A 72089-nucleotide genomic window follows, 5' to 3' on the forward strand; every position below is an offset into this window, starting at 1 on the left:
AGTGATTACGATGTTGTCAATGTAGGTTCATCAGTTCTAAAAACATAGCACTCTGGTGGGGCATGCTGGTAACTGGAAAGCTATACCTTTGTAAGGCAGAAGGTATATGGGAAAACTCTATATCTGCCCCTCAATTTTGCTGTGAAATTTAAATTTTTCTGAAAATAGTCTTTAAAAAATTTATAGGAGTCATAGTGTGAAAGACAGAATCCCAAGATTCTTATCTGTATATAACCAATTATAATTTTAAAAACAATTTTTATATAAACAGTGTTGTGGGGGAAAATGAATAGGGGTCAAAAGTAGAGGGATAGATTGCCAGTTTACTTTTGATGAGGTGTCAAATTTTGCTCCTTTATATTTGAATTTATTATTAAATGTTTTAGTAAGAAAGTTGTCATAAAATAATAGGCTAACACCCATCTAACTACCACCCAATTTAAGACATGAAACTTGTACATCTCCTTCATTAACCAATGTTCTCAATTTGATATTTATTTTTATTTATTAAATATATATTTTCACTGAGCAATGTAAAATTTTTTATATGTGTTAAACTATTTTTTACCTGATAAATTTATTGTTGTTGATATATGTAGTCTTAGATCATTCATTTTTATCATCATATATTTTACTATATGAACGTTCCAATATTATTTTAGTAATTATGAGTAATCATGTAATATGTGTTTTATATTATAAACCATGGTGGTATAAACATTCTTAATCTTGTGGCTTTGAAACAAGTGTTTATGTGATGTTTCTCTATAAGTAAATTTATTGAATGTAGGATAGGCATATCTTCAAATTACTTCAAATTGTTCTTCAAAGCCTTTATGCTAATTTAATTTCTATCATTAAGTGTAAGAGTTATGGTTTAACTTCCTTACCAATACAATTTAATGTCAGATTTTAAATTTATTTAAATAAAATGGATATTTAATTAATGATTTAATTTGTAGTTTAAAATATTAGGTAGGTAACCTTTTAAAATATGTAGTCAGCCCTCCATCACTGCAGATGTGAAACACATGGATAAAGAGGACCAACTGTATTCCTTGTACTTCATCATTTTATATAAAAGACTTGAGCCTCTGTGGATTTTGGGTTCCATGGAGGCTCCTGGAACCAATCCCCTCAGGATAACTAGGGAAGGATATATGTATTTATCATTATGTTCTTCTGTTCTGTAATGTTTCTGTTTATATCTTATGCCACTTTTCTTCTTTGTCATTTCTTTAAGGATTCATAGGATTTCCTGATATTTTTGGATTGTGTTCTTTCTTGCATGCATGTACTTCAAATATCTTTCTGTGTTTATGGCTTGCATTTCCTGGCTTAATTAAATCTACTGATGTAGAGAATTTTAAAAATGCAACTGAATTAATCTTCCCCCTTATTTCTTGTTTAAGAACTCCTTAATTATCTTGAAATTTAATATATTTTTTAAGCAGTAAAGAAAGCACGATGAGACACACAATCACACCTTTTCCTTATCCCTTGATAGACAATAATTAATGCATGTAGGGCTTGGATGTAATCACTAGGCTCAACACACTGCTTTCATTGATTTTCCAATAAGGCTTAAAGCTATGAAAAAGAAACTTCTTTCTTTTTCTTCCCAGTGGTTAATTTAATTTTCTCCCCTACTGAACCAAATTATTTATTTGCTAGCACAATCTTTATTTAACACCTTTTCATGTTTCCCACCTATTGCCAATGCAATCCCAGATCATAACAATTAACAGTTGTTTCTTTGTATTGCCAGTTATTTATTGCTTTTGCCTGGGGATGACTTTTTTAAATTTCAAAAATAAGGTTATTTTGCTTTTTAATACAGTTATCTTTAATAATGTCATTCCTAAGGGATAAGCATGAAAATTGTGACAAATTTATATTATCTTGCAATATCTTGCAAAATGTATTTGTATTTGCATTTGTAATTTGCTGTTATACCTATAATATTGACCCACATTTCTGAAACTCCACTGCACAAATAGTTTTTTTGTTGTTTGATAGTAATTCTCAACCATTGAATGCCTTAAATAACATTTATTCTTGTTTTTCATTGTTCTGCAATAGTTTTTTACTAATTGATCTTTACTAGCCTAGCTTTCTGACATGATGTTCAGGTCCTGACCTTAAGTGAAAAATATTTTGCCTGTACGAGAGGAGATTCTTGAAAATGTAGGCAAAAATACAGATCCACACCCTCTTAATTTCCTTTATATTTGTTAAGCTTATGTAGCTTCACATTGATCAAAATAGCAATTTATTTCCTTATATAAAGGTGGTTCAATAAAATAACTAATGGACAATCAGTATAATTCTATATGAAATTGAGGTTCATTCTTCAAGTAATGATATAATCATTCATTCAAATAACTGATTAATGCATATCAGATGTATTTATGGCCATTTGTGGTCCATACCTTTGTGATTAGTGCTATATATGATTGCATATACAGTATTCATTCATTGCATTGAAAAAGGCTATTGTGTTCTTTGAAAGTACTGCATAAGACTTAAAACATCTCACATATGGATTTAATGTTTAGTGTAGCATAGAATTACCTGAATCATGTAGGTAAATTATACAAAATAGTAAGTGTACACCCTACTATAGACTCAGAGTTATACAGAGAAAAGAAAAAGAGTAAACTCTTTTGTAGCCTTATAAGACACTGATGATGAATCTGGACATTTTTTTTCAAGAGAAAAGAACAAAGAAATAAATGGTTTTTCTGTCATCTACTCCTTTATTTATCATTCACTCAACATTTATTGAACACATAGATTAAAGGCTAAAATAAATATGCTAATATTCATGAGAAACATTAGCATCCATTTGGAATGAATCATATTGAATCAACCAAATAAATGCCATCACTACAGAGTATCAAGTGGTCATTCAAAGGGTAGAACACAATGTATTAACACAGTTTACCTTGTATCATTACTTTTGCCATTGTTGACTGCAAGGACTAAGACAAGATAAATTTGTTATGAATTCTTGGATTATTGGCTAGATCAGTTGATGGTGGATGATGACATTAATGAGACAGAGAACAATGTATCCATAAGAAAACTGGGTGGTTGCATCCAGTTTCTAAAAGTGTGTGTGTGTGTGTGTGTGTGTGTGTGTGTGTAATAAGAAATGTTAAGTAAGACACTGAAAATATGAGCGTCAAATCCAGAGGAAGAGATTCTGACCTGAATATACAATAGGGGGTTAATTTTCATATGCATAACAGTTAAAGATACATGATATTATCTAGGAAAGAGTAGAAGTAGAGAGAAGTGGATTTGGGAGCACTCCAGCATTTTAAAGTTGGATACAGGATGAAAGCTGAAAAGACTGAGACAGTGTTTCTACCACTAACATAGATGCTAATGTAGGAGAGTATTTCCAAAAGGAAAAATTATCCTGATGTTAATTGAATGAGAACAGAGAAGTGATAATGCATTTTGAAACTGTGAATTTTGGAAGACATTGACAGGTTCATTGTCATTGGAATACTGTGAATATAAGACAGACTTCTTTAGATTGAAGACTTAATCAGGCTGAAGATAACAAGTAAAGACAACATTTTTATCAAAAAGGGGAGGAGAGAGAGGAAAATAGTATTTCTAAGATGGAGGAAAAAAACAGCACATTTGTTGAGACATAGATACGAAAATATGAAGAGGAAGGATTGATTAAAATCCAATGGAAAAAATATAATGCAGAAGTAATTTAAATATAATACACATACAGAAAAGTAGACATAAAATGACCATGCAGACATATCAATGGATTTTTATCAATTTAACACAACTATGGAACCAACATTTAGATCAATAAAAAGAAAATTGTAATTGTTCCAAAGGCTACTTTCATATTCCCATTTCCTAATCTCTTTTACCCAAGTTAACCAAATATTCTGATGTACATTGGCATAGTTTAGCTTTTTGTTATTCTATATAGTATTTCATCATGTGAGTATACCATGATTTATATATTTCATTCAACTGTTGATATGATTTTGTTAGTATCTTTCTTGTTTGTAGTTATTATGAATACTATAGTCATATAATGAAATATGTAATTTCTGAAATTAAAAACAATTTAAAATCATTTACACTTATGAAGTAATTAGGGCCAAATATAGCAAAATATATGCAAAATTTCCCAGAAAACTCTTAAAACATTGTTCAGCAAATTTGTAGTATGAAAGTCAAAATATTATCAGACTAAAGATATCATTTCTTCCCCAAATTGACCTATATGGCCAATGCAATACTAATCAAAATCCCAGAATTCTTTTTTCTAAAGAAATTCACAAGATAATTTAAAATTTATTTTCACTGTAAATTTCATTTGGTTACTTCCTTTAAGGAGTTGAGAAAGAAGAACACTATTGATTAGTTTGTGAATGACAAACTATGATAAAGGAGAAAAAATACTCATGTTTTCCAGGAAGACCTAGTTACAAGAATATATCAGTTCCTCATTTTAGATAGGACCTCATCCTCCTTTAGGTTGGGTATTTCTATGTTTTAAATGATAGTTTACCCTTAAAATAAGTCTTAGATAATTGTTCTACTTCTGATGCAGTAATCTTGGAGCAAATACAACAATGCAAATCATTTAATTCAGAAGAAGTAAGAAGACAGAACTCTTGCCATATGTTGGGACTGTTGTGATTAGTGAAGTTCTTCCATTCTGTCAAAGATACTGATACTCAAAACGATGTCTGTGACCTTCCCTGGTTTAAGAATTTTGTTGGTTAACAACTACAAAAAATTTACAACCAATAGGTGTACTAACAGAGCTTTTGTTATCAGTCACATATATCCCAAAATAGAATGCCCTTATCAAGTCCCGTGAATATACATATCCTGCCAAGAATAGGATAATTAAGGGATGTTACCCTTGGTATTATCTTTCTTTGTCTGTCATTGTACAATACTTTTACTCAATTTTCCAACTGTGTAAGTTGTTGAATACAGAGTTTGGTTGGGGCGTGAAGTTATTTAGAGAAAATTGGGATATGCCATTCTTTTCATGCCAGTAATTACACTGATCTACCAAAGATCATATAAAGCATTCAGTAATTAATAAAGTTTAGATAATGTACATTACAAACTGAATTGGAGAGATCTGAGAATAATATAGGTATCTAAAGCTTAAATAATATAATGGTAACAAGTTTTAAAATTTAGATGAAATTGTTAGGTCTAAACTAAGCATACTATTGGCTTCATTTTACCAGATTGATTTGATCTTTGTTAGAAATATTTTAAGTTAGTGAATTTGTAATACATAATAGATCAGCAAAAGCATATTTACCATTCTTTTATAACTATATATAAGAAGTTTCTATTTCATTGAAATTAAGTTTCATTACAAATCATTAGTTTTCACAAATTGTTCCCACAATAATAATATTGACACAGTTCCTGATTTTTAAAAGGGCTTAATAAACTTTTAACATTAGACACTTAGAAGTTAGGAAAAATACTTATGTATAAATAAACACAGGGGAAAGTAAATTTCCCTTTTGGAATAGTAACAAAGATATTGGAGGCAACAGGGTGTATTTTATCATTGTCATCAGCAAGAAAAGGATTAATTGCTGTCATGTTCTCTCTATACTACCTTGTGGAGTACAAATTACATTTTTCTAACCTCAGGACCTTAATCAAAAACAACAAGATTTGAGCTGGTATTAATCTACGGCTGCCAGTGGCAGCCTTTCCATGACAAAAGACTGCAAGGTCAGCAATGTGAATTTCTGCAAAGACGGGAACATACTTATCAGGAGACTACACCTGGTAAAGAGAAAATGCAAGGACAGTGTACAAATCAACACAGTGCTTAAAGAAAAGGCACATTTAAGGCCATTGCTTTTTTGTGTTTGAAAGTGAATCATAAATGCCATATATTAACCACATATATACAGAGCCCTCTGCAACTATGTTTAAAAAAGTTCCTGGAAACTTCCTTGAAGTTCAATTAAACCTAAAAATATAATTAAAAATAGTACTTTGAACACTGGAATTTTCAAAGAATTTTTATTTACTCAGAAGTGAGTAACAGTATAATGATTTATTGGATGAAACCTGAAGTTTAATGTTTAGCTAGCAGGTATTACTTCCCTTTAATTCTCATAAATCTCTTCTCAGAAGCTTTCTTTATCGAACCCCGTTCTCTCTCTTGATCGTTCAGTTTTACAAAGCCTTCACCATTCTCCTAAATATGGAAGCTATAAAGTTCCATCTTTCTGCACTCATTAGCTAGGCCACCACATATATATTTTTCTCTGCTTATTGTGTGTCTGGGCCTTATAGTCGTGCTGAGACTGCTGGACACAATAAGTCTTAGGAGGATCACAGTAATCCTATGGAGCCATGCCCACTGGGGTAGCAACATATTTTAGGCTCAAGTACAATTTAGTTTCTTTCTTTGTTTTTTCTAAAATGCATATAAGTCTGAACCTGATCACAGTCTTTTTATTTCTGCACATATAAGAATACTTTTTTTTCTTTTTTTTGATACACTATAGGAATTTTCTTTCTTCTCATTAACTCATGTGGTTTTTCAACAACATGCTTTTTCATAACAAATAACCTATACATAAATTTTTCATAAATCACTTGAGACCAAAATTTTGCTCTATTGTTTCCCATTAAAATGAGTTTCAATGTCGTTATGACATTAGATAATCAGTTATTATTAAATTATTTCTATGCAAAGTAACCCTTAATAGTTCACTTACACTAGTCTTGATAATCCACGTAGATTTTAAAAGTATTCCCAGAAGATAATTTTCTCTAATGCATACTTCCTATAAAGCACTACTTAATTTTAACTCCTTTTTGTTCATTTTGATTGATATTCATGGTAGAAGAAATCTATATCTCTGTATAAACCTCATTTTAAGAAAGTATATAATTTAGGAGAATTCTAAAAAAGGCTTTCTAGTAAACCGTATTATATTTATCTCTGTTTTAATTTTTTTAAGGAAAGTACAGATTTGATGTATTAGATTGAAGAGGTCAAACAGGTAAATTTAATATTTTGCTAAATAATTTAATAATGAAATGTGGAAACTATGAATATAAGTGTACTGGTATGTATTTCCCAAATACTACCTTTTTCTTTTAAGCCCTGTTCCCAATCCCTAAATAATTAATAACATCTTTTCTTTTTTTTTTTCTTTTTTTTAGTAAAATTTTTTTCTGTAAGATTCTCCAGCCATGTATGGTAACTACTGGCATACAGTTTGTCATATTTTATTGTAGATAGTTATATGCAACTTTCAAAACCATGCATGATTTGCTAAAGGCTAGAAACATAATAATTTTCCTCTTTAACAGAATCAAGTCATCTTAGATGCTTTAAAAAATTAAAACAGTTTTGTTCCTTTTCATTTATGTTTGTATAAATATATCAAATACTCATAATATTAGGTTGATTATTTTTAAATGTCCATGGGTAATAACTTTGGAAATAAATCTGTAAATCCAATACAACAAAGAAAGTATTTGTAGGACTTCACAAAGCTGTGTACAATATATTTAGCATAATTTTTATTATTCTTTTCATCCTTCGAATCATCCATTTATATACATCCAATAATCATTATTTTTAGAAGTAGGTATTATAATTTTACTGATGAAAAATATAAGAAAAGATGAATAGATAACTTAAAACATAATTTCCTGAATAGTATCTAATTTGTCTGCATCTGTAAGCATAAATATCTGATTATATTTCATCTATAGATAGAAAAATCTCATATAATTTAATGCCTATACAAATTATACCAAATGCTACACTAAATCATGTAGCTGTATACCAACAATATACATATCTGTATAATATGATAATTAAGATATGAATAATATAATACACAGCACTAAGATCTCTTAAGTGCAAATCATCGGTTTGCAATTAAATATACCAGTTAAAAGATTTGATATTTATTAAAATAATAAATATTTAATACCAAAAAATACAAAGAACTCTTACAACTCAACAACAAGAAGACAAACAACCTAATTTAAAAGCAGGCAAAAAACTTGAATAGACTTTTCTCCAAGGAAGAAATCATCCATCAAGCACATGAAATGATCAGCATTATTGATCTTTAGGTAAATGCAAATCAAAACTACTAGATACCACTACACTTATTAGAATGGCAGTAATGAAAATAGTGGGAAATAAGGATTGGCAAGGATATGGAGAAACTAGAACCCTTGAACATTGTTGATTAGAATATAAAATGGTTCAGTTGCTGTGGAGAACACCTCAAAAAGCTGAACATAGAATTATCATGACCTTGCAATTCTGTTCCTAGGTATACAGCCAAAGGAATCTAAAACATGGTTTCAAACAGATGCTTGTACATCAATGATCATAGTGTATTATTCACAATAGCCAAAAGATGGAAACAACCCAAATGTCCATCAGCAGATAATTGGATAAGCAAATTATGGTATATACAAACAACCATAAAAAGATTGAAGCCCTGATACATGGTACCATACCAATGAACCTTGAAAACATAATGTTAATGTAATAAGCCAAATACAAAAGATCATATATCTTGTATGATTTCATTTATATGAAATATCACAAATAGGAAACTCTGTATAGACAGAAAGCAAATAGGTGGCTGTAGGGGCTGGGGGAGAAGGGAATGGATAATAACTGCTTAATGGGTACAGAGGTATTTTTTTTTTGGTGATGAAAGTTTCTTGGAATTAGGGTATATTCATAATATAGTGAATATACTAAATACGACTGAATTTCTCTATTTAAATGGTTAATATTATTTATATATATTGCATCTTAATAAAATATAATAGTAACCAAGTGATATGATATATACATAACAAAAATTTAAATAAGATAACTATATGACAAAAAAGTCATGCTAAGGCCCATCAGTATATGTGCTTGTTTTTAATCAGAAGTTTATATGTTTTTTAAATTTAAATTGTTATATTTTCTTTTCATAGTTATTCCATTTCATAGATATAAAACCAAAAAGTTAATGTGCCCATAAATTTAAAGATAAAGATGAATGTACACATAGTTTTAAAACAGGACAGCTAGCTACAATGCATATTTTCTCAAAGGCCTACAAATTCCTCCTGAGCCCTTTACATATAAATGCTGGAAGTCTCTTCAGTAAATAAGCCCCCAAATTAATTCTTGGTAGAATGTTTTTCTTTGACAAATGCTCCTGGAGCTAGAAGATAACTTTTCAGTGCAGCAGTATCAGACTTCCTGTTGATTGTTTCTTAACCTTCTGTGAGCCCAGTCTGCCAGCACAATTCCATATCACACTAAGAAAGCCTCTGTGAAGGCACCCTTTCACAGGCTGCTAGCTACGAAGCACTGAAGTCAGACTTGTACAGCAAAGCAGAGTCAGGTCTTTTTTTTTTTTCTTCCCCTATCCTTCAAGAAAACAATAGAGAATTCTATCACTCAATGTTGAAGCAAGATTATTCAAAGTTTCAAGAGGCTGATTCTGTGGCTGCAAACTCATTTCTAATCGTAACCCCAGCTCAACACTAATAAGTTTATTTTTGCATGGCAACTAAAACAGCATTACAAATTATATCTAAAGACATCTGTACTTTGTACAATAATATCATGAGAAAGTTGGGAGGATTTGTGATTCTAATAGTATCAGGTGTATGATTATTAAAGAGATCTATTCATCTGATGGTTCATTTGTGGAGTGCCAGTAAGGGTTCTTTGATCCATACTAAGAAATATTACCAATGGAAAGATACTAAATTTTCATTTTTAGAGTACCATCTTCTCCAGTTAATAATTACTCTTTCTTTTTATTTGTCAATTTACTTCAATAAAGCTGGAAAAATAAAATTCTAATATTGCTATTTGGGGGAAACTGTTAAGCCTAAACTCGTTCATATAAATGAGTTTAATATATCTCTGTCCTTTAAGACATATGAAAATTGGCAGAATGTGAATGTGCTAATACTTAGAAGAGGAGGAGAAACGAGTAACAATAAGCAAGCAGCACACAATGCAAAGCAAAAGGTATGGAGATGGAAATTTACCAAAGATAAAAGTCATATTTTCTTTGTTTTTAACTAATAATATACATGTTACCAGTTATTTAAAATAGAATGTATGATATGCTGGACTACCATAGAACTAGAAATAAATCATTTTCCACAATTTCAGACTTCTTCAAATACCCTACCCTGAGTGTGTATATGTCCATGAATGACTGAAAAATTGTGCTGAACACTGGAATTTGACACAACACTGTAAAATGATTATGAATCAATAAAAAATGTAAAAAAAAATGCCCTACCCTTTTAAAAACTTCTCTAACCTGAAACTTTAGCTAGTTTTTCTGAACTCTATATGGTATAGTGGGTGTTCCCATTATTGTCTTAATTTTCCTTGTACCCTTTAAGATAATTTCAGACAGACATCATAGTGTTTCCTTTCTTATCACTATAGTTAATCTTCCCTTCTAGGAACATTTTCTATATTTCTAATTTCTCAAAATCTAAAATTGTTATTGTAATCATTGTACATTTAATGGTAAATGCATTTCAAAGGATTTTATACTTTATTATTACAAATGGATGTTTTATTTCAAAATATCTAATTGGATATATGTGTGTATATCTCTAGTTTTCTAATTTATTTTTCCTAGTCCTCTTAATTTTTAAAAGTTTTTATTGTTGTTTCCCAGTCCCCTAATTTTTTATTGAGCAATTTTCTTCAAATGCTTCTTAACCTTTATTTCTTCCTTTATTGCCTTCCGGAGATATTTTCTTGAAAATTTGTGGTCTCTTAAGGCTATCTTCCAGACTCTCATTTTTCATTACATAAGATTTTTCCTAAAAAGATATATGCAGCCAAGCATTAGGACTAAAGTTAGCATCTAGATTGCTCTCAGCTTTACCATTTATAAGCTGTGGTATCTTAGTGAAATCACTAAAATTTTGTGACTGTATTACTTCTTTTAAAAAATAAAACATCAACACACCACAGAGGCTGTGAGAGTTAAAAGAGACATATAGAGAAGAGGGGTTTGAAGTTACCAATGAATTTGAAGTGTTATTTAACCAATACTGTAAACCTCTGAGCATCACCACTAAATAGCTTTAAGATTTACCTAGTATCAAAGGCCTAATAATGAAATCTATGAAGTATTACTTCAGTATAATTTATATGCTATATTGGGATTGAAATTCATGATAGCAATCAATGTGGAAAAAATTATTATACCCACTTTTATTCCATAGTTTTGATTTACCTTTTGCAACTTTTACTGTGGACAGTTTTATCTTTTTCTTCTAAATTATGAGAGGCCTGTACACATTAACTCTGTGAAGAATTGGTAGCTTGAACATTGCATAGTTGAATGATTTATTTCATTTTTAATAACAAAATATAATTCTTGAGCATATTTTTCAAATATATATATTCATATACATTTATATATACACACATACACACACACACACACGCACATATATATTGGTTCCTAAGGTTAAGGATGGAAGAAAGTGCTGGGGATATTTTCTGCTGAGGAGTGTTGAGAGGCAGGGGATTGGTTGGCATTTTTAAATGACAGAAACCACTGCTCTCTGGCCTGCTCAGGGGTATTAAATGCTATTGGCCCTGCATTCGGTCTCCCTCTCACCCCAGGAATCCCGCATTCTGTAAAGTTTATTTTTGAAGTCCAGCAGGAAATACAAAATATTTATAGAAAAATGGAGAATCATGTGCAAATAAAATAAATATCACCGATAGGAAGTCTTAAATAGTCTTGCCATGACTTACGTACATATTTCTTATACAACCTGATAAGTTGGGTAAATTGAAAGGCCAAAAATAGATCATAAATGGGTTAGATTTAAAATATGTCAGACATGATAAGAAGGAAAGTGACTGAATCTCATTGAGATATCCTGGCTAGAGGACAAATAAGGAAAAAATAGAATTCAGGTGGAATGTGGAACATACTGTTTGATGCTATAAAGATGAGATAAAGAATCAAGCTACAGCTCCACATTCCTGGTCAGGGAGCTTCATGTCTTGTTTTGCTTCTCACATTTTTGGCTCTCCCTAAACCTGTGTTTCTGATTGATTAGTGGATAAGGGTAGCTGTGTGACATCGTAGAGGAACTGAAGCATTTTGAAAATGATGTTAACAAAATGAACCTTACACTGGGTTCACAATTAAAGAAGCTGTAATCCTGTTCATTTGTAAATGAGCCATGAAACCTCACAGAAGCAGTGACTATTCTGAGGTATATCTTCTCTGTCTGCATTAGAACCTCACATGGTTTAATTTAGAATAAAATTTGGTAAGCAGTATGTCAGCTCCTGCTGGACTGGACTTCTGGCTGGCTATAATCACCCATTCTTTTCCATCAGCTAAAATTCAAGCACTTTCTAGAACCAGTTAAAGTTCTAACTGCTTAAGATCTCTTCTTAAATACTTTAACATATATTGGTCATTTTCTTCTGAACGCAGTTATTATTTTATTACCAGAACTAATTTATTTCTAACTGAGTTATATGACATATACTGATGACTTATTCTTAACATTCATGAATAGCATGACTTTACCATGAGTTTACCAGGCCACCTAACCAACAAGAATGCTATACCCAATTTTTCTCATTAGCACTGCCAAGCTGCAGAAACCAAACGCTGGCTTGCTACTGTAGCACTAGGTTAGAACTTTTATATATAAAATCTACACAAAATAGTCTTTGCTGAATGAATACATTTGTTAATTATAAAATAGAAGCATGTGCAAATGTAGATGCTTTACATTTATAACTTTGATTGTGAAATAGGATAATTTGGCTCTTTGAATTATCAAGTAGTATTTTAACTCTCAGTATTTCTGACAGTAATTTGTATATTTTGCTTCAATAGTTTTTCAGAATTTTTTGTTTTTCATTTAATATATTTTCAGATAGTGTTTAACCTATATAGTTCGTTAAATTTATCTAATTAATCTTGTTCATCCTGAAAAACATTTCTAAAGAAATATTATATATATAATAGAAACTAATCAGACTGCCAATAAAGTAAAAAGTTAAGCTGTGTTCTGTATTTTCATGAATAGAAAAGTTGTAATATTTGCAGGGAAAGTGAAATTATCCATAAAATAGTACAGACCAACATGATGGGTAGTGATTTACATTTTTCATAATGATTACTTTAGTAATGTTCTGTTATTATGTGAGAAATTTTGTTATAGAAACAGGAAATATTTATGTTATAAACTGTAAAATGAAATGTTTAAAATTAAAAATTAGTAATCCTTGCATTCAGAAATGCAAACTCAAATTTCATAAGTTTTCTGAAGTTCAATCATTAACTTACACTTCTGTGCTAACAAAATATGATTTGGAATGTAACCTTAAGTATAGTTAAGATGGGCATAATCTCACTGTGTAAAACAAATCATTGATCTTATATTAGGTTTAGGGAAGAGTTTGTCGGGGTGCTTATATTGATTGGAGAGGTTGAAGCAGGCTTATGAAAGTCTTAGAAGCATGTTCTGTATTGGTTACAGAGGCAAGAGTAGGTTGACAGCAGCCTTAATACTGTGTCCATCGGAGTGAAGCTAACCCTAATACCTGTCTTTCGAAGTGTAAGGCTGTCACTGATTGGCTACCCTTAGAAGTATGCTCACTGAGTTGTTGATTGATTAGAGAGGTTTAAAACTAGTTTCAAAGTTATTTGTAAGTCACACTTTGTCTAAATGTGTGGGGACTGTAAAAAATATTCTAAATCCCTGTTTTGGTCTTCTTTTAATCTTATCACCAAAAAAGCAGTAAGGTTTGTCCAGATTTTCACCACTCTTCTCCATTCTTCTTGAAGATGAAGTGTTGTTTCAACAAGTTTCAGTTCATGGGTTGACCAATGTGATTTCAACCTACTTTCATCTTTGATTCATTTATTGAATCATCTATAAGGACAGTGGCTGCATATTGACACTTAACATTCTAGAAAATGATAGATGTGTATCAAACAAGTTTACTAAAATATGACGACTGCCAGAAATTCTGAAACCATAACCCAATATTTCCTAAATTCAAACAATGAAACTTAAACTGGAAAACAAGTCCTTACTATTCCAAAAGTCTAAATATGATAAGCAGATTGCTTTTATTTTGAGCTTAGATAGATCATTGCACCTCACATCTAATGTTAACCCAGATTCAGCGTAAAGTGCTAGCAGTGATGAAGGTAGCAACTTCCATCTGGTTGACCAAAACAAAATCCAAAACTATTTAATTATCAAAAAATAAGGAATTTAAGCTAGTTCTTTATGTCCCCTGGATGAGGTCCCACTTATTATATCAGCCAAAATGAAGCATATATTTTTGAAGACACTCTATAGCTGTTCAGCTCCTGCAGATGGGACCACTGTCTTCAGGTTTCTCTTTCTACGTGTTAGTAATCTTGCTCCAAAGAAGGCTTGTATCCCTTTGGACTTCATGTAAGAGAACAATCCACTGAAAATATTGGGGAAGTATATACCCAACAGTGCTGAAATTAGTATTTCTGCATAACAATGAGCCTTAGCTATGATTTAAATTTTTAAAAAAATTTTCACTGAAGCATAGTTGATTTACAATGTTAGTTTCAGATGGACAGCAAAGTGATTCAGTTATACATATACATACATACATATTTTTTTCTTTTCAAATTCTTTCCCATTATATGTTATTATAAGAAATTGAATGTAGTTCCCTGTGCTATGCAGTAAGTCCTTGTTTATCTATTTCTTTATATAGAGGAACCTATTTCTCCTACATGAAAAACAAGCATACACGCAGACTAAAAAAATTCAGGGAGTGCATAAAAATATAATTAATTTCATTGGATCTGTGGGATATTTTATCTAGATACTATCACAGTAAAATATCAATATATGCTACATCCTTCAAAGTTTCTGTGTCCTTTTTTTCAAACAAGGATATGTTTTTTCATGTTTGTATTGTCTCAAGGAGTATCATTATTTGGAACAGTAATATAATACCAGTTCTACTATTTAATTTGTGTGTAGTAGCAATAGCTGTGAGAGCTGAATTATAGAGGTAGTATTTTTATGGTCCCTCATAAAACCTACATTTAAGCAAATTATTAGTGGTAATAAGGGGAACATGATAGAATAAGTCATGAATATATAACTTGAAACAAGAGGAAAATATGACAAAAAGCATTAAGAATAATATTTAAAGAAGACTGTGGTAATCAGTAATTCCACACCTGGAATAATTTTGTTCTGACAATTTTGATAAGAAACAGCCTTATGCATGTTCATGCAGCCATATGCCTATTTTGAGAAAATGATAGTCCAGGACAAAAAATATCTAACAAAACTCTCACCTCTGCAGCATATTTATGTCACTCTTACTGGGATTTTAAAAAAGTTCTTAATCATAAGCCTAAACTTGATTCTACCCTTAGGTTTAAATTTAATATACATAGAGATCAGCATTCTGGTCAAACACTAAAAACAAAAGTGCTTAAAATTAATAAAATACATTAAAATTAAATAATTAAAGGTGAAGAAAATAAAGAAGAAATAATGACAGGATAATTTTTATAAACGAAAAACAATGAGACTTAAATGCACTTATGAAAAGCATGATTTGAGAATTTATAAATTCATCTGAAATACAAGGTCAAGGTTTTTTTTTTTCGCAATTGTATATAATTCATACGTGGAATAATTTAGATTACAGTTAGAATTTCTTAACACAAATGGGGCCCTGAAAATGTGTCCTATGAGGAAAAGAAGTGCTATTTCCTTAGCAACAAAAAATATGTTCAGAAAACAGTTTAATATATAATAGCTTTCTTTCATTGCTGCCATACTCTTTGGAACTACAAGCTTTAAAACTAAATTAAGAACCTTAATTAGAAATCAGTTAAAATAAACTAAATTTTGTTATTCATAAAAAATAACTGTAGAAAAATGTGTCTTATTTGTCAGATGGAACTACTGACCACTCTATGATATGGGGTGGATTGCTCTTTTTGAAAAATATAGTGGACTCATATGGTAGATTATGGCTAATGCATATAATATAAAGTTAAAATTTAATTGTAGGTAGTATCTTAAAATTGAAAAGAACTAGAAGAAGCCCTTTCTTCCAGAAGTCTAAAAATTTGGTTTGTTTAGTTATTTCCTCCAATTCGCGGGTTAATTATGTCAAAAATTTCCAAATACGTAGTCTTTGAATGAACTTTCGCACTGATATTTAATTGAAGTATATAAAATATTCAAATCTAAAGAATTTCAAATAATATTTGGATTTATTATGAACATAAAATTTAGCTAATTATAGTTAAACATGTATTGGTAGTTTTTTATACTGAACATATTTATAAATGATACAAAAGTAAAATTCTGTCAATACTTTTAGTACTAATTCTCATCTCTGAGGTATATATTTTATACATAATAAATACATTCATTTCTTACCATTTGAAGGCAGTGTCTTAAGAGTTCTGGAATATTGGATACATACTTCTTAGAAAGGGTAATAAATAATATTACTTTTTATCTTCCAAAACTCAGAATTTAGTGAGAAATAAGATACAAGCCAGACAAGTGGAGATCAAATGTCACTGTATTAGTGATAAATCTAATTAAAGGATGTGACTTTATGTGAGTGGCCAAGTGGGCTGACCATTGTGTAATTAGGCAGATTTATTCACCTATCACTTGCACAGATGGACTAATATAAGGTTCTCTTCAAGAGATGGAGCCCACCCCTCTCAGCATACTATATGCTTAAGAGCAGAGATTGCATTCTGTATAGAGACAGCAGGCACATCTGAAAATGAAAAAGTAAAGGGACTTAATATGATATAGTTAGTTTCTTCTCCCAAATTCATCCATCAGATATATTACTCCTGAGAGAAAGTGAAATTGTTCTTACATCAAAAATTCTTACTTCTGGAGAATGGAGTGGAAATTTTTTTCTTTATGTAATGAAGTGTAGGATATCTCTCTTCTAACATTTAAAAGTAAACAATTTACTCATCATTCTGTGGAATCTATAAATCTGTGTGAAAAATAATTTCTCTTGACCAAATGAATACATTTCGATATTTAGGCATTGTTTTTCCAATGCATTCATGTGTTATTATGATTAATGAAGATAAAAACTTTAAATATATTACTAAAGGTGTAGTAAATTTCAAATTCGTACATTTTCTCAGTCAATAGAACTATTCTTCAAGGGTTCATACCACTTTAGGGCATTTAGAAGTGATCATCATAGTAAAAAAAAATTGGAACATAAAATAACTTTTTCCCGTGCAACTGTTTTTAAGGCATTGACCTGAATTTTGCTATTCTAGTTCATGTGCTTGTTTGATTATTAATTTGCAATCTGAAAACCATTTAGTATAAACTAAAAATTGAATAACACATAATGAACCCATAAATGTGGTATTCATAACTCATGTTTAGTGTTTTATAAGTATACTGGTCACCAAGTTACTCTTCCGCTGGTGGTCCTTTTGACACTGGCTTCTATCTGAATTGAGTAAGTGTATCCTACATTCATTAACTCTTGAAGGTGGAAGGAAATCTAGAAATAACTTAGTTCAAATTACTTATAAATAGAGAGGTAATACAGAGTTATGGTTAAGAGCCTAGGATTTTGGAAAACTAGACAATCATTATTTCCACTGCAGTTCATCTGTTGTTTAACTGTCTGGATTCAATTTCCCCATCTTCAGTGGAGATAATGTTATGAGGATTAATATATATAAAGAGCTAAAGACAGAGTATGTTTTTAAAATAAATACTACTGTAATAAAACTGAACTCCAAGGAGGTTAAATGGCATCCCCAATTTCACAAAACTGAGATCAAATCCAAGTTTTATGATGGTAGTATAGTATGTTTGGAACTACTTTCTCAAACATATACTTAAATAGCATACTTAAATGTTCTTTCTATCTTGGAAGTATAATGTAACTCCTGAATGTTATTTAATTCAGGGCCTTAAAAATAAATTTAATGCAATAGTTATTAACTGAGGATACATTTCTTTAGAAAGTGTCTTTTCTCCTGAAAAAGGATTCTAGTTAATTCACAATACCTCCTAACTTCTGACACTGCAATTATATTTGGTGTATATTCATTTAATTGTTAAATAATATTATTTGTCATTGAAACCTGTTTCCCCTTTCTTTCTATAGTAGTATACATTGTAATACCTTTGACTGTCTTTTTTCCTACTCAGGCTTTAGTTCTAGATAGCTGAGAAGCCAGAGAGTGATTAACAAATAAAATTTTTGAAACGTTACTCTATTCCTCACTTAGACTGTTTAAGCTTTCAGAGTGAATATAACTGCCTTAATAGTATACACTGCCCAGCAAATTTAGCAGTGCTGACTCATTGCTGGTCTTCAAAAATGTTGTTGATAAATGAATGCATTAAAAATGACTATGGTATCAATTGTGGGATTTGATTTTCAGGATCATAATTTAAAATTACAAAAACTTCATTTCTAAAAAAGGAAGAGAGGGTTTTTTTTTTTTACAAAAAGAAGTATGTTTAGTGGGAGAATTCTATTTAAGAAAGATTTTAACTTATAGCTCTGAGAGGAAAAAAATAAAACTGTATACTTAATTCAGTTGAATGGCATTAAATGTAAGTATCTAAGAAAATAAGTTAAAGATGTATATTGAAAAATACACATGCCATCTTACATAAGAATGAATTCAGTGAGTAATAAAACATGTAAAATTTGAACACAACATGAAATACTGTCTCAAGATCATGCTTCTGGCATTATGAGATATATACATACATACATATATTTTTTTCTTGTTGAAAAATCAACAAGAATAAAAACTATGTGCTTGCAGTAAATACACAAAGATATTTTACTAAATTTTAGTGGATCTAATGCTAAAATTATGAAGAACTACTCTATATGAAAATTTTTTTTAATGGAGGGAGAATTATTTTCACATGCACAAAGAAAAGCTGAATTGATGTAAATCTACAGATAAACTTACAGGCTACTCAGTCAGGACAAGAACAAGAATGATAATTTTCATACATAAACCCTAATAGTGATAAGACTTAATAATATTGAAATGTTAAACTGTTAAGCTAGGTCATTTTTGTAAGCCTTATTCTCTTGAAGAGAAAGTATCTGCTAAAAATATAACTTATTTTGTTAATAGTTTTATGTCTCTGAAAATAATAAAGCAGTTATCACTTCTTTAGATAGAATTATGGCTCCATTTGTTTCCCTCTTCAGCTATCACTGGACTCCCTTCCCAGCCTCAGGAGTGAATTATGACAGGTTCGAGGCAGTCTTAACTGTTTCTTTTCCCTTGTTAGTGACTTTAAGTATGGACATATAGCACATTTCTGGGTAACGAGATATGAGGTGAAGTCAGTACTTATGCTTCTCGAAAGATCTTTCTTTGACTTTAGAAGAGACAATATTTTTTAAAGAAAACTTAGTCATGGCCACAGTGAATTCTTCTGATCTTTGATCAAATGAAAACCACACATCTGGAAAGAGTTAAAACGTGAGAATGTGATACCTAGAGTTCCTACAGCCATCATGTGAAAGTAACAGTAGCTTAAATGAGAATGAGTCCAATGACCTGAAAGTGATACAACAGAACTATATAAAATATTTGTGTCTTTGATGATATCATACTTTTGAGTAACCAGTTGGTAATCATCCTCCCTTTGATTTGCTTGTCATATGAGGTAAAATAGACACACACACACACATACATGTACACATTCTTCTTTCAAGCTAATTGGATCAATGATAGTTTTCTCTTATTTGGAAAACATAGTATTTGAAAAAATTACCCCCCCAAATGCAAAACATCTTTGAAGATGTAAAGGATATATAAGTGTAGTTGGACAAAAAATTCATTTCAACACAAATTTCATGATATTTGACTATTGCAAGTACTGTGTCAAATGACAGACATGAAAATTTATATATATTTCATATATATATATACACACATATATATCATATGTACAAAAATCTGTGTGTGTCTAGATAGATAAGTGCTATTAAAGCAACTAAAACCTAATAGAAAACACATATGTATGCAGAATACAAACAAATAAAAGGCATCTATGCCTTCTTAGTAACAAGGACAGTCAAAGCAATATGTAACTCAGGCTTTAGATTTAAATATAAACATTGGCAGGAAATGTGTTATTTTATTTCTGTTAATTTCAACTGTAAGAAATTTTCTTCGATCTTTTAGAGTCACTCTTAGAAGTATACACTCTGCACAAAAGTAACAAAATACATTGTTCCTTAATTTTTTATAGTATTTTGTCAGAAAAGAAAATTTCTCATATGGGTCTCTGATACAAGGACCAAATAATAACTCAAATTGTATTGCAAGAAACACATCCCAGGAGTAATCACTTTGGATTCCTTGGGATATATCACCAGAATATATACTTTTAGTTTTTCATTTGTTTAATAGCATGGTTGTATAAAATGAGTATGAGAAAAAACAGGGTACACACATACACAGTGACATTCTACTTAAAGAGTAATCTCTTTTTAACATATTAATGTGATATGTTGTTTAATTAATAGCTAGAGAACATAGTAAAAATGGAATTTTGCAAAATCATTTTAACACTTGAGTTACAAAACGCTTACAAATATGATTTTAAAGTACTGTATGTTGTACATGTGTATTTTCATCTCAGAAATGAAGAAATTTGAAAATAGATTTCAAGTTTGTATATAATAAGTCCTGGTGTCTTAACCTTGACTATTGATCCATGTACTAGATCATATTCCCATAATTACAGAAATGAGTTTCACATATTACCATACAATTTTATTTTGGAAACAATTATAGTGAGTTGATTTTTTTAAGAGAAATTATGGAGGAAAAACAGTGTTAGTCAAATATTTGAAAATCTATTGAAAAACTCTACACTGACTTTTTTCATAGCCATATAAACTAAATCAAAGGGAGAGCACCATATTTAAAATCAGTAAGGATCAGAATTAGGTCAAGCGGTCTCTTAGATTTAAAAACTGTCATGGAGAAACTAGTTAAGATATCAAAGTCCTTTTAACTCAGAAATACTTACAACATAATTTGAACTAAATATTTTTCTTGTAGACTGGAAAGATATTGGAAATTTGAAAATAGTGTGTTTAAAGGATGATTATGTATGTCTGCTGTTAGGCACAATGTATGTGAGAATTACTCTAAACTTCACATACACTATTAGTTCTAAGCCTTGATTGATAGCATAAACAGTGGTTATTATTGTTATAGAGATAAATTTTGATATCTGTCATCATGCATATGTATGCATGTGTATGTGTGTATGTATATGTAATATTTTATCTCTTTGTATATGTATATATTATATATATGTAATTTTATAGTTTATATATATATAAACATATACACAGTTATATAGTGAAAGCAATGTTGTATATACACAGAAAAACCTGCAGCTGGATATAGCATTGTACAGAAAAATAGTGTTTGTGCATTGTTTTTCCCCACATTCACTCAATAGAAGGGTGGTTGGTTAACAATTATTGTGAATTTTGAACAAATGAAAATAGTCACATACATCAAACTATCCCTAATTCATTCCCAATATTTCTAATTGATTTTTATTTAATTTGAAAAAAATATTGAGAGGTTATAACATGTGACAGCTACTTTGGGTATCGCTTTGTTTTACATTGCATTGTCCAATATGGTAGGTATTAGCTATCAAACACTTGAAATGTGAGTAGTGCAAATTAAGATGTGCTGTAAGTGAAAACACACACTAGATTTCAAAGATTTAGTGTGAATAAAACTAACATAAAGTATATGATTAGTATTTTTACATTTATATTTATATATTCATTTGTTACACAAATATGATATATAAATATGTTTATCTTATATGTATATTTTACATGCATGTTGAAATAACAGTATTTGAACATTGTGTTATATAGACATTAAATTTAATATTAATGGTTCTATTTTTTAATGTGGTTTCACATGCAAATATTTTTAATATGTAAAATTATATCTGTGATTCAGATTGGTGTATCGTGTTATATATCTGTTGATAGCACTGTCTAGATAGTCTACTAAAATGATGTTAGAAAACAGGTATGATAGGCAGAATTATGACTCTCCCAGAGCTTTCTACATCCCGAACACCAGAACCTGTGAATACGGCAAAGGGACTTTGCATATGTGATTACGGTTAAGGATCGTGATAATTCATGCTTATTTGTGAGATCCCAGTGTGATAACATGAGTCCATAGAAGGAAAAACACAGAAGTATAGTGTGTTAGAGACTTGATGTGAGGTGGATTTGACCTGCCATGCTGGCTTTGAAAATAGAGGAAGATGTCCATGAGCCAAGAAATATGGCAGCCTCTAGTAGCTGGGAATGGCTTTACAGTTACAGCTAGCAAGGTACCGAAAAATTCAGTTTTCCTAGTACAGGAAAATGAACCTTGCCAACAACCAAATAAGCAGGAAACAGTTTTTTGGGGTTTTTTTTTTAATATATGCTCCAGAAAGGAACACAGGCTACCAACACCTTGATTTTAAGACTTGTGAGAACTGTACCAGATCTTTGACCTCCTGAACTATAAGATAATACTTTTGTGTCATTTTAAGTAGCTGGGTGTGTGGTAATTTGTACAGTACAAATCTAAGAGAAAAGGTGAACACTTTTTTGTTTTATACATATTCAGATATTCAGTGGCAGCCTCTTACAATACTGGACTTTTAAGTTACTTTTTAATCAACATCTTTCATATAAAACCATCAAATTTACAGTGCTGGTTTTTTATCAGAAAGAAAGAGGATGAATAGGAGAAGAAAGAAAAATAAAGGGGTAGGAGAAGAAAAGGTAGGAAAAGGAGAACTAGAAGAAGTACAAGGAAAATGTGAAGTAATGAAAGAAGGAAGATAAGAAGAAAAAAGAAAGAAGGAAAGAAGGATGAATGAGAGGAGGGAGGAGGGGAGAGAAGAAGGGGAGAAACAATTTAAGCTTTCTTACATTAGAACAAGAACACAGTGCTATCCAGAAATAAATCTCAGTATTATGTGAGGTTTAACCTAGACTTGGTTTCTTTTTTCAATCTTACACTTCAGTCAAGTAAATTACTTTTGTCTATACAATTGCATTATCATCATGCTATATAATACCTCCCTGTCTGAGCTTTCAGCTTGTTATATACTATATCTGATTAGAGACTTTAAAACTTTCTATTCTTAACATATGATTTTTATTTATTTTTGAAAGTTGTTGTCTTATCTACAATCAGTTTGTATACATCTGATAGGCAAGATCAATATTCAGTTGCTCTTTGGATCCTCCACAGCACTCATACACTGGAAAAAATAAAGAAAATTTATAACCAACTCTAAACAATTATATTTAATTAGGCTGTGATGATACGTCTAAAATACATTATATTTGAAATTATGTGCAAATGCCTCCTTAAAAGACAATATACACCATTCATTAATCAATAGTAAATTCTTCTTTAAGTATATGAATGCAGAGTAACTAAACGTCAATTGGCAGGCAAATTAAAAAGTCATTTAAAATAATTGTTCAATTTACACTTTTAATTATCTTTGATAATATAACCATAAAATCACAGAGCTAGAAAACATGTACACAATATTCAAGCTGGTAAGCTTTAAATTAAAACAGAAAATAAGTATAATGGAAGTGAATCTGATTCATGTCAGTGATAAAATTCTCCAAGACTTATATTGCTAAACTTAAAAAAAGTTGGTGGGGTCGGGTACGAAGAAGGTAGTAGAGGCAAGGAGGAGAAAGATTACTACTAAGGAGAGAAAAAATTTAATAGAAGATTAGTACATAATGCAAGATGTAATTTTTTTTGAAATTTTGAAAATTTAATTACTTATGAAGTTTCACAGATAGAGATATCTGTGATTAACTTGTATTGTTTTGCTCAGGATTTTCCTGGTTTTAGCACTATAATTTATTCATCCCAGGAATCCTCTCACTCTCAGGCAAACTGATATGATGCTTTCCACATACAAACATACACACACATGCATGCAAGCACATATACACATATTCCTATTCAGATAATTCATGACTAGTATGACAGTTCACATTGTTAATTTTGATATTGTTTTGTAGTTTAAATGTGACACTCCCACCAATCTGTTAATAGGATCTAATAGGCAGTCTCCCTTCATTGTCTGCCTCAGACCTCTCTGTTTACCCTGTATCTTCTTGATACACTAATATAATGTGCTATTGATGACTGGAAAGACTGAGTTCTTAGATCCCAGGATGAGTGTCCTTCATACACCTATTGAGTAAAGAATTCTTAAAGGAATAAAAAGAGCATGCATTGCAGCAGACATGAATTTATCAGCAGCTGAGGTTATTTTTCTAATAGTTTTTGAAGTCCTTCATTTTAATAAAGAATCAGAAAAAAAAAACACAAGATATTTATTTTAGCTCAGGGTTTAATCAAGCACTGAAAACTAAAAACTGAATGAGGCAGTGTTTGTACACAAACATCGTGAGCCCTCTCAGATTTCTTTGACTTTATTTTACTGTCAATTTCTTATTGGACACCATACTGAGTCTGGGTTGCCCCTTTCCTTCTGAGCTTGAGAAAAATTCCATACTTTATCCTTCTCTCAGGTTCTGTTTTCTAGAGGGTCTAGGCTATGGAGAATGTTTTTAAAATTTGTTATAGAATTATCACAAAGTTTGAAAGAATAACTAAAGACATTGGATTTGCTGAATAAATGTGCTGGCCATTTTATCCATTGATATGCACAAATACTGTTTTATGGAATTTGGAAGAAAACTACTCTAGTACATTCAGTGTGAATTTTAAATGCAAATGTTACATGCAGTGAGGGTAAAAAGTAAAGAACAGCTGTACTGATATTTGCAGAAGTGGTTTTAGTATGTTTATAAATAATAAGGGATATATTATTGATTTATTTCACAAGATAACAGAGGTGGGCACTTAAAATATAATTTAAACTATTTTAATAACAAAAGAAGAATGCTTTGCTATTTTCAGTTAGTTCTTAGCACTCATGGAAAAAATGGAGGTTTTAATAGACAGAAAAATAATCCCCTAGAGGTGTTCATGTTAATTTCCAGACCTGTGAGTATGTTATATTACATGGCAACGGAAAATTAAAGTTGCAGATGGAATTAAAGTTGCTCCGTAAAATAAGGAGATTATACTGGTTTATCTGAGTGGGCCTAATGTAATTAAGAGTCTTTTAAAGTGAAAGAAGGAAGCAGTCAATGTCAAAGTCAGAAAGGGATTTGAAGATACTGCCATTGAAGATGGAGGCAGGGACCCTCAGTGAAGGAATATAGGAGGTCTTTCACACTTCTAAGATGAGAAGTTCAGCTAAAATTGTATGGCTTTAAATCAAACTAGGCTGTTAAATCTAATTTAACATTATTCTAGTTAGCTTCTAGCTAATTAACCACATGACGTTTTCATATATCCAAGATTCCAAATATATCCAGAAAATTATGTGTTGAATATGCTTATGTATTTTTAACCATTTTTATTGAGCTGTAAATTGCCTAGATTATCCTTATATTTACAGATAACTCTAGAACTATGAAATGTTTTGTTGTATATACTCTGACATCTTTTACTCCAACGCCAAAGACCTATCTTGCTCTTTTAAGCTCTTTTAAGACACCTGATAAATAAGTACTTCCAAATAAGTGCTAAATCTAAAATATGTAGAAGCACTATGCTACTTTTAGAGTGGGGAAAGTATAGGATGTTATGACTTGCCCTTTTTCTTGCATAGAATATTCCTGTATGCCCCCAGACGCTGAACGTTTAAAACCTTCACTAATGTGGCAGGCTTCTGTTAGGGGTTTAATCTCCCACCTCTGACATGCATGTATCTTAACAGGGGACCCAGAACAGTCGCCACTTTTTGCTCACTAGTTCTGACTAACATCATATCATAAATAGAATCGACTTAACAGGAAAAATAGTAATCCTGATCTTAAAATTGTATCCCATTAAAAAGTAATGAGTTTATGTAAATAAAAAAGTTTTTCCAGCTTATTTTAAATTTTGCTTTCTTTAGTAGAAACATTCTCTCCTTCTCAGAGACATGATTCTTATTTGGTAATATGTATATATATATTTTTCGTTTTCCCCTTGGAATATCTTATATGAATACGTTCATGGATATGTCTTTGATAACCTCTGTACCTAGAGACATTTTGCTGTGCAAATAAATAAGTGTGAGATACATGTTGAGAAACTCTTCCGTGTACCAAATACAAATCTAATCTCAGTACAAATGGCAGCTGAGGCCATTATATTCGCAAGCTTCTCATTATTTAGTGCACAGTTTCTTTGTCCCATGAATTTTTTGACATACAGTATTTGGTTGGAGATACTATTCTTATCCATCTTTATATATGCAATTCACTGAAGCAGTACGCATACGGCATTGGCTTTTCTTATTATAGTGGTAAAATATGATCACTTTACCCAGGATGAATAACTCATCCCCCAATTATATTTTTATTATAGCTTTATTTTTATGACTATAGATACATACTATCATGCCAATTAAATGCAAATTTAGATCTTTAAAAATACTAATTTGTGCTATGCCAATTAAAGATTAAATTATAGGGAATAAAATAAGGAGGGCAGATGATTTTGTACTGGTATAGAGAAGATCTGAAAGTTAGAGTTAGGTTTGGGTGCATGTAACAGAGGCTCCAGATATCAGTGGGTTAACCAAGATCAAGGATTGCTTCTTTTTCTAGTAAATTCTGTATGTGATATTATTGTGTTTAGAGTGACAGAGCTGTTACACATAATTCTGAGGGTTTCAGATTCTAGGATCCTGCTCTTACGTAGCAAGGGTATGGTTCTCATTCTCAAATGACATTCAAGATATATATTCATCTGTATCATCTAAATTTCTAAGAGAATGGAGGAGGGTTAGGGATAGGCAAAGGATTTATATGGGTTATAAGAAATTTTCCCACAATATTCCATATAGACACTTTAAAATTCTGTCTCAATAACCAGAACTTCATCATATACACATATCTAGCACTGGAGAGTAAGGAAAATGTAGTTTTTAACTATGTGGCCAGTTATTCAGTAACAAATTATTTTGCCACAGGAAAAATAAAAAAAAGTCTGTAAGTTGGAAATGCAAGCTGAAGTTTGTAACTACTATTTAACTTCAGATATTCTAATCTCCATCTTGTTTGAAGCACATGGACATTCCAAATAAGCAAATTATTTATTTCACTCTGAATAGTTAATTGTGTTCTTGTCTGGCTAGCTATTTTATAGAGGTACAGACTGAAAAGCAACATAATGAAGAAATTAAGTATTTTATAACAAAAGTACACTCCTTTCATTCTCTGTGTGATCAAAGCAGATAAAACCTGTAGGGACTGAAGTAAACAAGAGATGTTATAATCTCTAATATGGTGTACCTTGTGAAATAAAAGTTTATAAAGCTAAAATCTAATAAAAGATTGTATTTGAGTGCTTTCTAAATATATCACTTCCTTTCTTTATATATATATTACTAACATTTTAAAGATACACATTTAAAGATATTTATCAATTTTAAAAAGCTATAATTTTTTGATTATTTTTATTTTTGCCTTGACAGATTTTCATTCATATCACTTTTGAACTTCTAATGACCATCATAAATTCTTATTTATTCTTCCTTTATTTCCTTATTATTATTATATAACCATAATTTCCTATATCTCATCAAAACACTGGTCTTTATTCAGCTAATTCATTTTCCTTTAATTTTACTATTAACTGACAAACAACTAATGAAAAATGCCTTCACAATAAATTAGAATATTTTTATCTAGATTATAAAATAAACATATTTTTATCATTGATTACAAAGGAATGATATATTTCATTTTTAATCTAATTTATTTGATTTCTAATGAATACTCAAATATTTTTGTCTACTTTTAAAGTATTATCCTGAATATTTTGTATCAAGTAACTTCTCTGATCTTTTTTAAACTTACACATAAAATAACCAATGATCATCCACAGTGAATTACTTCAAATAACTAGTATTATATATAATGTTCTTCTCCTAACTAAAATTATATATACACAATGTTATTTTACATAAAATGTAATTATTTCAAATAACTAGCATTTTATATATGTATATAATGTTATTTATAGTAAAGCTTTAAAATTCTAATTGACTACTTTTGATGGCAACAATAATTTGATAATTGCCTCAGTCATACAAATATTTGAGCATCACCTAAATTTACCATTGAAATACACCTGGTGTCAATCTAAGAATAAGATAAAGAACACCCAAAAGAGTAAATGGTTTAAAATGATGTATACATTATTATGTGTTTGTTTCTATTAAATTTGTGAAAACCTGAAAAACTGTGTATTATGTGTTTTTAAACAGTTTTTTTCTGAATGTAAAGTAAATTTTATTTGTTTATTAACTAATAGATAGTTAGTTTTATATAAATTTGTCCAAAACGCATTTTTCTATAGAGTCACGGAGGTTCAGTTACTTTCCCAGTATTAGGGGATTTTCTTTGATACAGAAATTAGACATGAAGTTTTTGATCCCTAGTTTTCTTATGACTTTGTGACACTATATAATACTGAAAGACTAAAATAGATTGAGTTGATAAATATAACAAAATACTAATAAGATAATATATATTTTATGTCCATATATACATTTATAAATTTGTAATATATAACAAACATAAAGTATAAGGAGAAAAACCAGTAATTTTTAAGTAAAATTTTTCTTTGTAATATACTAGTAAGTTAAAAAGATAAGCACTAAGGTTAAACAAAACTTGTCAGAATAATACTCACACATTTTTCCTTATCTGTAAAGGAACAGTATCTAAGAATATAACTAGAGTTTTGTATGTGCACACAGATTTTGCCTTCTCCACCAAAATGAACAAGAATTTCATTACTTCTTATTGGACAAATATCTATTAAAATATAAATATTTATTCTCAGGAAATAACCCAAAACAATTCATTTTGAATTAATCACTGAACATGAGTCAAATATTTAGCCTGTCTGAGAGGAAAAAGAAAGAAAAAAGAGAAAGCAGCTGTGTCCTTGACTTAAAATTGAGAGCCCATTGTTCACTACCACTATTCCCAAAGTACAGGCTCTATCACATTTTACATAGAAAGACTCATACCAATTTTCCCCTCAAGACTGTTTGTTCATGTCATCTATAAAAACTGTCAAGATAAATTGAAAATTTCAGAACATATGACATCTAAATACAATGGGAACGTATTATGCTAGCTATTTCAACCTGTCATGTTATAAAAATTTCTACTCAAAAGCAGTGTTTTACTGGTAAGAGACAGATGAATGACAGCCACCTGTGAAAACATTCTGTTTTTTTTTAGTTTTGGCCTCTTCTTAATCATTTGTTCATCAAATTACATCATACAATTAAAGTTAAATGCATGTGTCCCATAAGCAAAATCTGTGGATGTGACATAGCTTTGAAATAATAACAACATAATTTTAACTAAAATACTTTTCTACTTACTTAGGTATTTGAAATTTACATATATATTTTAAGGTATCTGTATTTCTATGTACAACATTTGTTAGAGTGGTCAGTGGTGACCCTTATAAAATGTAACATTCTATTTTTGGAAATCTGACTTAATTGATATGGTTAAAATGCCTCTGTTATCAATAACTTTTACAAAATTTGTTTATGATCAATTCTATGTCCCCTCTAATTCTTAAAGAGCAGAAAAAATTATCTGTCATATTTGGTCACATAATAATTATTATTATATAATTAGTCTATAATAGAAAATTTTAATAGTTGAGATTATACAGTAGGAGAATTTCAGGGTTTTGGCTTAATATCTGTATTAAAAATTAGGTTAAATGAGTAGAATATAGTATGTTCTTTTAATTTTTTTCAAAATTAATGTGGATCAGATATTATATATTAAACTTGTATACTTATTATTTTTAGCAGTTTCTCCCTATATCAACTCATTTTCCAGATTGTTCCCTAAATTTTTTTTTCTTAAATATCGCTTTTCCTCTACTCTAAACTGTGACTTCACTGATGGCAGAGATGAGATCTTTGCAGTTAGCACACCAGCCAGTACATCATGGTACATGCTCATAGGATTTTTACTCTATGCATAAGAGATGTAGTGTGCCGTATTAGAAGGATAGGCAAGTAATAAGCAATTGTTTTAATAGGACAAATAGATTTGAAGTGAAAAATAAAAAGAAAATTTTCTATGAAAGTAGTAAATGTTATGAAAGAAAGGTGACCTAAGTTGATAAAATGGGTCAGTTCATCCATTGTAAACATATATGCATCAAATAACAGTGCCTTCAAAATATATGAAGCAAAATTTGGTAGATCTAAAAGGAGAAAGAATAAAATGTTATATAAAAATAGTCAGAAACTTCTATAATTTACCTTCAACAATAGATAGAAAATCTAGACAGAATATCAACGAGGAAATAGAGAACTTGGAAAACACCAGAAATCAAGTAGACCTACTAAAACACTATATAATACCCAAAATAATGTAGTACACCAAATAGACAGGTGCACATGAAACGCTTTCCAGATAGACATTTATTAGACTACAAAGTAAGTGTCAATAAGTTTTTAAAAGATTCACATCATAAAAATACCTTCTCTGACTACAAGATGAAGCTATAAATTAAAAAAGAAGAAATATAGAAAATTCACAAATATTGAGAAAGCAAACATCACACTCTATAAAACCAATAGGTCACAGAAGAAATTTCTGATATCAAAAGGGAAATTTAAAAATGCATTGTTTTGAATGAAAACAGAAGCTTAGCATATCAAACTTGTTTGATGCAGCAAATGAAATGCTAAGAAGTAAAATTATAGATTAAATGCCTAAATTTAAAAATGAAGAAAAATTTTAAACAAATAACTTAATATTACACCTTGAAGAACTAGAATAAGAACAAATTAAACGAAAAGCTTGCAGGAGGAAATAAATAATAAAAATCAGAGCAGAAAAAAATGAAATAGAAAATAAAATAATAAAATAGAGATAATTAACAAAACCAAATTAGCCATAGTGACTGAGGGAAAAAATAAAGAAGATACAAATGATTAAAATCAAAAGAAAGCTGAGGTAATTATGACTGACCCTACAAAAATAAAAATGATTATAAGAAAGCACTATGACCAATTGTATGCCAATATACTGAATAACCTAGAGGAAATGGACAAATTCCCAGAAATACACAGAATTCTTAAACTGATTCAAAAAGAAATAGGATATCTGTGAATAGCTATAACAGATAGAGAATGAATCAGAAATCAAAAACTTTCTAACAGAAAAAAAGTACAGGTATATTCTACCAACATGTAAAAGGGAATTAACACTAATTCTTCTCAAACTCTTCCTAAAAAATAGAAGTGGAGAAAACATTTTCTAACTCATTATATGAGGTCAGCATTACCCTTATACCAAAGCCAGAAAAATACATCATAAACAAAGAAAACTACATCTATACTTTTAATAGTATAGATACAAAACTTCTAAATAAAATGCTAGCATTCAATAGCATATTAAAAGGGTTATGTGCTATGGCTGGGATTTATTCCCAGAATGCAAAGTTGTTTCAACATAAGACAACCAGTCAGTGTAATATACTACATTAGCAGAGCAAGGAGAAAAAAAAAACAAAACACATGATCAACTAAATTGAGGCAAAAATAACATTTGTCAAAATCCAACATGCTGCAAAGGGGAAAAAAAAATACTAAGGAAACTAGCACTAGAAGGGAACTTCCTCAACATGATAAAGGAAATCTATGAAAAACCCACTGCTAACTTCATTTTCAATAATGAAATAATGAAAGATTGAAATGTTCTGCTATGAATAAGAACAGGAATAAGGGATAAAACACGAATGCACATTTCACCACTGCTTTCAACATTGTACTGGAAATTCTAGCTAGAATAATTAGATGTACAGACGAAAAAATGGAAGGAAAAAGAAAAAACATCCATTGTAAGAAAGAAGCAAAACCATCTCTATTCATAGATAGCATGATGCATGATCCTACATAGAGAAAAATCTCAAAGAATAAAATACATATATATATTTTTTTTTTCTTAAATGACTCAAGCAAAGTTGCAGGGTACAAAATCAACACACTTGTGTTTTTATACATCAGCAATGAACAATCTGAAAAGGAAAGTAAGGAAATATTTATTATATAATAACATTCAAAAAATACCTAGGAATAAATCTAAACAAGACAGTGAAAGCCATGTACATTGAAAATCACAAAATTTTGCTAAAAGAAATGAAAGTATATCGAAATAAGTGGAAATACATCTCATATTTATGGGTTGAAAGACAATATTATTAAGATGGCAGTACTACCCAAGGCAATCTACAAATTGAATGGAATCTCTATGGTAAGTCTTTCTCCTTTTTTTTTTTTCTTTTTTTATCTTTTTGTTGGGGGAACTAATTAGGTTTACTTACTTATTTTTGATGGAGGTACTGGGGATTGAACCCAGGACCTTGTGCATGCTAAGCACGCACTCTACCACTGAGCAGTACCCTCCTCCCTCTCTATGATAACTCTAATGGCCTTTTTCCCAGCGATGGAAAAGCTGATTCCTAAATTAGAATAGAATTGCAAGGGGCCCCATATAACCAAAACAATATTGAAAATGAAGATCAAAGTTTGAGAACTCAACTTACCAATTTCAGAGCTTTCTACAAAGCTGCAATAATCAAAATAATATTATACTGGCATAAGATTGGACATACAGACCGTTAGAATAGACTTGAGACTCCAGAAATAAACACATTTATGAATGGAAATTTTATTTAGGCAAAGATACCAAGGCCTTCAATGAGGAAAGAATAGTCTCTTCAAAAAGTGGATGAGAAAGCTCTATATCAACATACAAATAATGAATTTTGATTCTTACCTACACCGAATGTTAAAATTAACTCAAAATGAATCAAAGACCTAAACGTTATGTTCTAAAATTATAAAACATGTTCTAAAATTATAAAAATTCTAAAAAGAAAGCATAGGGGAAGATTTCATGACATTGGATTTCACAATAATTTCTCAGATATGATACCAAAACTACAAGGAATGAAGGGAAATAAATTGGAGTTCATCAGATTTTAGGAGTTTGTATATCAGAGGACATTATCAGGAGAGTGAAAAGACATTCTGCAGGAATAGAGATAATATGCAAATCATATATCTGCTAAGGATCTATTATCCAGAATCTCCGAAAAATTTTTACAACTCAGTAACAAAAAGACAGTTCAGTTTTTAAAACCGGGCAAAGTACACGAATAGATCTTTCTCCAAAGAAGCCAACAAGCACATAAAAAGAATGTTCATCATTAATAGTCATTAGAGAATGAAAATTTAAAAACCATGAGGCTATACCACTTCACACCCACTAGGATCAAGATAATTTAAAAACACAGAAAATATGAAATGAAGTTTTGATGAAGATGTGGATAAAACAGCCCTCCTAATTTGCTGGTAAACATTGAGTCACCACATGACGCAACCATTCTACTTCCAGGTATATACCTAAAGAAATGGAAAGTGAGTAGTGAAATATTTCTACATGATTGTTTATAGCAGCAATAGTCACAATGGCCAAATAGACAAACATCCAAACGTCTATCAGGGGATGAATTGATAAGCAAATTATGGCATATGCTTATAATGGAATATTAGCCATAAAAGGGATCACATGCTAATAAGTGTTATAGTATGGCTAATCCTTGAAAAAATATTAAGTGAAAGAAGTGAGACACAAAGTGTTACGTATTATTTGATTCCAATTATATGAGTTTTCTGGAATAAGTAAATCCATAGAGATAGAAAGCAGATTGGTGGTTAACAAAGCCTCAGAATAGAGAGTAGGATGTGACTGGTTAATCAGTATTTCATTTTCTTTTGGAATGATGAGAATGTTTTGAGACTAGACAGAGATAGTGATTATTCAACACTGTGAATGTATTAAATGGCATGGAATAACACACTCTAAAATATTTTTAAATGGTAGTAAGTTCTAGACAGCTGGTGTACCAATATTGTGCCTATAGTTAACAATACTCTATTGTTCATACTTAAAATTTTGTTAAGAAAGGTAGACCTCATGTTAAGTGTGCTTATCACAATAAAAATGATTAATTTTATGTTCTGGTGAATTTCACTTAAATTTTTAAAAAACCATCCATTTTGTACCCCCTTTCTCTTAATATTTCTTTCTCATATTATAATGAATGTAAGCATCTTGGTGTTTTCCTGGGCTGTTCAAATCCACTGCCAACTTAGATGACTCCTCCATTGTCTTTGTGACTCTGAAAAATAGTACTCTTCCTGCTACCATGCATGTTAAAGTGGGGAAGACTTCCCTCCCCAAACTCCAATAGTATGGGCTTGTGTACATAACTAATGTTCACACAGTTAGGTGGCTCTGCCTTGAAGTCTGAATATAGAGCTAGTGCAGCAAAGATTAAAAAGACTGTTAGCATTCAATTATGGTCATTGGTGACAGAGTCGATTAATGTTGGTATTCTATAGTAGCGAAGACAACATCTAGATAGGAATGTTTATGATAAACTATGGTGGGTTTTCTACTCCCTTTCTCCATTTTTAAAATTGCTCTCATTCATGAATTTCTTACAAATTTGGTCCTTCTTCATCCATGCAAATCTGTGAGTCTCCTAAATTCTTCAGTAAAATCGTAGTGTTAAGTCTCTGGGTATTGGGAGGTACGTGTGTGTCGCCACGTGTGGGCAGGGTGGGTGGTGGTAAATATAAACTCCCAATCAAACTTAGGTTAGTCAGAGTAGGTTTCTGTTGATTACAACTAAGACCTCTGACTGATATGTTTATGGTTATTTATTCATAGTTTCTTTTTCCTTTATGTGCACTCATATTTCCTATGTAATGAAAGTAGTACTTAACTATTGAGATAGTTGATCTCCCTGAACTTTGGGAAGGAAAAGGTCTTAATACTTTAAGATTTTTGCCTAAGCCTTGTCATTTGTTATGAAACTCAGAAACAGTTTACATGCATCTTACTGTTTTGTTTTTAATATTGTTTTGGGCTTTCTTTAGAAGATTTTACACAGTTAGGAATATTTTAAAAACGTATAAACTTTTCAAGTGAACCTTCTACTACTTGATTTTGGATGAATTTTGCATCATTTTTAGTATTCATTTTTCCCTTCCAGCTTTATTGAAATATAATTGACAGACAGCACTGTATAAGTTTAAGGTGTGTAGCATAATGATTTGACTTACTTATATCATGAAATGATTACCATCATGAGTTTCATAAACATCTATCAGCTCATATAGATACAAAAGAAAAGAAAAATTTTTTAAAAATTTGTGATCAGAACTCAGGATTTACTCTCTTACTACTTTCGTAGATAACATACTCAGTATTTTTTAACATACTGAAAAAAGAAGAGAGTTCTCTCTCATTACAAATGTTTTCAGTGGACTACAGTGGAATTTAAGTTCATTAAAAAGTTATATGATATTTTATAATAAAAAATCTGTAAAAATTGATCCCTTGTTGACAACATTGAATTGGCATCCATGTAACACCATATTGCAGAGTATGTCACATGAGACACATTATATATCTCATTGCCAACAAGCTGACATCTGGTTCATAACTTTTAGTGTTGGTGAGTCTGTCTCTTGGTAAAGCATAAATGCACTGAATCAAGTACTAAAGAAGTACTGATTTGAAATTCCAAGGGAGAAGCACTCAAATGCCAAAGCTATTTTCTTTGTCATTAATTTCTCATTGTGTGTTTTTAAAAAATTAATTGTTTTTATAACAGTAAGTTCAAATGGAAAAGCAACAGACTTAAATGCTGTTGAAGTATATAATACAAATTTTGGAAATGTAAAAATGTTGTTTGTAGATGCTTACTTCCCTTGTAAGCAGTAATGAGTTTTCAGAGTAGTTCAATGTTAAAGAACTAGGAAAATCTCAGAAACTTATAGAATCATATGTTTTAATTATTAATTGTAAGAAAACTGTTGTTCTTAATCATAATATATGAATCAACTATCAACATAATTATGCTTGCAAAACACAGCAGGTGTTTATGTTCCTTATAGGGTTCTTCTCATATCCTAATCCTACCTATTACAATACATCCAAGTTCTTGCATTTGAATAATTAAGAGCAGAGAGATCTTGTAGGTGGAAATATTCAGATTATATATAACTAAATTATGCTGACGGTGTTTTCTTTGTGTCTTGAAAAAAGTGTATTGACATAAAATGAGGATGCAAAGAACTATAACTAAATGTAGATGACAACAAAAATATCAGTAGCAACTTAAGAGCAAGTTTATCTAAGCTTCTTTGAAAATTAAAAATACTACTACCTAAACTCTTTGAATTCACCAATTCCATTAACTTTAGCATCAATATTTGATAAAGATCTTTCTGTAAATATACTGTAATCAAGCAGTATAAGTCCAAGTAACAGGGTTTTGTTGGTGGTAGTCATGCTGTTGCTGAGTTTCTTCATTCCTCCAATTATTTATGCATGTGGTTACATGTGCATATGATTAAATACTGATTCACATTTCTAGTGATATCCTGTATGTAAGTGGTATCGCATTATACTAATAGTGTATGTTAGCTTGGAAGAATGGCACTCTGTTTCCTCCTGAAAAACTATGAATCATATTTGAGAAGGAAATATTGAGTATGCAGGTTAATTTGTCAGTTTAGATAATAGCATCTTTTGGCTCAAATTTGAAGTTTGTTCAGTTTCTTATATGTTATAATTTTTCATAAACGCACAAATAACTAACATTCTAGAAATATCAAATTATTCATGGATGAGGAAGGAAATTAGGTTTTCCCTAAAGCATTTTTTGAAATTGTGAACACACTCATTTAACTGGTCTGGTTCAGCAGAAAGATTTTACTAGATTAAGAACTGCACTTAGAACTTGAGAAATTGACCTCACAGAAGGCACTGGAGTAATCTGAATTCAGATTTTTCAGCTCCTCAAGTGGTACTGACTGAAATGTGTTTCCCAGTTAACATCTACAGATTGAGTAGAATGTCTTTGTTTTTGGCACATGGTATCAAAATCTTTTGGGTTGTAAAAATGCAGATTCTTGGACTGAGCTATTCTAATTCATCATTATCTCTGGGAGTGGGGTCTGGAAATACATTTTTTAATACTTTATTTATTTATTTATTTATTTTTATTGAAGTATATTCAGTTTACAATATTGTGTCAATTTCTGGTGTGCAACATGTTCCATTCATACATATGTGTACATATTTTCATTTTCATATTCTTTTTCATTATAAGTTCCTAAAAGATATTGAATAGAGTTCCCTGTGCTATACAGTATAAACTTGTTGTTTATTTTATATGTAGTAGTTAGTAATACATTTTAATTATCACCCTGATGAAACTTACGCACATTTGATGAATATTTACCTAAAGATTTAGTACCTGCATGATACATGTTGAACAGTAATTTCATTCCTGTCGATATCAAATTCTGTGTCAGTCGGATCTGGAACATATACTTCTTCTGGAATTACTGTCATTGATTTATGGAATGTCATGTACTTACAGACATGTTTTTAAGATACAATGACTCTTAGAAAGTCAAGAATTTAGGACTGGTAGAACCACAAGAGTGTGACCTATTAACTACCCAGTTCCTTGTGAGCTAGTAACTGTCCAAAAACATGTAGTAAGGACCAATATGGGTCAACAACAATATCCAGATATGTCAGAGAGAGTAGAAATGCTTAGAACTGGATTTTGTGGTTCTCTGTCTGGTATGAAACTCTATACAGTCAAAGCTAGGGTGACATTGTCCAACAGCAAGTAAAACGGAACCCAGGGCATAGTTTTAGTCCTCCAGTTGTGGAAGATAGAATGATATATGGCATGTTGTTATAGTATCATGTAACTGATAATTCATGATTATGTGAATTAAGCCAACTAAAAATAATGGAAAATATGTCATTCAAAGATAGTATAGATTTTTCAAGAGATCCTTTGGTAACTAAACAGGGGATTTACATGAAGGATGTGCTTAGATTCTACTTGTGAATCTGATGTTCTTAGCACATTGCCAGGTTTAGTCTAATTTGATTCAAGTGGTATTTAGAATTGACAAGCTTGGGCCCCTGTAGCTGAGTAAGACCAAGAAAGCAGAGACTGGCAGGTAGCTTTGTTGTTAGGTAATTAGTTAGAACTTGGAGTATATTTACTAGTAGTGACAATGTCATGAACAACGGCTATATATAGTTCAATTCATTTCCTTTTAACAAATACTGTTCAGTGTTTACACTGTGGCAGATGCCCTCAGACCCCCCAGATAATAACACAGAATAAAGCACAGGTTCTGTTCCTATCAAGTCACAGGTGGTTACAGGGTATTCTAGATTAGCTATACGAGTTCTCTTAGTATTGAGTTTAAAATACCTTCATGAATTTAAAAAAAAAAATCTTTGATGTGCTGACCTGGGTTGTATCATAGGAAAGCAAATGTGTTCTACATTCTTAATGATCATCCCACACAGAAATTAGAAAATGGCCTTTTTATAAAATGATGCCTGTTTGTAGCAAAAACAATTATTATTTTTCTATTTTATTTATTAGTAAATACTAGCATATATTGATAAATACATGAGAAATTTGTTATGGTGCTTATGTCCTTGATAATTCAGGAAAATTTCCTGTAATCTGTTTACAATTATCTCTTTGTTATGATTGATACTGTTTTAATTCAAAGGGTTTCCAATTTTGGAAAAAAATAATTTAATATATTAAAGAAAGAATAAAACAAGTTCACATTCATTCTGGAAAATCTTCAGGGCCAAAAAAGTTTTGCTTTCTATAACTTAATTGTAAATTTATTATATATAAGCCACTATACACAACACACAGTGACACAACATAAATTGACTCAGGATGAGGTCCTTGATTGAAAGCATTTTATATTTTTCTGTCCTGGGCATATATTCAAAATAACAATGTTAGAATTTTACTGATATAGTAACATGATCATAATATCTCATTAGGGATAATAAAAGACATGCCTTGCTGGCTTTACTTCCAGTTCTCTCACTGATCACTTCTCACTAATGCCTCTAATATCACTTTACTCCAAAGTGCCATCAGCTCTCACCTCACATATGATCTTCTAGTTGCCTGATTTCTATTCTTATACACTGCAATGAACTTTTCAGAGTGGAGCCAATCCTTCCAATTCCAGCTATTATCTAGGCTGCCCTCTTTATATGATCTCATCCCATACTACTGTACTTTCATTCACTAAACTCGTCAGTTCATCTTTTCTTATTGACTTCCAAAGATCTATAGTCTCATGGCTTTTGCATCCTCTACTATTCCCTTTACTGAATCGTCTTCCTGCAGCTCTCTGAATGACTGACTTTACTTACCACTTAGATTTTGCTTACCTCTACCTCAAAGATAACTTTACTAATATCCTATATAATGGAGACCTTGATCTCCATTAAGCAGGATATTAATCATCTTCCTAATAACTCTTATAACTCCATATTATTCTCTTCAGTGTATTTATATACTTCTCCATTTTCTATCTGCCCCATTTTAATATAAGTATCTACCAAGAACAGAAATCATGGCTGTCTTTTTTTGATTTCCACTGCCTAGAAGAGTATTCGATACATAGCAAGGAGTCAATAGTTTTGAAATTAGCAGAAGCTAATTAGAGCTTATGAAAGAATGCCTTTGCAACTAAGGAAATAATTTTAAAGGATCTGTATATATATTTATTTTATGTATATGTATTAATGGATATGTATGTCATTATAATTTGATTAAAAAAAAGACATTATTTGTCTCACTAAAGACTACATCACTCAAAAAAAGCGTTTGAATAAATACTTTGAAAAGGAAGGAGACCCTCCATGTATTTGGAAGAAATGGTGAACAATTTAAAGGAGAAATACAAAGATTCCTAAAAGAATGAGGCACATTGAACTAAGAAAAACCTCATTGATTAAACCTTGGAAATATTCCTGGTTTGACAACTCTAAACACTGCTTATCACCTCTTCCTTGATTTATCAACTTTAAACTCAATCTATTGATTATCCACCACAAAAATGAGAATTGCATTGTTTTAATTACATTGTCCTCCACTTTTTTGGAATATTTTAGTATTTCCATTAGTTACTTTTATAATTTTAAACAATACTCTTAAACTTACTTCCTGATACTTCAACTTTACAGTATAGTTTCTGCTCCATATATAGATAAGTAAGAGAGCACCATATAACTCTCTTAGTCTCTAAATAATAAAACATGAAACTGTTTATATAATGTTACTGGATTCATTATCGAGATACAGACTTTTAGATTTAAAACTTAGAAGCCTGTATGTTACTGTCTTTAGCAAAACTATATATCACTTTTATACAGATAATTAGAAGTCAGTTGATCTGCCTCTGGAATTTAAAAAATGGTATTTTCATAATTATTTTTCTGCCTGTGTTTTATCTGTTCACCTTTTCTCAAACTTCTAAATGACTGACTTTAGAAATCATGTATAACAAAAATTTTGTTTCTTTCCATGTTATATATGCTCCAAAATTTCTCAATATCTTTTGCTTACGGTCTGTTAAATATTTTGTTAGGCAGTACTATGTTAACATCAAAGAAATTTCTTTTGCTTTTAGCTTGGTGTTTTCCACTATAATATTTTCTGTTGTAATTGATGTAACATATCTTCAATTCTCAGAAATTCTTATTGGAAAAATTCAGCTTTCTTTTCCTATATTATTTTTATTTCCTTATTAGCCAGTTGGTCTAATTAGCTCGTCTTGATCCTCTGTAATCTGTTGCTGATTTTCCTCAAAAATCTGGTGATGACTAGTCATTCGGTCAAATTTAAGAATGCACTGTGCTTATTCATATGAAAGTGACTGTTAAAATATGGACAGCAGATATTTTCATAAGTCTTATCCCCAAATAAAGATATTCTCTACAAGTTCTTTTTAAGTGGTAGGAAATACAAAATGCTAAATTGCATCTATATCAAGAGGCAAGCAGCCACATATTACAACCTCTGATCTATCTTTTGTAATAAACCCAAGGATTACATTAGTTGTTCTTTATTCAGTAGCTATTTAAATCCTCAAAATACCTCTCTGAATTTGTTGTCACTGATATCCCCAGTGTAGATGTAAGGAGACAAGAATTACAAAGTTTAATAACTTGTCCACATTCATAAGGTAGTAGGTGTTGGAGCCATTTTTATATCCTGACAATTTGATGCCAGAATTCACTGTAATTTAACATCATTCATTCTAGGAAGTTTCCTTAATTTTTTTCATCAAGGTCATACTTTATTCTTCATGTGTATTCATTCTAACAACCAGTGCTTATACTGAAAATTTCTTATTTTTAATTTCATAAGACTTTACATAATTTAGTTTATTTTCTTCTCTTTCCAACTGCTTATTTGATCAACTGCTTTTTTTTGAGGATATAGACTCTTCTTATTTTATGAATTCAATAGATTATCATATTTCTTTAATATGTTAGAATATTTACATTTTCTAATTTGTTATAAGTTTCCTGTATTAATTCTGTTTTCTACAAAGTCAGATAACCACTTTGTTATTCCTGAAGCTTCTCTTTCATATTTTTCTCAAGTATCCGGGGGGTATCGGATGAAGATTTATATTAATGAATAAAAATTAGGTGGATCATGGAGGATATATTTTTATGAATGTTCTTTGCTATACTTAGTTGTTTTTTCTTAAAACCTCTATATTAATATTCTATTGCTGCTATAATAAATTACTACAATCCTGATTACTCAAAACAACACAAATTTAACTTTTTCTAGTACTAGAAACCAGAAGTATGAACTCACTTAATATAGTTTGAATGATGCGTTCTTTTTTTTTTTTTTTTGATTTATCTGAAGAGTATACATTATGGCTTTGTATTTCTACAAGTTGGGAAGATTATAAATGCAAAAAGAATAGGGTAAGGAAAATAATTGCATTGGATTTGGTAGGTTTGAGATGTTTACCATCCATCTGATTAAGATTTGCATTGGATAGTAATAATGTAGTTTATGTTTAAAATATCATTAATGAGGTCTACCTTAGGAGAAAGTAGAAATAAAAGAAACTAGGACTCAGGATGAAGTTATGACACCATTCAGACTAATATAGATAAAGCAGACTGAAAACTAGCAATTAGTAAAGTAGGAATGAAACCAAGACTGTGATGTGAGCAAAAACTAAAGGAGAATTGTGTTTAAAAGGAGGAGAAAGAGGTCTAATCTCAATAATACCAATCCCTGTTGAGAGAAAAGTAAGGTAAGAATAGAAAAATGTTGGATTTGATAAAATAGAGGTTATTGAGGACCTTGCCAAGAACATTTAATAAAATGGTTGAGCAAATAAATTATTAAATGAGGTAAGTTTGTATTCAGGTTTCTAGAAGTACGGCTTAGTCTGCAGTTGCAACATACTTTATAAATGCATATTTTGTACAACATATAGACACATAGCATAGGTCTTTGTTTTTCATGTTAAAAATATGTATTGATGCCATTTAAATCACTTAGCGTGAAATTACAATCAAACAAGTTGAGAATCAGCCTTATTTTCATATATCTACATTGATGCTTATACAGCATCAGATTTCTTATTTAAAATAAAGTAATTTATTTCTTTGACATTTTTATAGTTGACTGATTTAAGTTTTCACTATGGTCTTCTAGGATTGGTAAAGGTTAAGAGAGTAGACTTCTACTGTATTAAACAAGGTTAATGATCATACAAGTGGATACAAAAGAAGAGTGTTCTATTAGTAAGAATAGCGTGAACAAAGTTCTGAACATTTGATCACAAGTCTGATTAAAAAACAAGATTTGTCTATGGTAGTGTTTTTTTTCTGAAGAGGGAAATTATATTTAAGGAATAGCATGGAATTCTAGGTTACGCAGTTTAGATTTTTATCTTATAGGATTGAAATGTCACTAGCATATTTTCAACTAGAGTTATCACATAAAAATTTGAAGATTTATCTTAAATAGTACATGGCAGGTTGCAATAGGATGATAAACACTGATTTGAATAAGAGTTCTTCTATCAAAGACAAACGTCCAATTTAAATAGAGAAAGAAATGTGGCTATGAAGTGTGTGATCAGTACAAAGTAAATTTCTTTGTAAAATGTGAATTTGATAGTATATAGAAGCACCCTATTAAGTGGTTAAAATTATCTATATCCCTTCTCTCATTCTAATCAATCTCATTTTATTCAATAAAATGGTTTATATTTTGTTCTTCCAATCATCTTTCTTAGTTAAGAATAAAGTTCCATGAGAGAGGCTTATTTTAATTTCTTTTCAATGATCATTTAAAGAGTGTCAGAGGGCTAGAAGGACATGTGGGAATTGATAGTGCTCTGCAATTGCCATGTTGCTTTTTCCAATAAATATGGAAAACTGGACTTTGATTTAGCAATTCAACTAACCAAAATGGCTACCTATATTTTACTCAAGTAATCAGCAAAATATTGGGAAGACTATTTGTTATTATAATGTTCATTTTTTCCGTTGTACTGTGATGCTCCTGGCCTTGGTATATTTCTTGAGAGTGGCTGCAGGAAAATTATTTGTATTTGTCAGAAGTCAGGAATTTATGATGTGCCTCTTAGCAGTACTAAGGCAATGAATGAAAACTGTTATTCTTAGTGTAGTTCTGTAAGGCTAACTCTTGAAACTTACATCTGACCCAAGAATCTGCTTTACAATGCAATACTGCTTTTATGCTGGTTTTTAATTTGAAAAAGCTCTGCCCAACAGATGCAGAAAGATTCAGGATTTCTTCTACGTGAGGCATTTTAAAAGAAGTCATAAATACAGGACAGAATTAACATAACCTTGTTAAGCCAAATTGAGTTATGACATATGAATATTGAGCTTCCACATAATACTGACCTTGGATAAAACCAGTTCCCATTGTTTAGCAGCAAAAAGTTTGTGACTAAGTGAGTGATTTAAGACAGTGAACAATAAGTAATTCTTTATTTCAACAAGGTGAAAACTTACTATTCTGATGATTACTCACAAGAACAAAAAATACACTAGTAAATACAATGCATTTTTTAATTTTAATTAATAATACATCTTCAGGAATTTATTGAAGCCTTGACTGTTGCCACATTGGTCCTAAAAGTTTACTAGATATGTAGAATTTTAGAACTAGAAAAACTATCAGTGATGCCTACATCTTAGAGATTAGGAAATAGTCCATGAGAAATTTAAAATTATGCCAAAGTTTAGAGAGAAAATTTATGGTAGAGCAAGGCTGAGAAATATTCAATTAAACAATTTTAAATAGCTTTTTTATTGCAGGACTTTTCAGAGCCTTAAAATACATGAATGAGCATTGTGCCTCTTCTAGAAGGGAATACAGTGTATGCAGTTTATGACACTTACGTGAAAGTAAGAACTACTAGAGAATACCTATAACTATTTCTCTTAGGACACACGTGTTTCATAGCACATAATTTAGGGAAATGCTAGAAAAGATTAATAGTGTTACATATTAATAATTTATCAATTATGCATTCCTTAAAATTATAATCAAAAGTAGCTTATACCTAGCTTAGTTATGGACATAATTCAGATATATTTTAATTTTAAAATCATGTCTATTAAATTTATATACACCTATTTTTATAAAAACATATTTTACATAATTTCCTAAATATGATAATTTTTACTCTCCTCTCACCTGATTTTCCCTTTTCTAACCAAGACAATAATTTTAAATTAATTATATGTCTTAGAAAACATATTCTGAAGTACATCTAATCATATGTGGGAATGAATGCACATAGTCACTCATATACATTTATAGGAATTATACTTGTTTTACACAAATGACATTATATACAATTTTCTGAATCTTCTTTTCACTCAGAGTAATTGGTAATCCCTCATATCTCCTAGTTCATTTTTTCAAGTGGTTTCAAATTTTTTTCAATGTATAGATACATAATGATTTATTTAACTAGACAATCATTTTTGACTTTATAGAAATCCAGAACTAAATACCTTTGTATATATAATCATATTCAGATGTTCTTATTTTTATGGGAAAGACCTTCCTGAAATGGGATTCCTAGGTCAAGAGATATATGCACCTTTTTAAAATAATGGCTATTGAAAAGTCTTGTGAAGAGGCCATAATAAATATCCAACTGCAATGAGCATGTCTTTTATTCATAATCAATTATCAATACTAATGACTTCTCTCTTTCTGCCAGTTGTATGGGTGCATAGGGTTAATAATAGTTTTCAACAACCCCAGAAGAACCTGGCTGATTGATAATTCAACCACTGTCTCCTAAACCAGTGAGAGAGACACTTTCTGCTCAGTAATTAATTGTGCCATTCCAAGATTTGGCAAATGTCCTAAAGGAAACAGCTGTAATGACTGTGGAGCTCACCTTGATATGCTTTCCTTATCTCATTTGTTGAAGCATCTCTAGTTCTATTCATATTTGTGACTTCATTATCTTCAGTCAGTTTTTAAAATATATTTACCTGACTTTTCCTGCTGTTTTAAGAAACAAGGTTGTACACAAACCGTTCTGTCATGACTGGACCCAGAAATCTGTTGTTTAATAGTTTTTTTTGCTTCCTCATTTTTCTGATCCATATTTTTATTTATTTAAGCATTTTATATTTAGTTATTTTGTATTCTGTGTCCGATGCTTCCCAAATTTTCACATTTAACTTCTCTGTTAATATTGATTGTATCTTATTTCCTCTCATAATTTATAATCTCTCATCATGAGTTCATATTTGAGTGATGCTAACTGATGGGAATTATAGTAGTCTCTATTAAGGAATGCTCTCTTGCAGAGAGAATTTCATATGATTCAGCTGGGATTCAGAAGGCACTGTGGAACAACTTTACTCTTCTTCCAGGGATTCTGGTTTTAATGAAGAAGTGTCACCGCCTACATTTTGTCACACATGTCATACTTACTCTCTTTATTACTGTGTTTATAGTTGCAGGTTTACTGAAGGATTTCCATTTTTGCTCATGTATTTTCCACTTAGTGCTCAAGTTTCAATTGGTGGGTTAAAGTATGTTTTTATTTTTATTTAGGGATTCTTGATGATTTAGCAGGCTTCCTATGGGAATGATGATACACTCAATTGTATACAATTTAAAATTTATTTTGTAAATTTCCTAATTAAAATAGAATATATTTTATATTTGAACACTAAATAAATCAACTTATTTTAAAAAAAAATTTAATGCACATACTGGGGATTGAACCCAGGACCTCATTCATGCTAAGCATGTGCTCTACCACTGAACTATTTCCCTCCCCCGTTATTTTGTTTTTGATTTTTCCATCCAGGTACATGGATTTTCTTTTTCCATCTGTTAAGATATTTCATGTCTCTCAGGAAATTTTTTTTCTTGGTGGTCACTATGTCTCCCTTGTTCAAATTTTTCACAAATATTTTATATTCTTTTTATTTACATTATAATTGATGGTTTTAATTTTTTTCTCTAGGGAATTTTTACTAGATCAAAAAAAAAACCTGCTATACACTCTGTTCCTTGCTTTTTACTAATTTATGTGGGCTATTTTTTCTTATTTATTAGATTTTTCTAAGAATGTGCTTATGTCGACAAAAGAGAAATGTTTTAGAACTTACTTTTCCAGTGTTTATACAAGTTATTTAATTTGCTGGTATTACTACATGCACTATTTTTTCACAACAAGATTAAATACTAACAGGGGTTAGAATTTGCTTTGTCCAAATACTGATTTAATTAAACATTTTTTAGTACTTCATTTAGAATATTAATTGCTACTTATTTTGAAATCTAATCATTTAATGAATTTCCTTATACTCCGAATTTACTTAAAGTTTTATTATCAAATCATGTTTAAGTATTTATTGATAAAATATTGAGAATTTTCTTCTTACTCTTAGAATTAGGTATATGGTAACAGGTATGGAGCTGAGGTGAGAGGAGATCAGCCCTTAACCAATCTTTGTTTGCTGATTGGCTTTCCCAAGAGAGGAGTGAACCTTCTTCTATCTTCGTAACAAGAGGTAGTTTTACAACTTGGGCCAAAGTGCCCCACAGAAGTCAGGTTCCATGGAGAGGAGGTGCTATCTTCCTTGATGATTACATTTCAAAGAAATGATTTCCAGATCTTTGAGAAAGACATTACTGGGTTGTTAAACTGGCAAAGGGCTTTTAAAAAGATTTATACTTCAAAGGGGCAGAGAAAGAGCTTTACAAGTTTTCTAAAGTAAATGCTCTACAAGAAGTGTTATAAGGAGCCTCCAGTCAGGAAACAGTCTATGGAAAGTTTAGTTAAGCTGAGGGTAAAGTTAAACCCATTTTTTTTTTAATAACCATTTGTTAAAATTGAAGGATAGTCATTAAAAAGTGTGTCAATTTCTGGTGTATGGCATAATGTTTCGGTCATATATATAAATACATAGATTCCTTTTAATGTTCTTTTTCATTATAGGTTACTGTAAGATATTGAAAATAGTTCACAGTGTCATATAGTATAAGCTTGTTTATCTGTTCTAGATATAGTAGATAGTATCTGCAGATCTTGAATTCCCAATTTATCCCTTCCCACCCTCTTTCCCCTAGTAACCATAAGTTAGTTCTCTATATCTGTAAGTCTGTTTCTATTTTGTAAATAAGTTCCTTTGTGTCCTTTTTTTTAGATTTCACATATGTGTGATATCATATGGTATTTTTCTTTCTCTTTCTGGCTTATTTTGCTTAGAATGACAGTCTCCAGATCCCTCCATGTTGCCACAAATGGCATTATTTTATTCTTTTTATGGCTGAGTAGTATTCCATTGTGTATATGTGGAAATATACACACAATTTCTTTATCCATTCATCTGTCAATGGGCACTTAAATTGTTTTCATGTCTTGGCTATTGTAAATAGTGCTGCTGTGAACACTGGGGTACATGTGTCTTTTCAAATTATAGTTTTCTCCAGATATATGCTCAGAAATGGGATTGCTGGATCATATGATAAGTCTACTTGTAGTTTTTGTAAGGAACCTCCATACTGTCCTCTACAGTGACTGCACCAATTTACATTTCCACTAACAGTGTAGGATGGTTTCCTTTTCTCCACAACCTCTCCAGTATTTATTTGTAGACTTTTTAATGATGGATATTCTGACTGGCATGAGGTGATACCACGTTGTAGTTTTGATTTGAATTTCTCTAATAATTAGAGATGTTGAACATCTTTTCTTTTGCCTGTTGACCATCTGGATGTCTTCTTTGGAAAACTGTTTATTTAGGTCTGCTTATTTCTGGATAGGGTTGCTTGTTTTTTGTTTCTTTTTCTTTTTCTTTTTTATTAAGCTGTACGTGCTGTCTGTATATTTTGGAATTATTCCCTTGTTAGTCTCATAATTTGCAAAAAATTTGTCCCATTCTATAGATTGTCTTTTCGTTTTGTTGATGGTATCTTTAGCTGTGGAAAAGCTTTCAGGTTTAATTAGGTCCCATTTGTTTATTTTTGCTTTATTTCATTATTTTAGGAGCTGGTTCAAAAGAAATATTGCTACAATTTATGTCAGAGTGTTCTGCCTATATTTTCCTCTAGGAGTTTTATAGTATCTGCTCTTACATTTAGGTTTTAATCCATTTTGAGTTTATTTTTGTATATGGTGTTAGAAAATGCTGTAATTTCATTCTTTTACATGTAGCTGCCCAGTTTTCCCAGCACTGCTTATTGAAGAGACTGTCTTTTCTCCATTGTCTATTCTTGCCTCCTTTGTCATAGATTAAGTGACAATAAGTGCATGAGTTTATTTCTGGACTCTCTATCTTGTTCCATTGATGTATGTGTCTGTTTTTGTGCCAGTACCATACTTTTTTGATTACTGTAGCTTTTTAGTATAGTGTGAAGTCAGGGAGCATGATTCCCCAGCTTCGTTTTTATTTCCCAAGATTATTTTGACTATTTGGGATCTTTTGTATTTCCATACAAATTTTAAAAATTTTTGTTCCAGTTCTGTGAAAAATGTTATTGGTAATTTGATAGGAATTTCTTTGCATCTGTATATTTTCTTGGGTTGTATGGCCATTTTAACAATACTGATTCTTCTCATCCAAGGATACCCTTCCATCTGTTTATGTCATCTTCAGTTTCTTTCATCAGTGTCTTATAGTTTTTGGAGTGCAGATCCTTTGCCTCCTTAGCTAGATTTATTCCTAGGTATTTTATTCTTTTGATCCAATGGTAAATGGGATTTTTTTTTAAATGTCTTTTTCTGCTATTTTATTGTTAGTGTATAGAAATGCAGTTGATTTCTGTATATTAATTTTGTATCCTGAAACTTTACCAAACTCATTCATGAGTCTAGTAGTTTTCTGGTAGTGTCTTTAGCATTTTCTGTGGTATAGTATCATGTCATCTGCAAACAGTGACAGTATTATTTCTTCCTTTCCAATTTGGATTCCTTTCATTCCTTTCTCTTCTCTGATTGCTATTGCTAGGACTTCCAAAACTATGTTGAATAAAAGTGGCAAGAGTGGGCATCTGTCTTGTTCCTTAACTTGGAGGAAATGCTTTCAGCTTTTCACTGTTGAATATGATGTTAGCTATGCATTCGTCATATATGACCTTGATTATGTTGAGGTATATTCCTTCTATGCCCATTTTCTGAGACTTTTTATCATAAATTGATGTTGAATTTTATCAAAAGCTTTTTGGCATCCAGTGAGATGATCATATGGTTTTATTCTTCCATTTGTTAATGTGGTGTATGCCACTGATTGATTTCTGGATACCGAAAAATCCTTGCATTCCTGGGATAAATCCCATTTGATCACAGTGTATGATTCTATTAATGCATTGTTGGAGTTGATTTTGTTTTTGTATTAGTATTTTGTTGAGCACATTTGCATCTATATTCATCAGTTATATTGGCCTGTAATTTTCTTTTGTGATATCTTTGTCTAGTTTTTGCATAAGGGTGATGGTGCTCTCTTAAAATGAGTTTGGAAATGTTCCTTCCTATGTAATTTTGGGGAATAGTTTCAGAAGGATAGGTATTAACTCTTCTCTAAATGTTTGGTAGAACTTCCCTGTGAAGTCATCTGGTCCTGGACTTTTGTAAAAAACAAGTGAGTTTTTAATTTACTGATGCAGTTGCAGTACTGGTAATTAGTCTGTTCATATTTTATATTTTTCCTGGTGCATTCTTAGCACATTGTACCTTTCTAAGAAATTGTCCATTTTTTTTCTAGGTTGTCCTTTTTGTTAGAGTATAGTTGCTTATAAAGTAGCCTCTTATGATCCCTTGTCTGTGGTTTGGTTGTAACTTTTACTTTTTCATTTCTGATTTTATTAATTTGGGCTCTCTCCCTTTTCTTCTTGATGAGTCCTGCAAAAGGTTTATCAATTTTTTTTAATCTTTTCAAAGAGCTGGCTTTTGTTTCATTGATCTTTTCTGTTGTCTTTAAATCTCTATTTCATTTATTTCTGTTCTAATCTTTGTGATTTCTTTCCTTCTACCAACTTTGGGTTTTGTTTGTTCTTCTTTCTCTAGTTGCTTTAGGTATAAGGTTAGGCTGTTTATTTGAGATTTTTGTTTGTTTGTTTCCTGAGATAAGCTTGTATCGGTATAAACTTTCCTCTTAGAATTTCTTTCATTGTGTCCCAAAGGTTTTGGATCATTTTGTTTTCATTTTCATTTGTCTCAAAGTATGTTTTTGATTTCCTCTTTGATTTCTTCAGTGATCCATTGGTTGTTTAGCAGCATATTGTTTAGCCTCCAGGTGTTTGTGGTTTTTGCAGTTTTTTTTTTTCCTTGTAGTTGATTTGCAATCTCATAGTGGAGAGGTGGGAAAGGAAGCTTGATATGATTTCAGTTTTCTTAAATTTAATGATGCTTACTTTGTGAGACAGCTTGTGATCTATTCTGAAGAATGTTCCATGTGCACTTGAGAAAAATGTGTATTCTGCTGCTTTCAAATGGAATGCTCTATAAATATTGATTAAGTCTAATATGGCATTTAAGGCCTTTATTTCCTTATTGATTTTGTGTGTTGATGATCTATCCATTAATATAAGCAGGGTGTTTAGGTCCCCCGCTATTATTGTGTTTGTTGATTTCTCCTTTTATGCCTGTTAACAACTGCCTTATACATTGAGGTGCTCCTATATTGGGTGCATGTATATTTACAATTGTTTTATCTTCTTCTTGGATTGATCACTTGAGCATTATGTAGTGTTTTTCTTTGTATCCTATTAGAGTCTTTATTTTAAAGTCTATTTTGTCTGATATAAGTATTGCTACTTGAGCTTTCTTTTGGTTTCCTTCTGCATGGAGTAACTTTTTCCATCCTGTCACTTTCAGCCTGTATGAATCTCTAGCTCTGAATTCAGTCTCTTGTAGACAGCATATATATGGGTCTTATTTTTGTATCCATTCAGCCAGTCTATGTCTTTTGGTTGGAGTGTTTAATCCACTTACATATAAGATAATTATTGACATATATTTTCTTATTGCCATTTTGTTAATTGTTTTGGATTTGCTTTTGGAGGTCTTTTTTTCTCTTTCTTCTTTTTGTTCTCTTGTTATTTGATGACTGTAGTGTTACATTTGGGTTCTTCTTTCTTTTTTGTGTTTGTATCTATTATAAATTTTTGGTTTGTGTTTACCAAGAGGTTTTGGTAAAGTCTATTTATATGTACATGATTGTTTTAAGTTGCTGATCTCTTAATTTCAAATGCATTTAAGATACTGTGCAGTCTTACCTTCCTCCCCTCATGATTATTGGTTGTGATACAATATTTTGCATCTAATTTTTTGTGTATCCTTTAATGGCTTATTGTGGATATAGATGATTTTACTACTTTTGTCTTTTAACTTTCCTGTTAATTTGTATGTGAATGATTTCCTACCTTCATAGTATATTTGCCTTTACTGGTGAGCTTTCCCATTTTGTAATTTTCTTGTTTCTAGTCATGACATTTTCTTTTGTACCTAGAGAGTTCCTTTAGCATTTGTTGTAAAGCTGGTTTGGTGGTGCTGAATTCTTTCAGTTTTTGCTTATCTGTGAAGCTTTTGAGTTCTCCATTGAATCTGCATGAAAGCCTTGCTGGGTAGAGTATTCTTGTTTACAGTTTCTTCCCTTTCATCATTTAAAATATATCATGTGACTCCCTTCTGACCTGCAGGTTTTCTGCTGAGAAGTCAGCTGATAACTTTACAGGAGTTCCCTTGTATGTTATCTGTTGCTTTCCTTTTGCTGATTTTAGTATTTTCTTCTTACCTTTAATTTTTGTCAATTTGATTACTATGTGCCTTGGAATATTCTTCTTTGAATTAATCCTGGATGGGACTCTCTGGACTTCCTGGACTTGGGTGACTGTTTCCTTTCCCAAGTTGGGAATTTTTTAGCTATTACCTCTTCAAATATGTTCTCAGGTCCTTTCCTTCTCTCTTCTCTTTGTGAGATTCCTATAATGTGATTATTAGTGCACTTCATGTTGTCCCAGGGGTCTCTCAAACTATCCTCTTTCTTTTTTTCTTACTTTTTTCTTTTTTCCGTTCTTTGGTAGTGTTTTCTACTGCTCTGTTTTCTAGCTCACTGATCCATTCTTCTATCTCATTTAGTCTACTCTTGGCTCCTCTAGTGTATTATTCATTTCAGTAATTACCTTCCTCAACTCTGGTTGTTCTTTATACTTTCTAATTCTTTGATAAAATCTTGGCTTTGTTCATTTAGTTTCCTCCCAAGTTCTCTGATCATCTTCACAATCATTACTGTGAACTCTTTCTTGGGTAGATTGCCTGTCTCGTCATCACTTATTTCTACTTCTGGAATTTTATCTTGTGCCTCTGCCTGGGACTTATTCCTCTGCCTCCTCATTTTGTCTAAATTTCTATTTGTATTATTATATAAATTAGTTAAGTTTCTCAACCTGGGAGACGTGGCCCTCTGTATGCGATGTCCTATGCATCCAAATAATGCACTCCCTGCTTGTCACCCAAGGGCCAGGGTCCAGCTGATTCCAGGATAGGGTCTGGCCTGCATTTGTGAACACCTTCCACAGGCTATAGGATTATTGTCTTATTTTTTAACTTCTGGTGTTCCCCTCCTGGTGGGTGAGGCTGGACTAGAAACTTGTGCAAGTTTCCTGGTAAGAGGGGTCAGTGTCTGCCCACTGCTGGGTGGAGCTATGTCTTGGCCATCTGGTGGGCAGGGCCATGTTCAGGGATGTGTCTAGAGGCTGCTGTGGGCTCAGAAAGTCTGCTGATGGGTAAGGCTATGTTCCCACTCAGTATGTTCTTTGGCTTGAGGCTTCCCAGCACTTAAGCCTACAGGCTGTTTGGGGGCCAGGTTTGGGCACTAATGACCCAAGCAAGATGTCAGCCTCCAGGAAAGCTCATGTAGATGAATTCTTTTCAAATGTCTGCCCCCTGCTTTTATGTCCCCAGGGTGAGCCACTGCCACCACCCACCTCTCCAGGAGACCTTCCAAAACTATCAGGCAGGTCTGACCCATGTTTCTATCAAATTACTGTCTCTGCCCTTGGTCTGGACACATGCAAGATTGTATGTGTACTTCTCAAGAGAGTAGAATCTCTGTTTCCCCTAGTCCTGTAAAGCTTCTTCAATTAAGCTCCGCTGGCCTTCAAAACCAAATGCTCTGGGGGCTCCTCCTCCCCATACCGGAACCCTGTGCTGGGCAGCCTGACATGGGGCTCAGAAATCTCAATCCTGTGAGAGGACCTCTGCAATATAATTTTTCTCCAGCTTGTGCATCTCCTACTCGGTTAGTATGGGGCTCAATTATATCATGAGCATGCCCCTCCTACAGTCCCACTGTGGTTCCCTCTGTATGTTTCCAGTTGAAGAAGATATTTTTTGGTAGGTCGCAGTCTTTTTTTTTATCAATGTTTATTTAGCAGTCTGTTGTGGTTTTGTTGTAATGTTGAGAGGAGGTGAGCTCCTGGTCTTGCCACTCTGCCATCTTGACCGGAAACCAAGTTAAACCTATCTTGATCACAGTCAACCCTCATTTAGTTTTTGCATGAATTTGAAGTTGAGGACATCTTGGTAAGTTGCACTCTGGTCATTATGGTCTACATATATAGTTTCTCATATTCTAGAGATCCATGCTCAAAGACATAATATTCTGTTTAACATACTGACAATGCAATATTAGAAGAAAAGGATGACTGAAAAAAATTTTTTCATTAATGAAAGGGAAGAATGAGAAATATATGACAGCCAGTGGTGGCAACTCCTACCAACTCATGGTACAGAGAAAAAAATGAGAATTCTCTATGTCTGTGATAGATACCTCCCACTTTCCCCATTTCCCACTCCCTAAAATTGCAACCCTGTTTTTGCCATCTAGGAATCTCTATTATTCATTATCCTTGGCTACTGCTTGTGACATTGGGATAATCTTTCTTATCATTTTTCTCCCTTGGCCATATGAGATGAACTTTGAATAGAATGCCTTTCCTGGTAACTCCTCAGCTTTTGTGGTAGATGATGAAGTGTTGTAAGTTATTGCAGTACAGAAATGCTGTTATTTTTGTAAAATATTTCTTTTGAAAACCTTGTTTTAAGGATACTTTCTTCCAGTCAGTTACTATAAAAGTAACCATAGCTAAGGAGTTTGTTTGAACATAGTCTTTAAAGTTCTTGTCTTTTAACTTACTGGCCTCTTTGTTCTATCTATGCCCCTTACCCTTCTTATAATGGCTGTTGCCCTGAGGCAGTTTGAAATGATAGCCTTAGGTGAAGAGGCACCATCCTGAATCCTCCCTTTGCCACCAGCTGTCTAATTTTTTTCCGTCTTATCTCCTGCTGTGGCAGCTATTTTCTTGCTTCTTGGACTAGTTGCAATTTGGGGTATACATACTGTCTTTTCAAACCCAGCAGGCCCACAAATTATGGGACTCTAAATCACTTAGATTGCAGGCCACATGTGGAGAGCATATCTCTTAGCAAAGCATTATTTTCTTCTCTGCTTTAGACTGCTTTCAAAACTTTGGCTTCACACCTCTTTTTGGATACTTGCTGAAAACAGCTAGAGGTAACCACTAATATTCTGAATGTTCCTTCTACTTGTACTAATATCATAGTCTTAATGCCACAGATTCTCTGTTCATCTCAAGGATTAGCAACCTATGTTTTTACTTACTGTTTTCTCTGATACATGTTCATGCCTAACATTTGTATATTTACATGATCGCTGTATCTGTGCTCTTGGCATCAGTCTGCATTCAAGGCTGGAGTAAGTTGAGAAGGAGACAATTACAGCAACACCTGTTCATTTTATCAGAACAGCAAAATATTTTTTAGCGTCCATCTCAGAGACATCTGCTGATGTCTCTGTGGTCAGAACTTGTGCACATGGACACACTTAGCAGCAAGGAAGATGAAAAGAGCTAGCATATTGCATTTCTGGCCTCTGAAGTAAAAGTGGGCAAGCATGAAAGGGATTGGAGATGAGTAGTGGGGAAGTCTAATAAAAAGTATATCACAGATGAATACTAAATTCTCTTAATTTATTCTTTATTTCTTAATAATAAAGATATAATACCCTTAATTTGCTCTAAATATGACATTCACTGTTCATTAGTTTTAATACGAAGTATGGTCATTTTTAAACCCTGCTAGATGATTTTTATTTCTCTTTTGAGTCCATTTCAGTGATCTGGAGGATTAATAATTATAGTGTTACTTAATTTCCATAGAATTCACATCATCTTTTTGTCACTGTTTTGGAAATAACACAGTGTTCAAAAACTGTGGCCTGAAAATTTTGTTTCTGATGGTGATAGTGATGGCAATAGTAATTACAGTTGTTCTTTGTGTCCAAGAATATGCAATATTTTTGCCAAAGTAAACATATAAATGTGTGTGTATGTACATATATATGCATATACATATATAAAAATATTGTACTGAGCAATAGTTTGACTTGTATTTATTAAATCAAATGTACTCACTTTGTTACTCAATTCCTTTGTGCTCTTATTTTTTTTTTCAATGAGATCTGCAAAATTTTCCCTGAATTTTTAATGTACTTTGATTTATATATTTAATGGCTGTGTTTTTTGTAAGGTCTTTGTCTTGTTGACTTGTTATTTGATTAGAGTCTTTTTTATCAGTGTTTTTGTGGATAACATATGCTGTTCCTAGACTTCCTGAATTCTTGCATTTTTGCGAGAGCTTTTCTTTACCTTTATTTGCATATGTTGTCTTGGGTTACAACTATGGTATTACAATTCTTTTTTTTTTCTGTAAATGTTTATCTCCTAATTTTAAGTTATGCTTGAAAATTCTAAAGTCAGTACTATTATTATTTCCAATTTACACATGAGGAAATGAGGTCTAAAAAAGGCACTATCTTACCCAAGTTACAAGATATGACCAAAGATAATTCCTCAGAGATCCCATAGTCCACACTTTTAACTACTGTGTTCTCTTTCAACTTTGTTGACTAGAGAAGTAGGTAGGGACCCTGTAAGTTGAAAGAAAGGTGGGAAGTGTCAACTTCTTTCTGACTTGAGCCTTTATTATTATTATTATTTTTTTTTCTGTCTAGAGTCTTCTTAGATCCTCTCTTGGCCAATCTCCTCATTATTGTCCAGATCTCAGCTTACGTGTTTCTTTTCAGAGATATCTTCCTGGAGCTTAAAATCTAAATAAAATAACTACCAAACAGTATGCACTAATCTATTTGTTTACATCTATTTATTTATCAATTTTATTTATATACTTAACTATCACATTAGGGCACAAATTCCATGAGAATAAAAACTTTATCTTCCTAGTTCTTTGTTCTATTCCTATTGTATAACAAAGAATATGTTTGTTTTTTATCCCCAGTTCCTGGCATGGAACTTCTAAAACTGTTTCAGTTTCTAAAGTACTATGAGTATTTTATTATTCATGAGCCCTTTGGATCACATTTGAGTTTCTGCTAAAAAGGTGGCTCTGAAAGTGTGACACACCTTGATTCCACTGGGAGAGGCCTTGAAAGCTCTGTGCTCTAGGCCCTCCCAGATTTTGCCCTATGTGTGTCTTTATTTGACTGGTCTAATCTATATCCTTTATAATAAAACTGTAATGGTATTAGGCTTCCCTGAGATCTGTGTGTCACTCTAGCAAATATCAGACCTGCAGGGAGTTGTGAGAAATCTCAGACTTGTAATTCTTCAAGTTACAATTTTAAGTTGTTAACATGTGTTTGAAGCATTTAGGATGCAAGGAAATCTAGATTATAGGCAATTGTGAGTTTATCTAATTTGGTAGTTGAAGGGAAGGAGAGCTACTACTTAGGGAGTTGTTGGCAACTCAAATTTGTACCCATTTAGTGAGAAATGCAGATGGCCTGGGAACCCCTTTTATGGCTAGCATCTGAAATAAAGGCAGTCTCGTGTGGGACTAAGCCCTTAAATTTAGGTGTCTACTCTAACTCTGGGTAACTAGTGTCAGAATTGAACTGTTATATAAATTGGTGCAAAACTAATCAACATTCTGAGCAAGACCAAGCACATGGTATTTAATTTTAAATTTGTTGAATACTTAAGAAATACTGTAATAAACCAGACAAGTTTCTTAGCCCATGGGTTTATTTCCAACTAATATCTTTGATTATCAGGCCCTGTTGTGGTCTGTAACAGACCACATCTAGATGCCGTTTCCTGTGCATAAATTGCATCTTACTATAAATCAGGAAAGTCGTGTTTTGATTGTTGATACCTTTTATCTAGATTTGTTAGTCCGTTGCCTCTTCCTTTCCTGCTTTCTCCTATCATCACTAATAGTGTTAAACTACACTAAATTTTGGACTTTTTTGCTCTCTCTTTCACAACAATGCTAAGCAGTAGGTCCCCTTGCCTTCAAATACCAAATTAGATATACTCATAATTCCCTATAATCCATGCTTCCTTGCACCCTATATGCTTCAAATATATGCCAACACAGCTTAAAATTATAATTCGAGGAATTTTTCAGACACTTTCTTCAAGGAAGCCTCTTCCTCTAGTTCTTTCTCTTTCTCTTAGGCCTCTTTGTCAAAATGCAATTTGTTTTAAAAATGCGATTACCATCCATATTGCACATTCAAAGTAATATCATCTGTTGTTTTCACAAAGAAATCTAATGATTGCCAAGGAATTTCAAGCTATAATACAGAAAATACTGAGCTTACATTCTCCAGTGTGTATAATTACTTAACTAAGGAATGTTTTAGAAAACACTCATTTTTCTAGGCCATTAAGTGTATTGCTACTGCAGTGAGGGAAACAAAAGACAATTATGTTGTGTAAGAATTATATTCTTAGTCTAAAATATGTACATCAAATCACTGAATATGGTATAAAGATGTAGGTGCTTAGAAAAGCAGTGAAGAGTACTGTGTTCTTCAGTGATATCTAAATAAGCCTTTGGGTATGTCTAGCAAAAGCATTAATTTCAGAAAATATACATATTCTTGTGAACAACTTATATCATGGTAAGAATTAAGATCTAAACCTGAACATAATTCTTTTGATTAGTATAATGTTCAACCTTCAGGTTTCAACAAAATAAAAGATATTGTTAATTTTCAAGATAACTACTGCTTTTTTGCTGCTCAAAGATAGGCTTATAGTTCAAACAATGATTAAATACTGTACTGACCTAGATTATCTCCCACTAGGACTCAGATAACTCATTTTACATAATAACCACATAATGGTACATCATTATCTTTTACTTCATCTAAACAGCAAAATGTCACATGTTTTACCACCTGGATAGTCTGACAAAAATTTAGTGTAATTACAAAATTAATTATAAAGATTAAAGTAATAAAAAATCAATATTTGTATTAGAGTTACCCAAGCTATTCTGAGCATAATAAGGATAAATAATGGTAGATAGGATGTCTTCAGTGTCCCAATATTTTATTCATAGATATCATTACTTGCTTTATTTATTCTTTCTTTATGAATCACAATACTTGAAATCTTACTATTAAGCCAGGTTCACACAAATTCCTCTCTCTTGTGTCCTTGGAGTAGATAATAGTAAGCAAATATTTTGAAAATAGCTCTATTTTAGTAATATTAATTATAATGCCAATATTTAATCTTAAGTATTTTAAACATTTAAAAGAGTGAAAAAGTATTTATCAGCACCTGATTAGGATGTTGTGCAGTTCCTAGCACGAATTGAATCACAGAACTAATTTAGACTATGAAAGACTAGAAACCACACATGGATTAATAACCTTTGGGAGCTGATTTCTGAGAGGTTGAGGTATTTCCAGTGGAATTCTGTATTATGGGGCAATGGGCAGAGTAGAAAGAGAATGAGACTAGAGAAGAAATAAACAAGAGCAAAAACATTCAGCCTGGTCACTGAGAATCAAAGTTACACGTTATATTTATATTAACATGATGTTATCTTCTCTGTCTTTGTTAACATGACTTTGCTATTTCTGTCTTTATTAGCATAACTTATTTTTCCAGGAATCTTCTATCCTGCCAAATATTATGATTATTCTTTATGAGAACTTTCAGAAAGTCATATGAACCAAACCTTTAATGGAAAAAGTCAACAGGCAATTTACTCTGCCCTAAGAGTCTTTGAATTCCTCAAAATCATCTTCTTGCTGTTTCTATCAATCCTGGGCTATTGTATCATAATCTTTACTCAATCTTAGTAATTCCCCTTCTTCCCTTAAAAAAACAAACAAACAAACAAAGAAACTGTTTTAAACCAAACTTTTAATCCTCAAAAAATTCTGACCTCACCTTCCCGTTTCCTAGACACTGAATTTTTTTGAGGTATTTTTGTTTTGTTTTGTTTCACTTACCACAGTGAGTAATATACTCCATTTTGTCTTATCAATAGGTTGATTTTGTAATGTTTGGAAAGCCAACTTTTGATGATAATATTGAATTTATCCATATTAGTAGAATTGCAAAATATCCTACAACACAAAAATTAAATTAAAGAAGGAAAATAGGGGGGAAAAAAAACCTAAAGGAATAAGCTCAAAAGGAAAGAAAATAATGGGAAAAAACCAATCACAAAACTGATGGAAAGGATGAACAAATAGAAATATGAACCTTGTGTCAGAAAAAAAGTATCAAGATGATGAAAAAAGAAAGCAGATGCTTTAGAAATTTTCCTTGTGCAGAAGGATAATCCATCCATTTAGTAGGATGTGGCCAGAAGAATGGTATCTTCTACCAAAGTGACTCATTTGAAATGAAAATCTGATCATGTTATTTTCTTTCTTTAAACTCTTCTATGAATTTTAATAAATTCTTAAGATAAAACAAACAGAAATCCTTAATATAACTTGAATGATCTTGTCCTGTGTATATTTGACTATATTTTTGAATACTGTTTCAATGATTTGATAATCATTCACTCAGCCTTTTTTTTCAGTTCCTTAATTTTCCAGTTACTTATCAAAATCATGTAGTTTTGTATTTATTCATTTTGATATTAGTTTAATATGTTTCCCTTATTAGAAAACAAGTTTTTCTGAAGACAGATTTTACACTTTGTTCATCACCACAATAGTCAGTGCCAGTAAGTGACAGATATTTGACTCTTATTTCAAGCCAAAAAATCATACTCCAGTTATACTGGGATTGTATTATTTGGCTTTCAAGAGCTGGAAAAATTTATCAGTGATGATAGAAATTAGAAAATAATTCCCTTTTTCTGGATGGTGATTCAACTGAAATGGGGCACAGGAAACATTCTAGGTTAATGGCAATATGAGGTTATTGGTTACTTGGAAATATTCTTTGTCAGAACTCATCAGTTTTATAGTTAAGATCTGTGAATGTCACTGTATAAAAATTTACTTCACTAAACAATGCAGATATGACCAATGTCTTTCAAACAATGTGCCCTGAAACCTTAATATCACTGAAAGCCACTTCAATTCTTATATTCTTTCATGCATTCAGAACATATTTATTATCTTCTTCACAGATAAGCACATGACATACCTAAGGAAAGCCTCTGCCTTTGTAGAGCACAGATCTAAAAGGGTCTGAAGTTGATTTTACTGGGGATGTGGGATGGGATGCTTCAGGTAGAAAATCTAAAATGACAAGACACCTAACCCTCAACTACAATTCACCTTGAGCAAATAAGCAAAACCATAAGCTTTCTAGGAATAGCCATGTAGGAGACCAGGCAGCATGAAAACTGCTCTGTGTTCAAGTTAAAATTTTGAAATAATTAAATGCATAAAATATGTTTTGTTTTCTCAAGACAAAAATGATTTTTTAAAAAGTTACTGAAAACTAGACAAACCACTGTAATTTAATTTTTAGTCTAGCACATGTAGTTTCTTTTTTCTTTCTTTCTTTTTTTTTTTAAATTGAAGTATAGACAATTTAGCACATGTATTTTCAATCTTGGTCCAATAAGTAAAGTATATTTTCCTCAACCAACACTTTTTCCCCTTCCAGAACTTATTCTATGTTCTAGACTTATTGAATTATTGAAATTTGCAGTTTTCCATTTCTCACCTCAAGAGGTTAGGGAGGTAAAGAATAGAAAGAGGGAAGGAGTGATACAGAGAAGAACTTGCAAGTGTGAAAGTGCAAAATAAATTTGACTTTATAATCTTACATATATATTTAATATATATATATTAAATAGTAAATACATATATTTATATATTACTAAGAACCTAATACCACAGTCTTACGTTTGTGAAGGCAAATATCCCAGACATTAAAGTTACACTAAAACTGATGAATTGATAGTGACAAAAAATTGATTTATGCTATGGATGATTGCATTCTTTTGATAAATAATTATTACATAAACAAAAATAATTTTTGTTATGTTAGGACTTTCAACATTGCTATTTTTTCATAAAACATTATATATGTTATCAGAAATTATATTGAGACCTTGTTTAGTATAAATATGATTTAAATATTTTACTTATGTAATTGAAATAATTTGACTTATATGTGGGTTATAGTGTTTTATTTCTTATTTTGCACATCTTCCTGAACTTCTTTCACCAATGTAAATTGTACTGTATGTTTCATTCAGTTTCACATATGCTGCCACTGGTCACGTAGTCCTGTTTTGCAGTGAGCCACCATGGCTCGTAAGAACTATTGCTTCAGCATCTGCTTCTGAAGAATATTTTTATTCACAAGAGCATTAAGTGCAGTAAGACTTAGACTTTCGCACATGAAAGCCAGATGCATCACTAGACACTTTATTGCTGCTGGAAAGAGAATGCAGTGCAAGTCTAGTGGCGACTAGCTCTGGCTGCCTTCACCCAGACTTTGCATCAAGTCGTGGATCAAAGTTACAGTGAAACTGAGCTGAAGTAAAATTATGCTCTATCCCCAAATATTGCAAATTAAGAGGATTTGGTCTTAAGATAACCTAAGAGGTCAAAAAGAAATGTAAGTCGTGCTAGGAAAAGAAGTGAACATGTCCTTTGAGGAAGTAGAATAAAACTGATTTAATTTTTGTTTAGTACATGTCATTTGTAAACAAAGTTGTCTAGAAATTCTTGATGTCTATTTGATATTGTATATATCAAAAAATTCATATATATATACCTATAATATTTAACATGTTTGTGGGAATTATAGGAAAGGACACATAAAATCTCAAAAACATAATTGTAGAGAAGGAAGAGGAATCAAATTAACTATCGATTACATGCTTTATAACTATAGAATTATGACAGGAATTCTGTGCTACATAACCATAGAAAATATAATTTAATTGAAGACAATAAAATGAAAGTCTATTATTGAAACCTTTAAAAATATCTGCTTAAAATTGTTGTGATAAACTGCTCATCTCCCTGAGATTATTATTTTGTTTTACATGAACCCATTTCATTCCCTCCCCCAAATGTGTGAACATTCAATAAGGTAGCAAATATAGTAAGAGGAAAAGATGGAAAAATAAATGAATGAAGTTGATATTATGTGGCATATTATTTAATAGTGTTGTTGGTCCGCCAAAGAAAAACTATTATAAAAGCAAGCTCATAATAGCAGAGGAATGAAGGCTAAGTGGAAGAATTTCCAAAATTAAGTGATGCCTCCAAAGTACCTTAAATAATGTTTTTTTATGCCTACAACATGAGTGTAGTTTCATGTTAGTAAACATTAGAGAAGTTAAGTTGGAACTAAATGTATGTACCTAGGATAAAAATGGTAGGGAAAATTGAGAAAACAGATATAAAGACATTTACTACATTGCTTTACTTTTATATTTTGCATCACAGTATGTCACTTTCACATGTTATTTATACTGAGTTTTCAACAATGTCCACTTAGCAGAGATGGCAATATAAATTAACTATCATATCTGAAATCACTGAGCTGGTAAATGGATTGCTGCCATCCAATCCACATCCAAACTTCAAGTCTATTGCTCTTTCAACACCAGTTACTTCCAGGGTAACCAAAAGAAATAAAAACCTCTACAGTAGTGTAGAAGATTTATTTACAAATGTACTCAAAAAAATGTAGTTTCTACGTTTTGTATAAACTGATCTTATCTTATCAGAAACCATTTATCCCCTGGGTAGGAGTAACCTAAGACTGCTATAATAGTACAAACAATTCCTCTTAACAATGTTCAGATTTTCAAGTAATAAGGCTCAAGTTATTAAATTTTTATGTCCTTCTGAGGATACACAGTAAATGATAAGGAGGAAAGAAGAAGAAATAATACGCTGTTGTGGCACTGTAAATGAGTTCTCAGATCTCAAGGTATCCTCTTGATGGCTCTTATGTTTTCAAAGCAACATCCTCTTCTGGCTTGGTCACTGCCTAATCAGCTGATGTTTCTTCTAAAGACAGCAGTTTGTGTAAACTGCTATCTCGCTTTATGCTTGCCAGTATCCAGCACACTTGCTTGGCTGCTTTGTCTTTCCCCCAGTTCCTCTTGGAATACATGGTACTTTTACACACATGTAGCTAGCATCTGATTCTGGTTCCCATTTGTTCCTCAGCTAAACAAGTGGGATGCCTCCTAATTTCTGAGGATCCTCTATGGAAACTCTGTTCTAGAAACTCTATTGACTAGTATCTTAATGCTTCTGAGACTCACTCATACTAAAACAGCACCGTCTTCTTTCTGCTTAATCATAGATATCACTAGGTTTATTTTATTGTGGGTTTAGCCCAATATTAGAAGGTGATGAAAATGTCCACATTTGTCTCCCAAATTATCTTGTTTCTCTAAAGCCATACTCCTTTCTTGGCTCAACCTCAAGGCAGGGGAGTGGATGAAGGAAATGAGAATCTTGTCATTGTTTCCTCTATTACCTGTCTCAATCTATCTACTCAAGTTTAGGGAAAGTAAATTTTCAATCCTTTCTCTTATCTGGTTCTACTTTTAGTAGTACTCTATAATCTAATCCATGACATTTGTTTCTCAATAAGCTAAATGAGATTGTAAAGGAATCTTTTATATAAAAAGAGCATTCTCTTGTCCTATGCCTGGCTTGAAAATGTACCAGAATTCTATTTTGAAATTTCAGAAGCTGAACGCTAACTTTTTATCTACATTCGTGCTAATGGTACAAAAGTCATTTTCATTATGTGTTTTCTCCAAGTTCCCCTCTCCCCTACTCAAACGCATATAAAACCTTTGAGTTGAAGATCATACCAACAGAAATGTAAAAAAGAGAACATGGCTCTTCTTTTCTTATAGACTTGGCTGATATAGCCTGTACAATTATATCATTTAACTCTACAGATGACCATGAATGTCGAATATATGGGATAATATTCTAGAGCATATAGTAGTGGAGTATGATAGAATGTGAAAATTGCAATATCTGTATGAAAAACTCTATGAATAAACTGTACTTTCTTAAATATTACCATGTATAAGTTATTGTGCCAATATTTTCTATATTTGTTTCTCAATTAAAAATGTAATGCCTTCTACAAAAGTTAAATTTTCTTTTGGCTAATGTCATAGCTTTATTATTGTAAAGTATTTTTCACTTAGATTCTCCCTACTTCATTATTAGTACATGAGCTTATGGATGAAATAAAGGATAAGGATTAAGAAATAATAATAAATAGAGGAGAAAATAGAAGAGTTAAAGTTCAGCTAACTAATTCTATAATAAAATCTAATTTACTTGAGCTCTTTTTGTTGAATTTTGATGTATGATTCCATATAAATTTGTATGCTGAATGTAGTGCATGTTTTTTAAATATCAAAAATTTACTGTAGCTGAATTGAGAGGTCTTTTATAATGAAATAGCTGTTTATTACTTTTAGAGTACATAAAGTTGGAAATTATTACTTGGAAAATATGTTTATGCAAATAGTTAACACAATTTTAAAAGTATAGACTTTGATATTATATTTTCGCCCACTTTTAAAAAGTACCACTTCTTTAGAATTTGAAGGCACTTTAATATTTTATCACACTAAAGTATATATAAACATATTTTAATTAATAATTAATGAGAAAATGATACTTGATATTGGAATAAAACTTGGGAAGATTGTTTTCTTAAACATGTATCAGTACAAAGCCCAAGCAGAAATGAGGTGTATTTTATTTTGAATTGCAGTATCATGTCACTATCTTTTGACATAATACACCCATGTATCTCTTGTACAGAATCAGTAACTTCTACACACATGCCTAATTAATTTCTGAAATTTAACTACAGAAACAATAACTACGTTAAAAAAAACTACAAAAAAACCCAAAACCCTACATTAATGCAGTGCTTCTTTTCCTCCATAGAACAAAGAATGGAATTTAAATGTGTTAGTAATAGTTTGCCTTGAATATAAATTCTGAGCAAAACTGTATTTTGAAGAAGACTTTTCAAAAGTTAGCAATTCATTTCCCTCTTATTTACCTATAAATGTCATAGTAAAATATTGGAAAGGTTATCAAGGGAGTAATTCTCCTGTATTCAAGAGGATTAGTATTAGCATGCTGACTAACTGCTAAACTTTCTGCTTTTCAGTTAATTATTAAAAGCAATTAATGGCACGGTGCAAATACAAGAATAATTGCTAGTTGAATAGTAACATTGAGTCACTTTAATGAAATAAAATTACATAGATAGGAGTTTGGTTTACATATAATCTAATATGCTAGAAGATCTTCCAATATGAGAGCACTGTTCCCCAAGGCACAGAAGTCTGGTAATCTTGAAAGACTAGATGATATCCCAGGCCTCCAAAGGCTTAGCATGGTCCTGATTCATAGCTCACTATTCTGCCTTGAAAGAAAGCAATGCACTTTTTTTTGTAGCAATGATAAATGTACATGCAAGATGGAATAGAAATAAAGGAAAAGAAATCAATTTGAACACAGAATTGTTAGAATTGATTTCAATTTTTGAAGAAAAAGAGATCACTTTTCAAGAATACTCATATGTTTTATCTGCTATAAACTCTTATGGTATGATTTGCTAATTATTAAATTTATCTTAACATTAATTATTGGCAGGATTTAGAATACAGCCAATATTAGGAATAGCTAAATTTAATTCAAAAGTGGTTTAAACCAGGCTTTGTCTTCATGTATCTAAAATATGAACTTACCTTATTAAAACACAAATTCTGAAGTCACTATCAATGGAAGAGGTGCTGATAAGCTATTCTTATGTGTTATTATATTGTTTATCAACCATTTGGAAAAGCATAACCAGAAACAAAAAGACTTGAGAGTCCCTTATTTTGTCTTCTTCTACTGTCCTCCTGAAATCTTAACAACAACAGCAACAGCAACAACGAAGTCACCCTTCTCCTGCCTTGGATTCTATTTATTTTCCCTTTTTTATTAAGAGTACTTGATCTCTCCCATTTTCATTGCCTCTTTTTCCTCAGTCTATGCTTAAAATAGTGTTGTTACAACCAGCTTTTTCTTTAAATTTATACTGTTTGGGAGCTCACAGTTCCTTCAGTTATATACATATATCCAGTAGACTTATCACTCCCAAATATGATCTCTAGTCCTGCCTCTTTCCTGCACATTAGACCCATATTTTCACCTGCCACCTTGTCAATTTTTACAGGCACCTCAAGATCAGCATGTTCATAAGCATTTCTCATTTTCTGCCCAACATCATCCCTCCCAAATTCTACCCATCACTGTATGTTTCTGCCATACCACAGATAACATATGTTTAGGATTACAGTCATATTTGTTGACAGCTTAAAGTTCTACTGGACATCATTTTTTTTTTTTGCTAGCCTTCAAAGAAAATTTGTTTCTCTTATTCTGGAATTTCAAATGTTCCTATAGTTTGTCTCTTCTGTGTAATATTATTTGTATGGCTTCTAAATTAATCTTGCAAATCCCTGAGACTGACATTGCATTTATAAATATCTTCTTTTCCTACAGATCCATGTCCAAGTCCTTAGAGGGTCTACAAAATGTAAGTTTCTATCAAATCACATAGAGAATTTTATGAATGTTAATCCTTTCCTGTTTAGGAAAATGTACCTTTAGTATAGAGTTGTATTGAGGAAATTCTAGTAGTTTAGAGGTAAATGCACATATAGTTTATATACAAGGTCAGGCAAGATTTAAGGGTTAAAATAAAGACTTCACTTCTGGATGAGATAAATGCAAAGCCATGTGGCAAATATGTGTACATACATGAATGAGAGGGCTTTCTGTAATTAATCTACCATATTATAGGTATCCCATAATCAGATGTGATTGTGAAATGATCTACTCACAACCAAAGCCTTTGGTTGCTGGACCAGTATACACTGTGTATAGGTCAAAAAGGAACATATATTGGCAGCTGATTTATGGTGTATATCAATCAGATAGAACCTAAACTTTGAAGAGTTTTTATTGATTCCCAAGTGGAACTTCAACTAATCCCTCAACGAAACATTACTCTTTTATTAAGCCACCACAGTTAATTCTGAGGTATGAATGTACTCCTATATTTCCTTTACCATAAACACAGTCTGGTCAGAATTGATGTTTTGTGGGAAGGCCACGAAATGCAAAAATAAATTTTAGGGTCTTTAAATAAGAGTCTAGCAGAAGCTTTTTGACCCGATAAGTGAATCTTTATTTGAAATATGCGTCTATTCCCAAAGGACAAATTAGAGCCTTCTTCATGATGATAGGTGTCTATGTAATCAACCTGTCACTCACTAGAGGCTGCCTAGGCATTGATCTCTACTGTTGCCAGTTAACATCTAGCAGTAGCAGTAGGTGGACAGATTAGCCTTAATTAAGGGAAATGCATGTTAACTGAGCCAATGTATGGTCTCCATTTCGGTCTCCATTTCTACTACTATTGAAAGCTTGTAAATAAGCACATTAAATCAAGAGCAGGATAGCTGGAGAATGAGGTTGATTAAGATCCACAAGAAAAGTGATCTTTTCCACTTGATTATTGAAAGTCTGTCCCTCTTGAATTCCATCTGGTGGACCTCTACATGAAATGCAGTATCTTACTTTTTTTGACCATTCTGCAAGTTCTTTATAAATTGTTCTCCCATAGTTTACCTTTCAGCAATTTTCCAGTTTTATTCTTTCTAAGTCCTGATGAGCCAACAACTCCCTTAGTCCTTGTCCATTAAAACAGTGTAGATCATTGCTTAGACTATCTATCCTTCTAAATGAAGTTTAAAAAAAAATAGATGTAAGGACCTACAATCTTTCCTTTATGGTTACTATTTTTCATAGCCATTCCTGAACTATGCTGTAATATAGTAGCTATCCACTTTGGACTGGTGTAGCATACCATGCAGATCCAACTAGAAACCACAGCTGTGTTTTTCCTTTCTGTACTAACTGGTCAAAGGGAATTCTCCATGAAGTCATCAGTGTTGGTTGAAGAGGAGGAAGCAAAGCAATAGGAGCAGACACTATAGGTATCTTTACTTTTGCCTCTGGATCTGCTTAGACATCATTTCAGGTATACAATTTCCATTTACAATGGAATGTTGTTGCACAGGTCTGATTTTGATTCATTGGATGAATTTATAATGAGTTATCCTAGTCACATGATATCCCATAGTCAGACATTCAACAACTACCAGTATCAAATAACAAGCCAAAGGCTACTTTTCAAATGGAGAACAGTTGTTAGCAAAGGAAGTCATGGTCTTACTACGCAACATTAGGGGTTTGCACTGTGATTGTCCAATTGAAGTTTGCCGGCATCTCATAGATCATTCGTATCTGCTGCAGGCACTTCCAATGCTTTCTGGTCTGAAGATTATAAAACTTACAATTTTGTATGGTCTTATAGCTAAACCGAAACTATGTTTTCCAAAGTTTGTACGATTTTGGAAATCATACAAATGATTTTTAGTTAGACTTGGACCCAAAAGAAATTTTCATTATATTTGAAGTAAAGAATTAAGCAGCAGCCATTATTCTCTGAATGTTGGTGCAATGTGCCTGGCCCCACTGCAGCTTGTGCACATTATCACTAATTTGCTTGTTCATGTTGTTGTTGTGGGACAGCAGCCAAGGCCACAGCTCCTCCAGTTTCTCTCAGTTATTTTTCTTTTCAGTTTCACTGAGCCCTTAGCTGTTATAAGTGCAGATTTATGACAAAGGGTCCCATCTTCCTTTATAGGTCACTTGCATTGTCAGGGTTGGCAAGAAGAGAAACTGACATGAATTATTTGTCTTCATATGTTCCAATTTGTTCTAATGGATTCCTATTTGTCATTACCTCCTCTGATTCAAATCAAGTTTTTTCCTCACCTGTCTATCCTGCAGACCTACAGTTATCCCTCTCCCTTGTAACACTCATATCTAAATACAGTAGAGTGTGACTCCTAGATGATTCTAAAATATTTTCAACTGTGTTCTTCTCCACCATCGTGATTCCTAATCAAGCTAGTTCATTGGTGTCAATTCTGAAGTCTGATTGTGTTTAGGTCCATTTTTTTCTTTTATATTTCAGTTCCTTTGGAGTTTTATGTACTCTGCAGAGTATATAATCCCAGATAACTTGGTGCTTTAATGTTATTAACAGCATTTTTATGATAGATTAAAAATACCTAAATTTCTACTGGTTTGTTTTAATTATGTCATTGCAAATTACTTGCATTTTGATAAAATTTTGTTTAAATAATGTCAACATAATTATAATTTTACTATTGAATGTTAATACATTAGTTGAAATGCAAACTAAAAGAGAAACTAGAATTAATGATTATGTTCATTTTCACATTCTTAAACTTTTAAATGTAATATACTTATTCAGAAATTGGTTTTAAGAAGAAAGTAGTATTTTGTAGATGTATTCTTTGTTATATTGCAGTATGTTTTCCCCATTTAGATTTCTTATTTTTTAATGAATTGGAAAAAAAATGAGTAGCTACAGACATGAGGGTTTTATACAACTCTTTATTTCCTTATGGTTTCCAAATAGTTGTCAACAGCTTGTGGAAGAGTATTAAAACCTAGATAGATGCTAACATAAAGAACTGTAAACTTTGTCTGGTCAGTTTAATATTTTATTTAATTTAAATAAAACATAACTGATAGTTTAAGAAACTTTTAAACTTAAAGAAATATGCTTTCATTGAAATTTAAAGAAACAGAATCCAGATAGTTTTAAGATTGCTCTGAGGATCTGAGTTAAAATATCTTTTAATTTGATTGCCTTTATTTTAACTGAGATTTCCTTCCCACTCCAAATCTGTATGATTCTTGAACCCCCATTCTTGAACATTGGTTGTATCTAAATTCCTTCAAAGTTATTATTGCTAGTTCCTGGGATCATAGAATTTATGTTCTCATATTATCTCTGATATAAAGTATTATTCCATGCAATATTGACATTTTCCTTCAGTTACATCAAAACAAATAAACACAACACAAACCTAATGTATATAGTGCATTAATGTGGTAGATTTCATCAAGGATTTGGCGTTTACAGAGGAAATTTCATCACAGCAACTCTGTAATAAAAGGGCATTCTTTTTCTGATGTTTGGCTATAGACATTTTTCTAAACCTCACCTTCCTTTTCAACTCTTGGGATCCACGTCTAGACAGGCTGATAAGAAAGTATACACAGAACTCTGGTAATAGTGGGAAATTTAAACATGGCAAATCTCCAACCAGCATCAGAACTTTCCCCAGTCTGGCCTTCTAGCCACTATTAAAACTCAACCCACTCCCTCTGCTTTGCTTAAGCCAGTCTTGACCGGCATGTGCTAGTCATATACTCTTTCCTTTATCTATGGAGTGTCATCATCACTGACATCCGAACCAAAGTTCAAGGGAATCCATCCCCCATTTGCTGGGTGCCCACAAAACACATTCAAACATTCAGATTGAAATTTAGGCATAAGTGTTTTTAATGTTATTTTTTTTTTCATATCCTGTCTCTTTGGATATGTTATATGGGTTTTCTTACCTTGCTTCCAACCTTAGCCTTATGCCATAAAGCTGTTGTTCTCTTCCATTTTCCTTCTCTTACTCTATAAAATACTCAGAAATGAGCTCATTTCTCATGTAAAAATGTTAGCTAGTTCTTTTATAGACTTGTGACCTAATAACTCCCTAAAGGTTCTTACCTTTCCCCATGAGACAGTTATAAATGTATTTATTAAACAAAATCCATTTCTCTGCTAGAGAGCGTTATAGTTTTCTCACATCTATGAATGGGTCTATCTGTATTCATATTGCTGCACAAATCCTGATAAATCAGAAAGTGCTTCCTTATTTGGGTATCTCTGTCAGCACCCCATTCACCTTTTCCTTTTGGCTAAACAGAATTCTTTAGAGGTAAGGTTTTTGTTATGAAAGTTATACTCTTCTTGTCAGATCAACAAACGATTTGTGTCTGT

This window comes from Vicugna pacos, chromosome 3 (assembly GCF_048564905.1).
Source record: "Vicugna pacos chromosome 3, VicPac4, whole genome shotgun sequence".
Classification (NCBI taxonomy): domain Eukaryota; kingdom Metazoa; phylum Chordata; class Mammalia; order Artiodactyla; family Camelidae; genus Vicugna; species Vicugna pacos.